Below are 63,250 nucleotides of genomic sequence, written 5' to 3' on the forward strand. Positions count from 1 at the left end.
ATACACATTCGTTAAACTTTAAAAATTTCTTTACAACTTTCTTAACAACAGTTTGTAAAAGTTGTCTATAAAGTTTTTTTTTTTTTTTTAAATAAATTAGCACTTTTTATTAAACACCATAAAAATAAAAACATCAAAAAATAAATCCTGTTGATGTTAATGCCAAGAATTTGTTTCATTTGCACAATTGTCCTTATAATATTCAATTTGTTTTATTAAATATTTTTAACAATTTTATATTTATTTTAGATTTTAGTTTTGTTTAAAATTTTAATTATTTTTTCTGTGGCATTTGTCTCTTAGTAACCTTCTTACCTTTAAACATAAAACCACAGAACGATCACCACAATCTTTGACCATTCTTAAGGCACTTGTCAAAAGACTATCAGCTTCGGTGGCTTGATGACTGGCAGCAGCAGCAGATGTTGCCACTAGGGCAAATAAACACACAAACTTAAACATGATATAATTTTAATAATTTTTTGTTTTTACGTAAATTTAATTTATTAATCCAAAAAATATCCTTTTGTTTCTTTGGCACAAGGTTCTTTTGTTTGTTTGTTTGTTTTTATTTTTTCTTTTATTTTTTATTCCACTTGAATAGTCAGACCACTTCAAAACGATCGATTGATCGGTCAGAAGGCAACCGGTAAACTGTGACTAGAAGACGCTCGTTGATCGAGTTTTATTCCCGACTTACAACTAAAATCATCATACGCACTACAAAAACAAAACAAAATGAAACAGAAAAGCATACAGCTAATAGCAAAAGCGCATGCGCAACACAAGAGCCAAAACCAAAAGTCACAGTCACAGCCACAAAGCCAATTCAAGAGTCAAGTTGAGCAACATTAAAAAAAGAAACACACACAAAATAATAATATGTTGTTGCTGCTGCTGATATTTTTGTTGTCATTCGTATATGCAGACACTTTTTGTTATTAAACGAACATAAAACACCAACAACAATAATAGCAAATTGTACTATGTAAAAATGAGCTTTAAGTTTAAATAGTTAGACGAGTACTCATAGGAATTGTTTTCATAGATGTTGTTGTTGTTTTTTATTTCTCACTGAGAAAGCGAAAAATGTTAACAGCAACTAGAAATATTGTTTGTTTGCTGTAGTAATAATACCAAAAACAATCAAATACTTGCTGTTTGCTGCTGTTTGCTGCTGTTACTTTTGCTTATTCTGCTTCTGTTAACTCTTATACTTCTTCTTCTGCTTTAAGTCATGAAAAAGATAGCTCTTCTGCCACTTTTGTTTTTGTTATACCCTACAAATGTACAATAAGGGGAATGGGTACATATTATGTGTTTGTAATGACATTTGTATCGCACAATAATAAGCTCTTAAGAAAATATGAAAGATGCTATTAAAATAACCTAGAGATATAACCGGTATACTAAAGGACGAATTCATCCATAAGATCAATAAGAAAACTTTCATGCATAACCATTCAACACTGCACACTTCACACTTATCCGACAAAGTCATAAGAGAACAATATACGACAGACCCACTCTAGGTATATAGGCGAATAAATTCCGTATACCCCTACATTCACCCTGTATCATATACATTTAAAACCAACTCATTTCCAACGCTTTGTGCCAGAGTCACTGCTCTGTGCGGCTCATTGTTGTCATTCGGCAACAGCACCAAACTTATCCCGAAACATAGATTTCACATATAAGAGAGACACTTTATGGATCCCAAAGATCAGGGCCTTTCATCAGGGTAACATGACTCGGAGAAGAGTTAGAAGGGAATACAATTTTTCGATCCCATAAAGTGTATATGTTCTGGATTCTTAACATTGAAGGAATCCAGATCTTCAATATTTTTTTCGGAAGTGAAGTTTCTTTTTTAAAATCAGCGAACTCCGTCCATAAATATCAGAGATATAAGCTCTACATATGTGATAAAAATTACAATATTTTGAATGCTTTGACAAAAAACCAATAATATTGCTTATTGGAAAAAATTGTGTGTTTTATTTATTGTAGGGTATCTTACAGTCTAGCACCATTGACTATAATTTCCTGTTTATTTAGCTTTGTTTTTTTTTTTTTTGCTGCTATAACATAATTCATTGGCTCAATTCAATGTATATAATACTCATCATTTACATTTTTACGAGTACGTTTTAAATTGTTGTTGTAGAAAAACGAGTAAAATTATTTTAATTGTTGTTTGCTTTAGAGTAAAAATATTTATTTATACATATATTTTTAGTGTTTATTTGTTTATAACATTTTTGTACCAAAACTCAAGCTTAGAATTTAAATCAGTTGCATTTTTCATTCAAGACTTTTTTCCAAAAAAATATTTAATTGGATAAGTGAAAAGTTTTTTTCTGATAATTAATTTACAGAATAGGAATTTGTCAATAATTTATTTTTCCTTCTTTAGCAATCTCTTTATGTATTAAACATACATATATACATATCTGTGTATATGTTATTTTAGATTTAATTTATTTTGCAAAATAATAACCACTTACTTTTCATTGACTACTACTTACCGTCTGCACTACTTTTTAATACTTTTATAATGACTTACATATAATTAGATACTTATTTATGTACTTTGTTTTGAGATTTCCGTTAGTTTGTGTGAGCATTTTTTTAAGATAAAGTAACGTTTAACTCTTTATTTGTAAGTACTGATTTAAGTAGTGCTTTGTAAGCAAGCATGGCTTTACCGTGTCAAAGTAATGAGGTAAAATGCTAATGAGGAATTAGTGCAAAGCCAAAAACCAAAAAAATATTTTTATTTCTTATAATATAACATTTTTTAAAACGCCTACGAAATTATTTATTCTCTTAACCAATAACAAAATCCAATTCAAATTTGTTTGTCAATCTATCGAATAAACTACTAGTGTTTGTTTGCTCGTTAAGTATTTCTTTTTTTGCTTTTACTATTCAAAACCAAAGCAATATTTTATTGCTCATTTTTTCCCCTTCCACAACTTTCATTGTGTATATTAAAATGTTATAAAAATAACTATTGATTTTGAATTAAATTTTTAATTTGCACAAATTGATAACGGGGTTTTTTATTTGGAATATATAAGCATACAGCACATCGGGGCGTATAATAAATATTAATAATTGAAAATTATCTAATACAGTAGGGTGGGGCAGATATTGTTGGAATTTGTATAGAAAAATTAAAAATATTTGGTTTTATTGAAAAAAAAATATTATTTTCCTGATTTCCAAATTAATTATAGAAATAGGAAAATGATATCAATCAATTTGTGTTAACAAGTTAATAATGCATTTCACACATAAGGAAGAAAAAAAAAGTAATTTATATGTAAAATGAGAGTCTTTAATTGAAATTTCGTTTTTATTACTTCAATAAATACACTTGTCTAAAGAAAACAGCATGTCATTTATCAATCAATAGTTGGAAAGAAAAACCTATTAAATTGCAAGTATGTTTTTTAAGGTACAAAATCATGACACTATGGGGAGTAGTCAGTCAAACAGTAAATTTATTAAGTAAATTTAATTTTGAGTGATGGAAATGAAGTGTAACTCAAGTATGCTATAGAAAAATTTAAAATATAAGTATGATAGTCGAATTTCCTATACATTACGATAATCTCAAAATTTTTGCTTATATCGACGTCTTAACACTACAAAATTATAAGAATACAGAGAAAACTTTCAATGTTCTAGGAAACTTTTTCATATCAAAAGCATATTGATATACAGAAAAGTAAGTTTTATAATTTTGAATGTAAAAATAGGGTCTATATATGTCGATCCATACAGAAGTTATAAGCAAAAATGTATATAGAGTTTATATTATATACTATAGGTAATGGTATAAAAATTAATTATATTTTAAGAGCCTAAAATTTCACAGTACAATATTTCCAAATTTTGTTAATGAGTATTGTAGGTAACATACACTACTTAGTAATGGAAACGTTGCTAGATATTCCACCCATTGAAACAGCATTGAGGCAGCGCTTACAGCCGAGCGGCTGTTTAATTTAGGTGAACTGGCCAAAAGCGGTTATAGGACACGTTATCAATGTATACTGGACACATTGGATGGTTATACACAATCATCAGATGTGCCTGATCGAATACCAGACACAGAATATGTTGATCCCAGATAGAATGTCTTGGTCAAGCGGAACATTAGAGCAAATATCAGTAGGAATCCGTTGTTACACGGGGATTGGGGAATTAAGTGGGTTTGGGATTCTATATTGAAGATCCAGAAGCAGAAATATATCACCGTTTATCAAATCATAACATAAGCTTTCAGGCAGAAGTACGAGCAATAACGGAATGCGTAAATTGGATTAGAATAAATATATTTACCGACAGCCAGAAGGCAATTAGCGCTATGTCAGGAGATAGAACTAAATCTAAGCCTGTATTGGATTGTAAGAAAGCTTTAACTGAATACTCTCACATCATATGGGTACCAGCCCACTCGGGAGTAGTCGGTAACAAAAGAGCGAATGTAATAGCTTTAATGGGAAGGGAGCTTGAGACAGTTAACCTGACAAACGCAAAACCATTCGAGGCAACAAAGGTGAACAAAAAAATATGGGTGAGAGAATCCCATAAGACTTCTTGGAATAATGAAACAGTGGGTTGAAGCACGAAAATCTTATGGGGTGACCCTGATGAGAGCAAGACGAAAAATCTCCTGAAAATGAGCAAGTCTGAAGTTAGTATGGTGGTATATTTTTGAGTGGACACATAGGATCACGAGCACATTTATGCAAAATTGGACGTGTGGATTCAGACGTATGTAGAGCATGCGGAGAGGACAGTGAAACTCTGGAGCACTTTCTTTGCCACTGTCAGGCATTCGTCGAAGTTAGATCCAAGTATCTTGGAAGTGATGTTATTCCCGAAATAACATTCCTAACTAACACTGATTGGAAGATTCTTAGGAATTACGTTCAGTTTCTGAACACTGTAAAATAATTCATTCAGTTACCTGTTTTTTTTTTTTTTTTTTTTTCTCATGATAAGGAGTTCACAACAGGCCCGATTGCGGCCTAGGTGTATTTCTTCGAATTTGGTGTAAAATACATCCTCCTATCAACCTAACCTAACCAATAATGAGTGTTTGTTATGAACAAGATTAATCAATAGGATTTGTAGCCTATTAATAGCGTATGTCTAGTAGGGAATTCTAGATAGAATGATAAAATAACTTATTAATGAGGCATGAAAGTAAGAGATATGTACTTTAAATTAGAATCAATTCAAAGACAAGTAATCCGTATTAAAATTGTTTGCAAGATCTTAGTATATTACAAAAACTCAATCTTAGATATACATATGTACGTATTAATGTTATGTTACAAAACAATGACCTAAACCATTAATTTCGCTTAAAAATATCTAGGAAAAGTAAGTAAGAAAAACAAATTGTCATAAAGAGAAATGGCAAAAACAAGCGTAAATTGTTGACGCACATGATTAAGTATTGCAGACACGTGATAAATGAATATGCCTTTATACACATACGTGCGTACTTATAAGACGAATACTTTGTACATACATACATATGTATTAATCAACGTATGTACTAACGTTTCAATATTGTCTTTTTTGTGTCTTCAAGTTTTCACGTACTATACATATGTATGTGTGGTTGTGTTGAAAACACTCGAGTACTGGTATCTGGTATTTTACACATGAGTCTTAAGACTACTCAATATGTTAGGAATTGGGTGGAGTAATTTTGTTTGGTGTATATGTTTTCATGTTTCATCATTGCAAACACATAAAATCAACTAAAAGTGTATTTCCTCTCTTAATAGATGTATGTACTTGTATTTAATAATGCGTATGAAAATAATAGGGAGATACCAATTTTTGGGAGATTCTCAGTTCTAGTTTGTATGATCTATTCTAAAAGTACCATTTAATTTCGAAAAGAGTAGCTAGCAAAACCACACTTTTTTGTATTTATTTATAAATTTGTATCTTTATAGACTCTGTTTATTGGGCCTTTAAAAAGTAGGCTTAAAATCTCCCCTAATGTAGATTATAATTAAATCAAGGCCGTTAATGTTTCCTTTCATTTTTCAATATTACGGAATATATAAAAATAATTATTTGAAGAAAGAAAAGTTTCCTTCTTTAAATTTTGAATTTGGTCCTATGTAGTGCTTGGTATTCGAGTTTTAAAAAATAATCTTTACTTATCCGGTAAGTAGGCAAGTAATATTGGAGATATTTTTCATACTACTAAAAATTCCTCCTCAGTAGATTCATATACATAACCAAAACTACACCTTATATTAAAATATGTATTATGGTTTTCGGTTCAGTCGTTTAGGTCGCGAATCCGCCAATTTTTCCGAACTTTAATTTTTATTTGAATGTAATTTATGTATGAAAAATTTCAATAATCTAGTAGTTTCCAAGATATATAAAATTTTGTATTTATTTCATATGCCAAGCCCTCATTGAAAGTCTATCCATGATTCTTTAAATGTTCACATGATACTCAATATTCTTCATGTAAAATTTTAAATATTCTATTAATTCAAATTGTTCTATTTAATTTATATGGGAGCTCAAGCCCTCTCCAGATAAAAGTTAGCCCTTTTTCTCAAAAATTTTCAAAATCGTATTAAAGTTCTTCGTGAAAATTTGGAATAATCTTGTTCTATTTGTTTCCCAGCTAAACGAATTTTTATATTAAATTCATAACGGAGATATCGCTCCCCTCATTGGTAGTTCGCCAATTTATTACACAACCTTTTAACCTGGGTATTAAAGTTCTTGAAGATTCTTGTTCTATTTGTTTCCCAGATAAACAAATTTTTTTACGTAATTCATAACCCATATGAGTGAGTGCCGCTCCCCTCATTTGCATTCCGCCAATTTATAATCCAAAATTTTCTTCGTTTAAAATGTTGAGATTATAATAAAGTTCTTGGAACAAAATGTTGAGATTATAGTTTTAATAGTTTCCAAGATAAATGAATTTTTGTATTTTATTTACATGGGAAGTGCCACGCCCCCTAGTGTTAGTACGCCTAATATTTGTCCTAAATAATCAAATTTTAATATTTTTTAATATGGGCGTGGCTCCTGCCCCACTTAAAATTTCAAAATAAAAAATAGCTTATAACATCTTCCAGATGTAAAGGAATATATTGTAATTTAGGGATTACATAATTAAGGTAAAAATTAGTGTAAGCTCCTTGTGAAACCTTTATATAACTATTAAGATAAATAATGACCATAAGAAATTCTCTTTCGATACCAAAACATTTTCTCTAAAACCAATCATTATCTGAACCACATTTTTTTAAACCATTATTGTGATCGTACCCTCCTAATATTCAGATATCAACATTTTATGCGTTATTTGGTGTTTGTTTGCTTCTTTTTTTTTGTAGAAATTTATGACGACAAGTCAATTTTACATTGTATTGACAGTTTGTCGTTTTAAAATAACAATAACATTTAAAACAGCAGCAGCAACAAAACCAATAATATTAATATGCTTTTCAAACAATTAAATGTGGACAAATATAAATTTTTATATATCCGTCCGTCTGGTATAACTAACTGAACAAATAATTACTCACTCGTACACAAAGAAGTGAATAAATATATTTAAATTAACAAATGAATGATGGTTGAATGTGTTAAATGTTAAATTAGAGTAAAATAGAAAATTAACTAGTTTAACAGTGATATCAATAAATATGCTTTTAATTTAAAATTTCACTTTTTTTCTATTAAATAGTTTACACAATATTTATATTTCATTTTAATTTCATATTAAAGAAAAACGCTATTATTATTGTAGCTATAAAGTCAATTAAAAAAAATATATATTAAAATTATACTGATGTTTCCTTGGTAGCCAACCTATTTTAAGGACTTATACTGTATAAATGGCAAAAAAGTGTCCATTTCCTATACCCTTGTCAAAAAAAAATTATTTTCTGTTTTTTTTTGCCAAAAATTACCAGCTGCGCAATTTTAAGAAATAAATGTCAGTGACACATTTGAAATTGTTATAAGTAAATACACCATATATTGCAATTGACAGAGGTTAATATAACATGTTCGTTTATTGCTCATAAGGCAACAATTTTATACTGTTCAACAGTATTTGTAATCTTTTTAAAACAAAAAAATGTTGCTTTATTGAATTTTAAGACTTAAAAGTCATATACAAATATTACACAATTTTCTGGAATATTATAAAAAAATCTGGATGATTTTAAGTTTAACACTTTTAAATTCTATAAAAATTTGTATATTAATGTAAATTTAAATTATATTACATTAATGTAGAAATATAATATTTACAAACATTTTGAAATAATTATGCTCATTTGGGCACCCTACATTTAAAAGGTAGATCTATTCAGCTTTATAAATATTATCTAAATTATATAAATTACCATAATTATCATATTTCAAATTCAAACTCTTTTTCATTGTGATGCAGTTTTAATTCAACAATTTAAAACTTTTATCTCAATATTAATTTAAAACTAAGTGACCATTTTCTTTTGATTGTCATGGCATTTATGGGTAGTTAGTAGACATTTATTTTTACAATTTGTAATAATCATTATTTATAAGCATTTGTGATAAATCAATAGAGTGGAATAATAATCGTTTTAATTTTTAATATCATAATGATTTTTTGAACACAATTTAAATATTTAAAATCGAAAATCAAGTGCCGCATTTTTTGAGACCAATGTCTTCCGTTCGGGATGAAATTTAGACGTGGAACTAAAGACTGCACTGCGTTTTAGTTTAGCTTTATATTTTTGTCGTCTTGTGTAGGTCTTTAATATGTATACACGGTTGTTAGATCATACAATATTGTCAGAAATTTTTTTCAGAAAATGTCTAACAACCATTTCATCTTACAATGTTTGTCTTGCAGGATTTAAAGCAAAAAATTAAGTTTTCACGGTCGTTTGATCTTCTCTGAAAATGTTTTGCCAACGTTGTAAGATCTGACAGCCGTTTATACGTAGAGATTACTGTTTAAATGTATTTTAAAATGCAAAATAATAAATAAATTAAATATTGCTCATTTACTACAAGACTTGCATAATCTAAATTAGTCAAAAACTTAAATAAGAATATATGAATACCCTGGGTGCTTCGCTACCCTAACTTAAATACATACAAAATTTTGTTTACTTTTATAGAAAATTAAAATTTAATATACGTTCAATATCACGTGATTATATTCGCACTCAGTAAGAAGTTTGTATTTTTAGTTTCATTCATTTAGCTACTATTTGAAAAAAGTACTATAAAATCAATCAAAAATTGTATGTTTCTGTGTTCAATATTATATACACTTCAAAAAATATAATTTTATGAATGAAAAAGTACCTTTCCCAATAAATTTTCATATAATAAGAACCGTGTGTTCGGGTTAACCATTATAAAAAATATAATAGGTACTATTTGAAGAATAGAAAAGTACTAAATAGTTCCTGCTTACAAAATATTATTCAGTCAAGACCAAAATAAAAAAAAGTACCTTTTATGATACAAAAAGTACTAAAAAGTTCTCTCTTAAAAAATCTTATTCAATGACGACTACGTATGTTTAATAATCATGTGTTTTGAATTCATATTTAAGTACATACAAAGAGTATCATTTGAAGAAAGAAAAAGTACCAAAAGTAGAATATATTTAACCTAAGCGCAAAGTACTAATAAAGAAAACAATTTTCCCCTTTCAGCTTAAAAATATACTTTTCGAGGACTAAGTTTAAAAACATTCCGTTTTTAAATCTATATATCACAGATTCAAATCTGTATTCATTAGTACTCGAATACCAAAATGATGTTGGTATATTTTGTGTGAGTAAATAAACTACTTTTTCAAATAAAAAAAATTGATTCAATAAGTTTGAATAATATTAAATTTTCCGTTTTCCCCTTTTTGGTACTTTTTTCCCCAGTGAAGTGCAAAAATTTTATTACAATATATATTACAGTGTTAGTCCGTAATTTAATAGGAATAATTCAATAAATTGTAAAAGTTTTCTTAATGTCTAATGTCTGTTCTAATAATATTAACATTAATAAATAAATTACATATTTATTAATTAACTCCAAAATAAAATTCCAGTACAAAACATAAACCTTAAATTTAAAATAAAATTGGATAATTTTCGCTTTTTTGAAAATTAATAAACAACACTTCCACAGAAGGTAAAAAAATTCACTTGGTGCTACTTTTGAAGTGGTGATAAATGTTATTCTTTTGTAAGTACTTCGTTTTCTTTTTGCTGGGTTATTCTTAATACCTTTTATAAACAATGGTAAGTATAAGCAATGTGTCAATTTTCGTTTAGCTACATAAAATTCCGCAGCAAACCGCTTATTTTCCTGGACTAACTTGTATAAACAAAATTTTCTCTTTATTGATATTTTCATATTCAGATGTATAAAAAATTTTTTTCATGGGATTATCGTTAAATAAGTATTAATAATTTATTTGTTTTTTTTTTTCTACAGATGATATATGATGATATGATCTTCTTCTGCTTTTATTTTTTAATGTAAAAAATTTAATAATTTTATTTTTCTCTCTTTCCAGAAATCGTCAACAATTCATGGTGAGTACAATATTGAATAATTTGAAAGAGGAAATTCAATGATATGTGTATTCAAATAACTCGTAAACAAGAAAATCAAATAAACAAACCACATTTGACCGTAAATAAATCGGATATTAAAATGAAAACCAACAAACCGAATTGTATAAAAGTAAAGAATGAAAAATAATGCAAAAATTTCCCTTAATTTTGTACTATTTTCGCCTTTGGTACTTGCTGTAGTACGTATGTACGTAAGAAATAATAAGAATGGTAAAAAAATGTTGTGATAATAATACACATATATTTATATTATAACGGTTAAAACTAGTGACGTACAGTGGGCCACTAGTGAATACTCTGCCTTCAAACTACATAAATGGGTAGGGTATATCGGTATCTTTTAGCTTACGAGATATTAGAATTTAAAAACAAATTTTCAAAATATTTACTTTTTTATACCAGTTTCTTAAAAGGAACGGATCCATATATTACCCGATTTTCTCAAAAATATTAATATACATCTTTGTTTTTGCTAAAATTCAACGTAAATCTGAAGGTCGACAGAACACGTATTTTACAGATGTGAAGGATGTGAAAATGCATTGATTGAGTGTTGTCAACCCCTTCAGAACAAGAAAAAACTTTTAAAGGTTGCAGATATTTTCAATTTTATACCACTGTATGGCCGTTGTAGTCACCATAACTTGTAATATGCCATTTTTTTAAGAAATAATCTAATTTCCTTAAAAGTCCCATTGCATATAAAGCACAGTCACGTAATGAAAGAAATTTTGTTTTGGCTTTTATTTTTCGTCATGAACTTATGAATAATGTTTTTGTTATTGTTAATATAATTTTTTTTTATATTTGATTTTTCTTTAGCACAAAAATTTAACTACAAGCGAAAATAATATTTTGCAAAAATGTTAGTACATACTATTTTTTGTTTTTCTAATAACTTTGCTCTAGAGTATGAAAGTTTGTTTGCAAAATTGTTCGAAACATGTGATAACGACAAACAGCTGTTGTCATGTATTTCAAGAAAATTAAAAGTTTTCCTTTAGCTAGTATGTTGGATTCTCAAGTGGTGGAGTTAATTTTTTCTTGCCTTTTTTTGCAGTTTGGTAAATTGGATTATTTAGAAGTGAAACAAACTATTCTTAAGATTTCTTAAACATTTAAGAAAATATTTATGTCATTGCAATTATTATACATATATTAATATTTCGTAGAAAAGCATTTAGCTTGGAGAAAAAAGTAAAAGTGGTCGTGTACAGGGCAAATGTCAAACAGGAAGATATTAAACTATGTATTAAATGAAATTGTGTGTGTTTTAAGACCATCATAACATTTAATTCATTTTTAAGGATTCTTTTTATTAGATATAAGTATATTATTTGTATTTATCAACTAGCTATAAAAGTATGCTGCGCTATGTATTTCAATGATGTTTATGCAAATGTTCTCAGATTTACTACCTCAATATGTAGTGTGTGCACGTCCCGTACACAGACACTATAGCCAATCCGCCCATTTGGTCCTTAAAAGTTTATATAGATGTCAATTTAACTATATTCAATTTAAGGAATCTAGCTGATGCAGTTTGCTTAAATATTCGACATTTAATAGTTAATTTGTAGGGTAGAAGGGGGATTATTCGCCATAGGGGCACATCTGTCAATGCGAATAACTTGAAAACCGAGTAATCGATTTTATCGCATTAATAAATTTTGTATTCGTTTATCGATTATCTATCATCCTGAAAATTTGAATCATTAACTTTACGCATGATGGGAGGCAGAAATGATTAATTGTTTTTCAAAGGGCTGAGAAAATATTGCACTGTGTGAACTTTTTGTGCTAACTTTTTTAGTTTTTGTGATAGAAAAAATATATTGGTCAGTATTAGAATGTCAATAATAGTAAACAATAAGACATCATAAAATTTTCGAAAATATAATTTGAAGCCCGTTCTGGGGTTTAGGCAGAACAAAATTTGGTTAAAATATAGAAAAAATCAGTAATAATTTGTTTTAATTTTTTTGTTAAGTTTTTTTGAAATTAAGAATAAATATCTAATTTATTATACTTTGTTTAATGAATTAAGGTATAAAACAGAAAACTAAGGTTTTATTTTTGTAATTTTTTTTCATTTATTTTATAATGACAAATCTGTCCCATCCCCTTGGCGCATTTACCCCATGGATGGGCCGGTATTGCCGTTTTTGGTCAGTGCGGAAAAGTTAAAAAAAATATGTATATGAGGATGACTTAGAAAAGATTGAAAAGAATAAAACTAAAGCCAACATATCTAAGTCTCCGAACCAAGAAAAAAAATAAGAATATCTATTGTAGTTTTAATTTGAGGCCGCCTCAAAAAAGTGGCGTATGGTCCCCCTTCTACCCTACGTGGAAATTGTACCTCGCCTAAGAATTCACTGTTTTGCAGGCAAATAATCAAAAATCGATTGTAAATATGTATAATGTACATATTTTTTTAAATTTCAATATTAAAACTGTTTCATTGCCGCGGAAAAAAATTGTTACATACAGTAAATCAACTAAGTTTTTTGCCTACTTTTTTTAAAGAATTTGTTTTTTTTTTGTTCATAAATAAAAATCGAATAAACAGGTAAAAAGTAAATTTATTTTTTCAATCAAAAGTATAGATTGTGTAAAATGTAAAAACTTACTAAAAAACAAGTTTTAGTGCATTTTATTATTTTTTATCAGAATATGCAGGACAATAAAGTATTTTAAGAATTCCAGATGGGTCTTTCAAATTATTTTTTAATTACTTTTTAGAATTTATTTAAATTTGAAAATTAAAACTGTATCATCATCGCGTTAAAGTAGTAGTTACATACATACAGTGAATCAACTAAGTTTTTTGCCTACCTTTTTGAACAAGTGTATATCAATGAAATACAATTATGAGATGTTTATCATAACATTATAAAATATAAAATAGAGCATTTTATGAAATTATTCAAGAAATTATTAGAAAAAAACTGAGTTGTCTTTCAAAATCTTTGACTATCAAAGGAAAGCGGATTGATTCTCAAAAGTCCATATACGAACTAGGAAGAAATCTATGTTTAGATTTTGACCTCTAAACAGACCAAAGGTGGCTTGGAACCAAAATCATGTGGTTTTTGTTTATTAATACAAAATTACCAAAAACCCTGATTATTTTATAGTAATATATAGTTTTATAACTCACACTAGGTCCATTGATCCATTGATTTTTTTAGAACAACATGTATCAAATTCAAAAGAATCGGTAGATTTCATGCTAAGACAAATATTGATAAATTTTTATATTTTCCAAATTTAGTTGTACCACTACTAAAATATATAAAAATTATTACTTTAATATATAGGCGTACAAAAAAATTTAATTTTTTAAAATAAAACAGCCATATTAAAAAAAATAGCAAAAGACCTAAAAAAAGCAAAATACTTTATTGACTAAATGTATTAACAATACGTTGATTCACTGTATGTATATTAAACAATACCTAACCCTGCCAAATGATTACGTTAATTTGCTTTTGTTACATTGTTTATGCTCTGCCATATCCCACTGCGAGATATAACGAATTTATAGACTCTTTAAATGAAAATTTACATGTCCTTTAAAACTTTGGGATTTGTTTTATATGTATGCATGTGAATTTACTTGTTCATACAAGAATATTTTACATGCCCAACATCTTAATACCATACCGTATCCTGCAGTGTTTTAATTAGTCAATGTATCCCTTTAGGAATTCACATGTTTGTACTGCTTTTATTGTAACAGTTAATTACTATGTAATCTTAGATATTAGATACTTAATTGTATTGTCCATATACATTATTGGGCTTATTCAGAAATAAACATTTGTTTATGAATAAGCCACTTCAGGGTCTCAAAATAATGAACTGCGTAATCAGTTCTATTTGATGTTATATATTTAAAACATCCATTAAAATTATAATATTTTTTAAAGGATAAAATGTCAATAAGCTTAAAATCCTGTCATGAAAACTAGGACAATTTGCTGTGTGAAAATTTTGACATGCCATCGTAAATCAGTAAATGTGTAATCCCTAATAATAAGGATAATCACCCCGAATAGCAGGGTAGGAGGAAAACGAATAAAAAAATTATTTATTCTTGTGTATGTAAGATACATATTTCCTTAATTTTTATTTTCAAACTGAGACATGTTTTCAAAATATAACATGTCTTCAGTTTTTGCAATGTTTTCTTAAAAACCAAAGAAAAAAGAAATTTTTAAAATAACAAGTCCACGATAGTGGCTATAGAAATGAGGACATGTGATAAAATATTAATAATTGATAGATAAACACTTTAGTTGATCGGTATAATTAAACAAAATTTTATAAATGATTTTATGGTACTATATATGATTCTATTACATTTAAGTTTTATAAAATTACTGGCTATACCCTTTGTGCTTTGCTACTAAAACTAAACTAAAAGCAATGTAAACAAAAAATCCACTTAACGATTTTAATAATTCTAACTGCAATAGTTTTCTAGATATATAATATGTAACATACGAGAAAAACCATGCAAATTACTGCAAGTTCGCCCATTTTTATAAATCGCTTTTTTCAATCTATCTAAGAAATTTTTAAATAATCGAACAGTTTCCAAGATATACGATATTTTGTATTTAATTCATATATGTGGTGTAAGATCCCTATTAAAAGTTATTCTCTAAATGTTCAGGCGAGGTGCCGCTTCCTTCATGGGTAGTCCGCCAAGACATTTCCCAAAATGTTTATATGGATGTTACAAATAAATTGTGCAAAATTTTAAGATTCTAACTGTAATAGTTTCCAAGATAAATTTTTGTATTGAACTTATATGGGAGGCCACACCTCCTAATGCTTGTCCGCCCACTTTTTCTTCGAACAAGCATTGACAAAACTTGAGGACCGTTGTATTACCTGAAATATACGCATTAAGTATTTCATGAAAATCGGTTTTGCTGTCTATAAAGTTCAAACATACAAATATGCGAACAAATCTTAAATTTCAAATAATTTTCACCCCCACTGTTTACTCACAAAAAATTCTTGTGTATTTTGTTGTTTACTCAAAATGACATAGATTTTAATGTTTCTAATACAACAACACGCATACTAAATACAAATTAATAAAAACCTCTAGGGTATTGTAGCTACTATCTGCATGTTTATTCATTATTTGTTGCTTTTGCTGCTTGTTGTTATTGCTACATTTTTCAGAAAACTAATGTGCCTTAACTTGGATTTTTCTTATTTTTTTGCAAGGAACAAGAAAGAAAGGGGCATTGGATAGTAGGGGTTACATGTAATGTTTATTATATTATAAGCATGTTTTTGATACCCTACATCATTGATGAGTAAGTTGCTTTTTGGTTGATTTTACTTTTTACTTTGAATGTGGATCTATTTCTTTTTACTTTGAATGTATTTCTATTTCTACCCAACAAAAATACTTTAAAATAGCATTTATCTCCACTTCAAAAGTAGTATTCCATGGAGTAAATTCTTCTTCTTTTTCTCTTTTTTGGAAGTTTTTTTGCTGTTTATGTCATCTGACCTAATCACTGTCAAAAAATGGAATCGCTGTCCATTTATCGCGACGGCCTTATTTCCTAATGATAGATTAGGACGCATCAAAAAATATCATAGTGTGCATGAGCGAAGTGAAATACTGAACAATTTAATATCTCTGCATCTGGACGAATGCTGATTATTCAGGACACTTTTGTAAGGGAATCTCACATGCAACATTCTCCATAGTTGGGAATAATTCAGAGTGTCTCTTTGTTCAATCTTCAACAAATATACTAATATATATCTGTTTAAAAAGTGTCACCAATTTCATTTTCTAAAGACTTAAGCTATATATACACGGTTGTCAGATCTTACAATGTTGTTAGAAAAATGTTTTAAAAATAACTAAAAACTGTGTAAACTTACAAGTTTTGTATTGCAACGTCTTGTTAGTAAAATCATTGTCAGTATATTGTCATACCTCAAATTATAGTGTAAACAAATGTACAAACTCATGTCAACAATCTGAAAACGTTGTGGTCTGATAATTTTTACACATTTTTTAGAATCGTCTGAACTTACAATTTACCTCATAGTTTCAAATTTTCTTAAGACATCTTAAGTAAATACTTTATGACTTGTCAGAGTTACTATTGAATTTGTCACTTGTTCCCATACAAAAAAATTGACAAATACCTTAACATTTTAATTTCATTTGTAAAGTTTTTTAAAATCAAAATCAGCAATTATCAACACAAAGAACAAATCCATTACATTTCATAAAGGTGTATAATTGAAGATTCCTGAAGACTTTCTCATGTATTCAGCTGAACATCATTACGTTATATTGATAACAACCAAATGACATCTGATGACTTGTCAGGTCATGGGTTTAAAAACAAATATTACTATTGTAATAATATTTTATCAGTTTATTAATTTTATTAATTGTTAAACAAGTAAATAAAAATATTTAATACAAAGTAATATGGCATCAGTTGATGACTTGTACTTAAAGAATCACTGCTGACATTGTAAGAAATAATTGCCAACTGGGCTGTTGCTAACATATACATAAGTTGCTACCACATAGCCAGATCTGACAACATTATAACATTGTCCTATAAACTACCTTTAGGGTATTACCTAATTGGTTATGACCGACAATTTCTTCTTTTTTATTTCTTCTTACATTTAATGTTATTTTTTTCTTGTTATTTGTCAAATATGTGACACAAGTTAAATAAAATTTAATGTTTTAACAAAATTACTTCGTAGTAAGTGAGAGTAAAGAAGAATTTATAAAAGCAAAAACTTAGATATTGAAATAGTCTAGAAGAAGAAAACGAAAAGTATTCATTTAATTGTGTATGCACATCAAGTATTTTGGGTGATGAATTACTTTTTGATTGAGGTCTATGGGAAATTGTTTCTTTTTGTTTTCTTTTTTTTTTTCTTTTGATTTGAGGGTCTAGTGTTGAGCTAAACATACTGTAAAGTCGGTACAAAGTACGTGTTGTTTATGGGAGGATTTTTGTTTTGTTAAATTAATTTATAAATTTATATTTTTGCCAACAATCGAAATCGAACTTAAAAAAAAGAAAATACTTTCACGCGTTTCTATTATGATGATTTTTAAGATTTTTTTTTTTAATTTTTTGAAGGGTATTAAAAGTATATAAGTGAAAGTTTTTAATTTTAATTAAAGTAATTGAAATTCAAAAATAAATATTTGAAAAAAGGATAAAGCATTTCAAAAAGTAGACTTTCAAACTATTTCGAGTATATTTACTTAGTATTGGCTTTTATTATACATTTTAAGACACGACCTATTAAAAGTCCCACAGTGTCCATGACACTGTCCTATATAGGTAATAGTGACTCAGACATTGGACGTATAGCGGACTGCAGCTAATGTATTTAAGTGGGAAATAAGCAAACTTGATGTATGCGAATTAAACGCCTCAATCTTAATCATTGTGCACTGGCTCCTTGGCTCTCTTTAGACAAAAAATTCAAGAAAAGGACGTTGCTGATACAGAACACATTGTAATGCGTTAATGGGATTTATTTTTATAGCTCCTACGTCCTATCAAACGTCCCAATAAATGAATTCGAAAGATTTTAGACAACCTTGTTTACAATGCAGCAATATATAAACCAAAAATGATCAGTAAAGTCTTTAATGCCTAGGTAGTTACCTAGGGATGTCTGTCCTTGAAGCCTTTTCACAACAAGATCTCGTACTAAACTATGTTAAGAATACGAAATGAATAAGAAGAACGTTTGACAGGATCTGCAGTTGACATATCATTCAGTAGATAAACTTTTGCTACAGAGATCGACTGAAAAGTCAGTGAAATCGGGCAATAATACTTTCTGCTACTGGTCGTCTAGACGAAGAAGACTCCTTCAATCAACAGGATGGGTGAAAAAAAGTTTTCTGTATAAATTCGCTCACGAGATGATATGATGATGATATAATCCAAACTACACATAGATATGTAGTATTGTCCAGGAAAAGATAACCATATAGAAGGAAACGGAATTATTTTTTTCACCTCCACCCTCATAATTTCTAAAACTTATTCCCTCTCTTTAATGAGGATGCCTTACATCTAATACATTGAAAAACTTTTGCAACAATTATTTAAGTAATGAAATATAAGCCATACAAATTCCTACATATTAAAGTAAAATTAAATTATGGTCATAAAACCGCCAAGTAAACACAACAAAATACATAAGTACGTCATATAATAATAATGACATAATTTAATTTATTAACATAATTTTCCTTCTTACAACAAAATACAGACAAAAAAAGCATTTTCCTAAACAAAAAACAACATTAAGTACAAGTGTAAATATAATGTAAATTATGTATGTTAATGATTAGGATATACATACATGTATGTATATACCTACAAACAGTTAAAAAAACCTCTTACCATTATTACCGTGTTTGATCATAATTAAATAATTATGAAATATATATAAAAAACGAATAAACATTAAGAAAAAGTGACATGTTCAGACATCTTTTAAATAGCTTAATAATTTGTCATGTTTTTGTCGTTAAAAATAGAAAAAGAAAAAACACTTGTAAGTAAAAACAAGTGTTAATTGATTTTAAAGCTTAAAACATTATCTGAGTGTGTGTCTGTCCGTGTTATCTGTTTGATGGTATTGCTCTGCCTATTTAGCTGATTAAATATTTTATTTTTGTTTTTTCTCTTTAAACAGTTTATTCAGATAAAACAATAAAACGTACAAAAAAGTGAAACTGCCAAATGATTAAAAAAAATGCAAAAAAAAAAACGAAAAAACTTAAATTGACAGTACACGGACATTAAAGAGATGTTCAACAAGTTGCTGAATGTCTTCTGTTTTTAAAGCTAAAAAATTCACTTTTACTTAAAGACATTTGTTTAATTTTATGATTAAAAAACAGCAAACAAAAAAAGACTTCCAAGATGTTATAATGAATGTGTTAATGAACGATCAACTTAGGAAGAAAACACAACAATTACAGATTCTGAAATTGATACAAAAAAAAATAAAAAAAAACAAACAGAGATGTACAATATATAGATTTTTTTGGAAGCGAGGATAGAAATTTTTTATTGGAAAAATTGTCCTTCGAATCGAGTATAACACAGTCAAGGTTAATTCTTGGAGCACTAGTGGCATTTATATTCCATTTTAAATATTTAAGTAGTGAATAACCTTAAAATTTAAATATAATCTTCGTAATTACGAATATATGACTATTCCTTCGGACGTCATTTTGTCCCGAAAATCGAAAGGTTAACTTCACTCTATTTATGGAAGGGTTTGGTAAAAGAGGACTCTCTGTGTGTAGACAGCAATTGACTCGGTTTAGTTTACCATAATTGGTTATCGTTTTTAGGTCACGATATATACCCAGAAAAATAAAACGAAGTACTTTCAAAAGAACAAGAAGTACATCACTTTTAAAGTAAAAATAAGTAATTTTTTATCTTCTGTGGAAGTGATGTTTAATGACTTCAGAAGAAGCGCAATAATTTCACTTTAAATAACTTCCAAGAAAAGAACAAAATAACATCTTGAGAATGACTTAAGAAGTATTGAATTTGAAGTCAAATAAAATGACAGGCCTGTGTTAAAGTCTTTACGTCTTTAGGTCTATTTCAGCATTTACAATTAGTGAGTTCTTTTTCGCTTCTTCGGAAGTTATTTTTTTTTTTTTTGCTGGATTACTTACATAACATTGAAATATTCATCTAAGAAGAATAAGGTCTATGATAAAAAAGACAGATATTGCTGCGAAGAAAAGAAGACACCACAATTTGACATATTAATTTTTTTCTTTTTCCTCATTTTTATTCTTTTGTTTCAAAGATTTTCGTTTGGAGGGTGAATTTCCCGTGGGTTAGCACCTGGCAAATGCAATGAATTAATCGATACCACTATTTAGTTAAAAGTGCCTTTGGGTAGCCAGTAGATTGCTTAGTTTAAAAGCTATGTAGCGTCTGTCTTAAGAAGTTGCTACTTTCAATGAAAGTGCATGTAGGGAAGAATAGTTCCAAAGAAGGATTGGCGATAGATTTCCGGGTTGGAGTACTCTGTTTTTTAAGAATTTATTAAGCGTTTGCTACTTTCGAATAAGGTTTATAAGTGTATGTGCAAATAAGGTAAAACAGTTCCAAAGAACAATGACAGAGATGTCATCAGAACCTAGAGATTGGTTACAAAAACTGTTTTTAGACAAAGATCTAGGTTGAAGAATAATTAGTAATTGGAAAAAAGTATCCATTTACCTACCTACTACTTTTCTTGAATATTAGTCCTAGAAACATAACATAATACTGGGGAATGTCCAAGTACTTTACGTAAATATCAGCCGTATGGGCCTTATTTCAACCACTGGGTCAGTTATTCAATCGATGTTACCACGTTGCATAACATTAGAGATACAAAAACATCTCTTTCGTTTACAACCACGCAGATGGAATGGCCTCTGTTAAGTTGGCAACAACACCGAGATACCTAACCGAATCCATCAAATAAGTCGAAGCCTTTGTTCTTACTCACAGAGAACACATTGTGGTAAATCTGGTATGAACAGAGTTTTCTCTGAACATTCCTGGACATGAAGGGAAATTCAATATCACTTGTATATGATATCTTTCATCCATCATCTTTCACCCCAGCGCACTTCTCTTTCATCCATACTCATTCTAGGATTACGGGCTGTCAGGACTCGTTTACCCCTTTATTTCTTCTGTTTCATTTTTCTAACCCTTAGTCTTAAAGCCACTTCTCCGTGGGGTATATGTTATCATCGGCATCAGCACCAAACTTATCCTGAAATATTGACTTCAACTGGGATTTCAATTTTCTCGGAACTTCCCTTACATGACTACGAAATCTTTTTCCAAGTCGGTGACTTTGGGAAGAACTTTTAAATTTGAAATGAAATTCATCATTTTTAGAAAAATTAAATTACTTTCATCTTATAATGTAATCAATAGTTTTTTAATTTCTTATATTTATATCTCCTTTACAAAGAAAAGTTTACTTGAGTATGTTTAAACAATTATTCAGCTCTTAAAAAAATACCCATTTAATTTGGAGTGCCATACGTTGGTAATTCCAATTAAAAAAAAAGTAATTTGTATGTTAAAGAAAAAATTTTTTCCACCTTTTGTTAAAGAAAGCGAATTTTTTACTAGATATTATTGATGTACATATACATACATATGTATATTTTTAACATTTGTGGCGCTACACTGATGAAAAGCAATATTTAAGTTTATCATAATGTGACTCGTTTTTAAATTCTTAACTAATTACATGGCAATCCTTACACACCTTACTTACATGAAATTGTTTTGTAAAGATTACAGACAAGATTACGAATCGAGTTCTCGTGCCTGTTATTCCTCTGTTGACTTTTATATGTAATTATATAATAGACTATATGCCAGTCAATGCTAAAGTAGTCATTGAAAAGTAAGTGGTTTAGTAAGTACAAGTTATTACCAAATTTTAGAGTGATTTGTTGCCTAACCTGTTCCATATCGACTCATGCTCAATAATTGCCTCATCCATCTGCAGATGTTTTAACTTGGCTATATTTATAGTATCTCTCGTATTCGTTTTAGCCACAGTAATAAAATTCATAAATTTTTGTTTAGCTTTTTAGCACGCACGTATTTGGTAATTGTAATAAATTCAGTTAACGTTCAATTTATATACTTACATTCATACATACATACAAACATATTTTGTCTTTCCACAAACTTGTACATTTTGAGGCATACAACGATGAACTAACTGACTGTCTTTCTTTCTATTTGCATTTGATTAATATTTTTATACGTGTTAATATAATATTACATACAAACGCTTATAAATATCCAACCTAAGCCACCATCTACGTCTGAATATTTCTACATGTGTAAGTAAATTTTCAATTTTAGTTTAAATATTTGTTTTGCATATAACCGCAACAAATTGAAATTATCATCATGCATTTTTTTTCTATATACAAATATATGTACGTACATACATATCTATGTACGTTACTTTTTTTGGTAGACATGTGCGTTTATTGCAGAAAGAAGTTGTCACTTTTTTATACAAAAATTTTACTACTGTTGCTACCGCTACTTAAAAATATTTGTTACTTTCTTAAAAAAAAAATATTTAATGTCTGTTTGAAAAAATTTAAATAAATATGGAAAAATAGCTTTAAAATTAAGGTGTGTGTTGTAAATTGAGTATTGGGTTATAAAGTTATGAAAGGAATTGTTTTTTTTCGACATACACATGAACTCATAAAATATATTTAAACACCTTTTAGAGAAATATGAACAGACCTTGACTGTCCAAATTGATGATCTTTGTAATTAAATATGTATGTATTTTATATTTGTTATAAAACTATTTCTAGTAACAAATATATATATTAAGATTGCAATGTGTTTTTTGGGTCAGTTGCATTTTTTAAGTGCGTATTACTAAATATGAGTATTTGTGTTGAAATTACAATAGAGCCTATACCGGATACTCTAGGAAATTAAAATGTGCGATATTAATAATGGGCATAAGCCAAAAGAAATAAAACAAACGATAAGGCATAAAATAAATGATATTAAAAAAAATTGAATAAAAGAAATCAGCAATCAGTAATATTGCATCCAATGGAAAATATAGCAGAAATATGCTCTAAAAACACAAAATATGCTCTTAAAATTTTAAGAATATGCTCTAAAATTAAATTTTTAAATAAATTTTTAACATTGAAAAGCATAAAGAAGCAGAATGTGTAACAACGTTTTCAATATTTAATGTCATATTTCATTCTACAAAATGTATTTTAATAATTTATTAATATCATAGTTTAAAGAACTACTTTAATAGAATTAAAAATTCTACTAACGATTTTTTTTTTCAAAATATAAAATACTCAGAAAATTTTTCAAGAATTTAAAACTAATAAATAAATTTTTAAAAAAATATACAGAAATGAAAAACTAAAGCAAAAAATATAATATGCACTAAAAAAGTAAAATATGCTTTAAAAACTCGAAGCCTTACAATCAACTCAGAAAAAAATCAATAATAAATGAAATCATCATCTTCATTAAGCCACTTTTTATCAGATTTCTTTATTTTTGGCCTGATTTTTTGTATTTTTTTAATTAAAGAAAACAAAATTTGAAAAAATTGACATTTTATTTCTGAATTACAAACTTACAGATCTGAGTTTACCCATCATTTCTTACATTCCCACTTATACTTTTTCCAAAAAAAAATCATGAAAGTATGTGATAAAAATTGCACTTATTCACCAAAATTTAAAATTTTTGCAACATAAATTTTAATTTTTTTTTGGGAACAGGAACCCATTGTTACTGAGTTGTGAGTAAGACCACTAAATATTTAATTTTGTCCTCTTAATTTAACACTTAAGGGCCCTTCAGACGATCACACTTTACGTACGACAAGTCTAATGAAAAAGTAAAATGAAATTCCATCCGTATAACAAAAAAAGAGAATAAAAGTCGTATGATTTAAGTATATTTTTCTGTGTTTACACGATTGGTATAAAACAATTAAAAGGTCAGATGGAGACAACTGTTTCACCTTTTTTGTATGTGTTTACATAAAAATTCATTCCTGATCTAATGCGATCTGCCTGTTTTTTTAATAATTTCCCCTCCGTACTCTTCTACATAAAATTTTGACAGATCATATTACTTGTGTGTTCGTGTAAAGCCGGCTTTAGAAAGGTGACTGCACCACTACAACAAGACAAAAACAACAATTATTTTGTTTTTGTACTAGAATCAGACCAATGTCAAAAATGACATAATAAACGTAAAGAAATAACATTCTTAACATGTAAACAATAATAACTTTTGACATTATGCATAATCTACACAAAAATAACTTACTTTGGGGACCTCTGGCCACTCATTCGGTTGATCCCAGTTCAGAAGTTAAACTTTACAAATCGTATACTCTGCACATGTAAAATTTTATTCAAATCGGATTAACCGTTTAGAAGTTAAAACAATATTTTTATACCCTACACCACTTTAGTGGGGAGGGTATATTAAGTTTGTGCTGATGTTTCAGACGCCAAAAACATTTGCCCTATATCTATCTTAAATTATACAAATAGATCCAGAATCATTTTCTGAATCAATTTTGCTATGTCCGTCTGTCTGTGCGACGGTTCATCTAAACCTTGTAATCAAACTACAGGTCGAAATTTTTAATATAATTTAATGAACATATTTGGTATACATTCGACCCAACAACGAGCCTATTGAAATATGCTAAAATAGGTTCAATACTTCACCTAGCCCCTATACACCGTACCCCCAAATATAGCTTTTTGCCCTTAATTATGTTAAATGTTTTAGTATCAAGACTGTTTTATATAAGTCTAAACTATGCTGCCAATTTGATGATAGGACCTCATTTGACACTAGCAACAATACAATGTCCATTTCAGAAAATTACTTTATTATCAATAATTCGCTTATAAACACTTTCTTCATCTTTCTTCCGATATGAGTTAATGACATCTAGTATTAATAATTTATTTTCGATATTATTTTTTCTTTATTTAAATTTGTTCTTAAAACTAAAATAAATAAATTAACATTCTTACTTAAAATCTAAAAAAAAAAACACACACAATTTGTTTTTAATTTGTAAACAAGTAAGTTTCATCCATTCTAATTTTTTTAAACTTTTTTGAATATTTTTTTTCTTAAGTTTTTTTGTTACAAATCATTTGCCTCTTTCAATGTTTTATGTCAAAAATATCTTTCATGGAATGCCGCTTACAGTTAAATGACTGTTAATGGTAAATTACAAACAATATAGAACAATAGAACTTTTAAGTAGTCTTTTTCGCTTCTTTTGGTTTCCAACCATTATAGGCCAAATCAAAGTCCCGTCCCCAGCCGGAGTGGCCACCAGAAGATACAACAACTTCATGTGAAGACTCTTTGCCACCACCACTTAACAGTTTCTTAATGCCTATAATGGAGGCTAAGACTAAAGCTAGCTTAGAGACAATTAAAGCTTTGCCCGCTAACATGGCTAAAGCACCGTAGGCAATAGGCACAAATGTGCCACCCAAAAGTAAAGGAATCATTATATAAGCACCGCCTCCTTTTTTATCCTTCTTCTTGCGTCCTTCCACAGTATTGGCGGACAGAGAGTCATCTGGACGTATATCAGGGAATTTTATCTATAATTATAAGCTCTGTAAAAGAAGTTAAATTGTCAAAGTTAAAACAATGCTTACCTGTAAAGTATGATGCTGCAGAAATCCTGCCAAATTCTTAAATATCATATTGGTCAAAACCTGTTCTTTGGCCTCTAAAGCTCTGGGTAAATTTGCTTCCAACTCCTGTTCACTTAACAAAGGTTTAGTAGGCAGTTCGGTATCATCTGCCTTCACAAATTGTATGCCCTCCATTATTTTCACCTTTTTGGCTGAACGGAAAACCTTTTCCAGACCCGTCAACAGTTTCACTTTAAGACAGATTGACAAATTCTCCGCCGAACATTGCTGATACAATCGGTAAACCATTGATAGATCCTTCCAGACATTTGACGGACTCGTACTAGAACTACTACTCGTTTGTTGTGAGTTGTCGACCTCTTCAGTAACACTGTTTGCATGTTGATAATTGTTCGTATTGGAATTTGTGGCACTGCGTGCTGTTGCCGTTTGTAACCAACAGAATACTATTGTTATAACTGCCACATGCCACACGTATTTATGCATATTGTGTTTTATATTATTCTCTAGCGATGCAATATTTAAACAATCCCTCAAAACAATGGTTTCTCAGATACCAAATGATCCCTAGTGGATCATTTAATCGTTTGTAATTAATTTCTAATTCAAAAAGCACAATATGAATATATCCTTTTAGTTGTTGGTTGATTGGTCTATAGGTGGGTGCTCTATTGTTATTTGCACTACTCCCTCAATGAAAAATTTCTTTCACTCGTTCAGCGTTTTCTTATAAACTGATCTTGTATTTTAATTGTTCATGTTTTTTATACTACCTTAAAAATAATTATATTTTATTTAGCTAATTTTCATGGATTTTCTTTCAGTTTTTCTTTCAATCGAATGCGTTTTTCGCTTTTTGCATTTGTGTGTCTTGATAATTGATGCAGTTTTTTTTAAATATATATAAATTTTCTTTCGCGCAACAACAATCCCTGTCAGAAGAAAAAAAAATTAATAAAACAACGACTAATACTAATAACCAAAATCATCATCTGATAAATTAACTACAATTTGATGTTTGTTGTTTTATATTTTCAATTGCATATCGTGCAAAAAACAACAAAAAAGAAAATAAACTTAATCATAATCGTTTGTTTTACTCTAAATCATCTAAGATATACATTTATGAGAACACTGAGAGAAAAATGTGATAGATTTTTGAATTTAAGAAATACAATGCAACATAAAATGAAGATAATACAAAATATTTCGCAGCCTTCTTGTTCGTTTGACATTTAATTTAGCATTAATTAATCGGTGGAAGTATTTTTTAAATATTTTTTGAAAAACGTATTTTTTCAAAACTTTTTCAAAAACTTTAAACAGGACACTGTGTAACGAAATGAAAAACTTAAATCGCAGTTTTTCTCCTATTCGTGTGTAAAGATTGTTTTCCCTTTTTGGTCGTCAGTTTAGTAGCTTTCAAAATATAAGAAAATTATTGTTTAAAGGGTGTGTCACACCCATTACTCTTCCTAAATTCATACTGAAACCCTTATTCTTTCTTAGATATTCTAATTTTAATATTTACCTCAGTGTAGTGGTGCTACCCATATCTTAAGATTTTAAAAGTGTTTGGTAAATTTCAAAAACTGATTTTTGCAAATCTCGGAAGAATCTTTCACAAAAACACCACAATAGTGGAAAGGGTATTATACGTTTGTGCCAATCGGCTCAGTATCACTTTCAGAGTCGATTTAGCAATGTCCGTCCGTCTGTGTGTCTTTGTAAACCGATGATTTGATGATATTTGGTACATACACTTATTTTGAACTAAGGAAGAATATTATTGTATACTATTTCGCCAAGCCCCCATATAACCATGCCCTTCGAATAGGACTTTTATGTTTAATGTTCTAGAATCACTAAAAAATCGGAAAAACTTATTTTGATACAAGTCTTAATGACACTGTCAGTTTTCGTAATAATTACTTATATCGCATATCTAATAAGAAATTATTTAGCAGTTCTAACCCGATATTAGATATTAGAAGATTTTTTTAAGAAATATTGATAACTTGTTAATGGAGCATTGAGTAAGAAAATAGACTAATAAACATAACCGACGATAACCGTTGCAGAGAAAATAAAACGAAGTACTACCCAACGAATAACATTTATCACCACTTCAAAATCAGCACTAAGTAAACTTTTGATCACTTTCTGTGGAAGTGATGTTTAATAACATCCAAAGAAGTGAATACTATTTTTTGCAATGATATACAGTTTTATGTTCTTAAATTTTTATGAAATAAATTTTTTTCTTTTGAAAAATTTAGTTATAACTATTATATAAACCTACAATTTAAATCCCAAATAACTTCCATAACATAAAAATGACATATTAAGAATTACTTCAGAAGTAGTGAATTTTTAATCAAATAATAAGATAATACCGCCTATAACAAACAAGTTTTAATATCATCACTTCTTTAGGTCTGTTTCATCACTTTCATGAAATAAATTCTACTTCCTTGGAAGTTCTTTTTTGCTGGAGTAGGGTAAGATAATGCGCCTTGTTCTCTTAAAGTAGTAGCAGTTTAGTAGGCCAACATGCTTCTAGAATCTTACTTATGTTTACTATCGTGCCTTCGACAGATATCATTAGACTGTCTCTAAAATTTACGATAATTCTTAAAAAAGGATTTTTTCAGTGTAACGAATTTTTCTTTTTATACTTCATAGTATATAACAACATTTAAACAAACACATGGTATGCACTTGCATACATATACAGATTAATAAAAGTAGCAAAACCCTCACACCCCATTATAAGAATTATATACTAAAGAGAAACAGATAAACTGATATATAAAAATTACAATCTTTAGTATAAAAAAATATATGTGTTTATTAACAGACGAATTACTTGTGTTGCTTTTTTATAATTTTCTTCTGCTATAAGTTTCTATTTTTTTATGATCAATTTTCGTTTATAATTTATAATTATGCACTTTTTCTCTAAGAGTTTAAACATGTTTGCACTTGTATTTGTGTGATGTTTTTAATTTCGGTTCCAATCTATTGAATTTTCATGTCTGATACCAATGCTGCAAAGGTTTTAAGAAAAACTTTAAAATTTTTAAGAAATTTATCATTATTGCGTGATTTAGAAACGTTTATCGTAATTGTTTCATGATATACATACATATAAATACATTTATTTAGAAAACAAACTACATAAGCAAAAAATAAACTAGAAAATTTGTTAAAGCCAACAAATACATATTTATGAATTTGCGTTGAAACATATTTAAAAAAAAAAACTCAAAGAAAAGTTTGTTCTAGTTTCAATCAAGAAACAAAATAATAAAATTTTATTGTAGGTGAAATTTTAATTGGAGTAGAACTAATGAAAATTTTTCCTAAACAAAATTTCACTATTTACTTAAAGTTATTCTTCTAGTAAATTGAAAGGATTTAACTGTTAATAAAACTTTTTGTTAAATTAATTGAGTTAAACGTTTATTTTTAAATTAAGTTTCTATGCCTGTGTAATTAAAACGTTTTGTGTTTTCCATTTGTTTTGTTGTTAATGAAAATGAAAGTTGATTAATAGCTAAAAGTTTAAATACTCGTACATAAACAAATGTACATAAAAATACTCACACCTGTAATTATTTATTAAGTAGTTGGTTGATACAACTAACAAGTGTTAAATTCGAAGCCATTTAAAAACAAAATAAAAAAACTTAAATACATTTATGCACGTTCGTTATTTTGTAGATTCAGTTAATTTATTTTTATTTGATTCATTTTATGTGTTGGTGTACATAAAGTAGTGGTAGAAAATTGTACTAGAGAACGGGAGAGATTTGTTTATGAGAAAAAAATGGTGTTTAAATAAGTGTGTGGTAGAAATATTATTTTTCTTTATATTTCTGCAGCATAAATTAAGGAGTTACGAATTGCTGTGCCCGTAAAACAAAAGATTTAAGACACAAACCTTTGTTATACTGATTGTTTTTATACAGTACATATTGCAATAAATTTTGATAGTGAAATTTTTAAAGCATAATATTTAGTTTGATTATTCACAAAATATAGTTTGTGTTTTTAATATTCGCCGTTAATCCGTCATAAGATTTAAAAGTACATACATATATAATTTTCTTGCAAAATAAAACAAAAAAATAAAAGTATTCTATATAAAATGATGTGATCTATAAAGATTTTATCATTCTATTTGTAGTACAACGATATATTCGTCCGTCCGACTTTATGTTTTAGTAGAGCAGAAATTTTACACATAGTCCATAGACCAGACTATAGACTAAAATAAAAAAAGACTAAAATATTGATTAGGCAATATGCTATACTATACACTAAACTATAGACTAGACTATAGACTAGACTATAGACTAGACTATAGACTAGACTATAGACTAGACTATAGACTAGACTATAGACTAGACTATAGACTAGACTATAAACTAGGCTATAGACTAGACTATAGACTAGACTATAGACTAGACTATAGACTAGACTATAGACTAGACTAAAAAAGTCAATAAAAAATTGAACACGTTTAGACTGAATGAAAGATTAGATTGAACAATCTACTAAAATTTGGTCTGAATAGACCAATCTTTATACTACACTTTATTGCTATATTATAGACTATATTACTTATTTTAGAATGATTATTTTACAATCTATTGTTCTTATATCAGATTTAAAATCATTGTCGTAATTAAAACTTAAATTGAAAAAAAATATCTTAGAAAGAAAAGATTTTACCAATTGTTATAAATATTATTTCATTTATCATTAGCTAAAAGTAAAATCTATACACCATTTCAATATGAAATCCAGCAAATACAAATTTATATTAAGAAATTCATATTGAGAAAACAAACATTTCAATTCAGAAATCCAATCAAGTATTGAGAAAATTTAAATTAAAAATGAGAAAGTGTGAAGTGAATATAGGAAAACTTATTTTGAAAAATTTTATTTAATATTGTTAAATTTAACTTTAGGTATTGAGAAAATGCAAAATATAAATGAGAAAGTGTGAAATGAATTGGATATTATTGCTTAATATTGAGAAATTTAAATTAGTATTGAGAAAAAACAAATGAAGAATGATAAATATAAGATAATATTTAAAATATATAAAACAATATGTGAAAATTTAAAGATATGTTTAGAAATTTTACTTATGAGTAATAAAATTTAATTGCTGAGCACATAGAAATTAAAAAATTCTCAATATTATATCTGAAATGGTGCAAAGAAAAATAGAAAACTAAAATAGTTACAAATAGTGTTTACTAATCTCTAAAGAAGCAATTTCATTAAGAGAAAAACAATAAGAATAATTACAGTATAATTTTTTAGCTTAAGCTACTGTGTCACTAAAGAACCCAACAAAAGATTAATAGAACAAATAATTTTGTAACCGTGATGAAAAATGTAGCATGTGTATATTAAGTCAATGAAAAAATTTCCAATATCAACTACAAAAGAATTGAATAAAAGCAAGCAAAATAATGAAAGAAACTTAATAAGAAAATTGCAGTAGAAACAAAACTAAATTGCAATGTGACACAAAGAAAAAAAAATAATTTAAAGGCAAAAGAGTAAACAAAATAAAATAGAAGGCAACCAAAAAAATTGGCATGATTTATTGAAGTTATGCTCTATTTAAACAAAATTAATGAAAAACAAAGTAAGATCGGGTATAACTGACTATTTGATATCTTCCATTGAAGTGATTTTTTACAAGTTTTATTTTTATTAATTTTTTTTGTTTTTTTTTATTAAATTAAATACATATTTGTTCAAATTGAATTTCAAAGTAAAATGGAATATGATAAATTATTTTCAATGAATAACTTTTCTCACAATATAATATTTATTAAAAATATTTGCAAAATAAAATAATTTTTTAAGCAAAAATAATTTTATGTAGATCACAATTTAAAAATTTGTTAAACATTTGTTTATAAAAACAAGATAAAATGTACCTGTATAGCATTATATATAGAATTGAATATGTATGTATGTGTATAATTGATTGTAATATTTTCTTTGATTTCAAGTATAAAAAGTAAATTTCTAACAAATGCCAACAATTTCACTGTCATTGACAATACAATTCAATGAAAAACTACATGCAACATGTACATCAATTTTATTAACATTGAAATCCTATGAAAAAAAAAAACAAACAAACAAAAACTGTAACAACAATTGAATCTAGTTATTTACTTCCAGCTAACTTCAATCAGTTACTTCCTCATAACATGCAATGTTGCCACAAAAATTGAGGCATAAAAAACAACTACACACTACCACGTTTATTAATAACTAAATGTCTATATGAAGATAGGAAAATAAAACTATGTCAGGAGAACAAACTACAAAAATAAAAAAAACTAAAGTGGTAGTCATGTTATATTTGAAAGTATAAGACAGAAAATATGTATATGGAACTGTGTACATAAGGGTGGTGGTAAAAATTATTATCAATATTTGCAACAAATCATAAAAGGACACATTTAATTTTTTTTTAAATTATATATTGATTTTGTCATTCCGTTTGTAACACATCGAAATATTGGTCATAGACCCACAAATATATATATATTCTGGGTCGTTATTAAATTCTAAGACGATCTAGCCATGTCTGTCCATCTGTCCGTCCGTCGCACTGAGAGAAAAGCCGATAAAAAGTACAATTGATGCAATCTGATGGCAAAAGTGATCTTACCATGTTTGTTAATATTTATTTAGACAACGGTTGTGCGTAATGCATCGTTATTTTTTCGACAACATATCGATGTCATTCTGGCACGAATGTCGAGAGTTTAACGCGAAAACCTGCCTTGACGGCCTTATTTCACGGTGGTCTTTTTCATCCACTGCGTAGACTAGAGACGGTCTACCAGTTTTTGTACATTGCTGGTCCGGTCCATGTACAAGGACTTTGTTGAAGTACTCGAGCTTTCTAATCTCTTGCCATAGCAGCCCCGTTGCGAAATGACAGGCAGCATAGCATCAAATCCTAATGCGAACCCTGACAAGGAAATAGCAATCACCGGTCTAAATTCAATATAAAGGGGTGCTTGTTTCTGTCATTCAGTCGTTCTGGCAACGCGACATTCAGTTTGACAACAAATAAAACGAATTTAACTAACAAATTTTCGTTATAATATAAAAATAGTTATACAAATAGCTACCACCTTAATAAAACTGGGGGTTTATTGTAAACTAGAATGCATTCATTCATTCATCTAAATATAACTGATATTGTATCGTTTGTCACATGAAAATCTTGTTCTATGCAAACTAATTCTATTTCATTAGAATAGCATAATACTTTTAAATCTACTATATTATCGATTTGTGTGTGTTCTTCTTTTTTGCATACGCATAAAAACTAGTTATTCTGTAATATTTTCTAATGAATGTGATATTGTGTTGAACTCGTTTGGAAAACCATAGTGTATGTAATTCTTGCAATATGCTAAAATTTCACAGAAATGTTTATATGTTTAACCAGGCTTTATTACACATATATTTTCCAAGTAACCTTTATTAGTTCATAACTTAATTTAATTTTTTAAAAAAATATATTGTTTTAAAAACACAGAAGAAAAAAAATTTGTATATGTATAAAATAATGTTGACATATCATAGTTAAACAATTTTATATTGTAAAAAACAGGTAAATAAAATTTATCAGCATCACGTACAAACAATCAAATAAAATAAAAAATTAATAAAATCATTTCCTATAGAGCGGAAACATTTTATAAAAGCCAAAATTAACGAAGCGAAAAAGTGGTGAATTTAAAATGAAAAATAATTATTTATAACATTGATTGCAAAAAGTGTGCTCTTTTATCTGCAAAAAAATATGTGTATTGAACAGACAGTAAAATGTGGAACAACTTATAGGCTGACGATGGCAACAACTTGTGTAATAAGCAGGGAAACCAAAATATGCAAATGCATATTTTTTGTCGTGCGTCTATGGACTCATACATAAGATATTCACACCTTTCAGTTGAATTTAAGAATTTTGGCATCGATATGTTAGAGCATATTTTTGCATATTTTACCCATAATAGCATAATTTAGCACGATTTGACATATTGTAAGCATATTTTCAAGTTTTAACGCATATTTTACTTTATTAGTTTGATGCATAGTTTGATGTTTTTCACTTAAGTTTTTCATTTCTATATATTTGTTAAAAATTTATTTATTATTTTTTAATTTTTTGAAATTTTTCTGAGTATTTCACAATTTTGAAAAAAGCACTATTTCGTTAGTAGAATTTTCAACAGAGCATTAAATTTTAAATCGGAATAAAACTAATTACTTTGGATTTCATTTTTTTAACTTGTAAAGATAATTTTTGGATTCTTTGTCAGTTTTAATGAATATAATTAAAATAAATATGTCAAACTGTTTCGTTTGAAATTTGTTTTTTAGGCACCAAATGGCTTTATGTCATTAATTGGTTATTTGAACTTAAAACAAAATTCTATTGAAGTAGTTCATTAAACTATGAGAGGAAAAAATTATATAAATAAATCTTGTAAGATGAAATGTGACATTAAATACTTCTCAATGTTAAAAAATAATTTAAAAATTTATTTTAAAAATTTTTACGAGCATATTTTGAGTTTTTTTATTGCATATTTTAAGCGCATAAAACTCTTTTTTTAAAGCATGTTTGCGGTTAAGATGTAGTTCATATTATGTGAGTTCACCACAATTTTAGAGCAATTACAATTAACAGATTTTTTTGAAATATGGTTTATACCTAATGGTCCGATCCGTATGAATATAGGCACTTATTTTTTCTATTTTCATACATATGTATGTTGTTGTTGTGGAGGAAATTGATTATAATATTTTTGTTTAAAATGTTCCAAAAGAAATCGTTATCATTTGACCTGAAATAAATTATTTCATTATGAAAAATTAAAAAGTCCTGCCCATGCCAGGAGTTAAACTAATCAAATTTCAGACTTATTGGCAATTCCCAACTAAACAAAATCAATTCTTAATTAACGAAGATATGACCAAAAATTCAAGGCAACGTTTGAAAATTTAAATTTTATGGGAAAAATAAAAATATTAAATTTTAAAATTTGAATGTACCCAGTAAAAACTTGGTTGTGATTTATATAACATATTACGTTATATAATATGTTTTATAAATACTTTAAAATTTATTAGTCAGAAACTGTATACGCTTTTTAAAATGGTTTAAATTGACTGATTTTTATAAACAGGGTAGAAGGGGGACCATTCACCACTTTTTTTGAGACTGCAATACATATTCTTATTTTTTTCTTGGTTCGTATACTTAGATATATTGACTTTAGTCTTATTCCTTTCGATCTTTCCTAAGTCATTTTAATGTACATATTTTTTTAACTTTTGCGCATTGACCAAAAACGGCGATACAAAGTATAACAAACAAGATATTTATTTGTTCAATTCACAATCAAGTTGTATATTGTACCTACTAAAGTGTAGTAACAGTGATTGTGAACAGATCTTTTCATGTTCTCAATGAAAAAAAAATAATCAAAACAAATATACATAACAATGTCAAAAGATAAAAAAAATCAAAAAATATTAAATTAATTAAACATGCGAAATAAACCAAATTAATTTCTTTGAATTTTCAATTTATTTACTTTCTTTATTCCACATTTTAAACTAATAAATAAACAGTTTTTAATGAAATTTTATTTTATTTGTAAACAGCTGTTTGTTTTTGATTTCAGTGTTACCGCTTTATCGTTTTTATGCTAAAATCGTTTGAATTTTTGTTTAAATGTTGAAATAAACAATTGGCAACACCAAAATTTCTTACAACATTCGAAAAACATATGAAAAATTGTCGTATGAGATGTATAGAGCTTGTTATTGTTATGACTATTGTAGCAGCTGCTGACATACAACGCTACAACATCGATTGTGAATTGAACAATTGTTTATTTAACATAACTTTTCAAAAAAGTTAAAACAAATTATTACTGATTTTTTCTATGTGTATATTTTGTTCAACATCACAAGCATTACATATATTTGCGATTGAGTCCCAGGGGCAGTTCCGGGTTTAGTTTAGAATTGTTTCTCGTTTCAAATGATGTTATCGAAAAAATTATTATGTTTAATGGTTCATTATTATTGACATTCTATTGCAGAGATACAAGCCTACGCCAAATGGTCGGCGGCGACGGATCAATCATTTGAGGTCGACGGCAGCGGCGTCTTATTATAGAAAATATCGGCGGAGGATAAATTGTCGGCTCAATTTAACTTTTTCTTCAGAATTTAACTTTTTCTTCAGCATTTATTATATTGAAAAATCTCTGTATAATAGTCTGTTATATAGAAGTTTTTTTTTCTGCAGAAAAAAGACATTTTTTGTGGTTTTCACTATTTTAATTAATTAGCACAATCTTTTCAATTTCTCATAAGAATTTAAAATAGTGGAACGGAGTTAAAATTTATGAAATTATTTTCTAAAATACATGTGCAATTATTGTCTTTATCAGCGGCAACGTTTAAGCCGTTTTAGCTTTCGATAAAATAAAATCGATTATTTGGTCTTCAAGTTATTCCCATTGACAGATATGCCCCAATGGCTAATGATCCCCCTTCTACCCTACTTCTAAGCGATCGTGGAAAGTACTTGTCGCCAATAACACCAACATGTTAAAATAATGACTTAATATGTCATTGTGTAAGTAATTTCTAACATTTTAACCTATAACCTGCTAATTAAAGTTTTTGCTGGGAAATCACTAGATCACTAAATTTTTAGTTTATCAAGAAAAAAAATGTTCAGGTAATTTCCAAGAAATGTTTCTTGTTTAGAAACTCTAGTACAATTTCTTAATTGTTTCTTAAATAAAAAGTTTCTCTAATAAATCCATACATAATTAGCGGCAAATTGTATTACAATATTTATAAACTGCTGATCTAGCTGTCTCTTTCATATTTCATAACTAACGGAATAGAGATGAGATTACAAATAAGTTTATTGGCACAGGTCAACGTTAGTTTTATCTTTCAATAAAAATAAGCCTAAAAATTGACTCCAAATTCCTAAGTTTTCTAAAAAGTATTACAAATTATGATATGTGTGTGTGTGTTTTTTTCTTTAATTTTAAAAACTATTTATAATAATAAAGATGCTTTGTATTGAAATCTATTATGTTGAACTTTCTTAAACATTTGACATGGTTTATTTTCCGTTACTAACACAAAATACAAAAAATAAAACAATAATAAAATACATATAAAATCCATAAAAACAAAAAACTAAATGAAAATAACACAAAAATCTATTTAAAAGCAGCCAATGAATTAGAATGGATATGAGAGTTTTAGAAAAACTAGATAAAATTATTATTTTTTTCTTTAATAAAAATTATATGACTAAATATACTTAGAAAGATCATTATTATAATTGACTTGAGTCTACTTTTGATTACTTTACTAGCAAGCATACACAGACACACCGCAGGCCAACTGCCAGCCAGCTAGTCAGTCGGACAGTATTTTTATAATTGTTACACCAATAAGAGATCTAGTGTGTTTGGTCTGTGGATGGTTTTAGCTTTAGGGGAACAAGAAATAAGTTTAGGTTTTACACAGGTTTAAATGTCTTTAAGATGTTAGTTTTTTTATATACAGGTATTTGTTTATTTGAAAAGTTAAAAACTACTTTCACTGTCATCATTATTTTTGTTGATCATGATAATGATGCCATTAATGATGCTGTTTTTCTTTCTTTTTGACTATATGTTAAGTATGTCTGTCGTAATAAATGCAAAAAAAATAATGAAATTTTTTACAAGTTTTTGACGAAAGTTTTTAAAACTAAATATTGGGTAATGGAAATTTTTTTACCAAAACTTTTGCTAAAATTAATTAAAATTTTGTTTTTAACCAATTAGTTGAAACTATCTGCTGGAAATGCTGTAAAAGAGCTAAATAATCTTTGGTTAATGAATAAGAATTTTAATAGAACACTAGTCTTTTTCGATAGACCTTTCATGATTTTCAATAAAACACAATTTTATAAAACATTTTTTTTCAATAAATTACTTTATTTGTTTTTTGTAAAATTTTTTCTTAGATTTTTTTGTAATGATTTTTTTCATTTTTATAATGAAATGCTTCGTTTATGACAAAAATTGTATAACTTAAGTATTAACTATTGTTTTGTTTTAAAGGTTTATTTTTAAGATTTGTGTCTGTTTTTTTTTAATATTACAGCGTGTAAGTCAATAAATAAAAGTGTGGTTGGAATCGTTTAGTATTTGTTATAATTTAACAACTAATACTAATATAAACAAACATAATAAAATAATAATAAATAAATAAATTATTACAACTATTTTAAAACAAATATTGATACAATTATTATTCTGTAATTGTGCGGCTATGGGGCAGTGTCAGTGATAATAGAAAGTTATAAAGATAGAGATAGATAGAGAAAAGAGTTAAGAGAATAAAGAATAGTTGCGAGAAAGAGAAAAGAGAAATTGAAAAAAGTGAAAATACAGTTATATAGTTTTTTTGAGAAAGTTGAGAGATATAGTTAGAATAGAGGAGAATAATAAGGAAAAGTATAGCAGTAGATAAAATGAAAAAATGAGCACTAGAAAAGCAAAGAAAAGGAGGTAGAGAGAGTGGTAGAGAGAGAGAGAGAGAGGCAGAGAGAGTATGTAGCATTTGTAAAAGAAAGTGAAAGTGATTTGAAAATGAAAACAATGAGAGTAAAGCTTTAAAGAGTATAAAGAGATATAAGCAGTAATACTTATGTTTTAGAAAGGAAAGCTTTTAAAAAAGTAATAGTTAAAGAAAGCTTTTAACTGGATAATAGTGATAGTGAAAGTGATATAGTTTAGTTTTTTTAGATGATGAAAAAACTATGGCAAGTTATGGCGTTTTGTTAGCTAAAAACAAAACTAAATAAGAGATGAGACAATGAGTAATGAAAAGAAATGTAGAGGCTAAGTAAAGCTAAATGAAATAAAAGAGAGAGAGAGAGAGTGAGAGAGAAATTAAAATTGAAAATTCATTACAAATAAGTCAAAGAGACAAAGAAGTTGTGTAAGAGATTTAAACAGTTTAGCAAGTGAGTAGTTCAAAAATGAATAGTCGGAAATTAGATGAAATAGCAGTTACATAATATAAAGCTATGGAAGTTTGTAAAAAAAAATATTGTTATATTTAAGACTAGAATTAAACAAAAATAGATGAAAATTTTATAAGAATTAAACAGATTTGTACAGTAGGAAATAATGAATATAGTGCAGAAAGAAAGATAGTTATTCAAAAAAAGAGACTAGAAGTAGAACAAAGAGCAAATAGAAAAAAAGTATAAAAAGGAAACTTTAAATAAAATAGATAGTATTAAGTAAATGAAGAAATAGAAGCAAGAAAGATTTAAGAAAAAGTTTAAAGATAAATGTAAAAAGGATTTACAGTAATTACTTTAAAGAGAAAGTTTTTCATTGGCATGAAATGAAAAAGAAGAAGAAACAGAAAAGAGAAAGTTGTAGATTATCAAATAGACTAAGTAGTTGAGAAAATAAATTTCTCTTTGTTTTGTTGAGTATTGTTTTTCTTCGTTATAAATCTGGTGCAATTATTATTTATTAAATTAGATATCAATCGACTTCTTGCTTTATGGTTGTGGGTTGGCGCCTCCCTAGCAGGAATAGGCCACTGGTTTTCCTTTGTTTTTATATATTACTTAATAATTGCTATTATATAATACATAAAAACTGTTATATAAATATTATATATACTATGTTGTATGTGCGTATAAACAAATGCACATACACACACACTTATCGGTAATTAATGGTTTTTTACTACTTTCGGTTCGTTGCTCATTATTGATTTGTAAATTTTTTTGTATTTTTTGGAGATCCTTGGATCTCATTAGTTTTAAAATTATGCAAAAAAAATGAAAAAAACAAAAAAACTAAAAAAAATAAATTAAATAAATTATTAAAAATAAGTTAAATAAATTAATTAACAAAAAGATAGTTTGTTATTTTAAACTTAATAAATGAAAAAGTCTCGTTTTTGGGTTAAGTACACAAAGAAACCAAAACAATTTTATACAAAATCTAAAACACAGAGTTGACATAAAGACTCTAAAAGTTTAGATCACAAGCCAAACTTTAAGCTCTTTAGGTTTTATTAATAAATTAAACTCTTTTGCAATAGATTCAGTTACCTTGTTAAGGCTCCCTTTAACCCGAAGTCAATAAATAAGTCGTTTTGTGTGTTGGCGTAAATTGTAAGAATTCAAAAATGTTTTAACTATTTTAACAGTCGTTGGGTTGTAGAGTAATGTTCTGCTCGTTAAAGTAAAAGATTTAAAGTTAGTAGTTGATTTAGTAGTGGTAGTTATTTGAGGATATTTGTATTTAAGCCTTGGGCTTTTGGGCATTGTAGGCCAAATCTTGAGCATCCAAAGAACGGCCCCAACCACCATGACCAGAACTGCCGTATGATCCTGATGAACCGACATCAGCGCTGTAGCCACTGCCATATGAATCATGGCTGACTGAGTGACTGGCACTGTGATGAGGATGAGCAACAACTTCATAGGTGACGTGTTTCTCTTGAGACAACAATTTCTTCAAACCAATGACGGCAGAAAGTACCAAAGCAATTTTACCGATCAACAAAGCCTTGCCGGCAATCAAAGCAATAGCACCCAAAAGCAAAGGCAAGAGAGCGGCAGCCTTCAAGGCAATCAAGGCAATGATGGGGCCCAAGATTTTGGCAGCCTTCTTCTTTTTGCCACGGCTTTCTTCGGGAGCATTAGGATCATCATTGCCGAACAAAGATTCGGAGACATCTTCCAAAGCACGACCGGTAGAGCTGACAGCTTGTACGATATCAGCACCCTTCAATTCAACTTTAATGGTGTGAGAGTTCAAGAAACCAGCAATGCGGTTCATGGCCAAAGATTCGAATGATTCATCACCAGAAATGGCACGAGCAGCTTCTTGCACAGGAGCATCGGGAGAACGTACTACGGTAACACCTTCGGTTAAAGCAAATTGATCGCGAGCTCCCAACACTTTATCCACAAAATTGAAGAGCTTATATTTCACACAGGACACTGAATCCTTACGCAGACAATCACTGTATATACTATCCATAATGTCATTATCGGAACCCACAGCATTGCGGGCATGACCGCGTGTTTCTTCAGCAGGCAGGGCAGCAGCAAGAGAAACTAAACACACAACACTGATTGCAACAAATTTGTGAGCCATTTTGCTTAATTTTTTTGTTTATTTGTTAAAAATTAATTTAATTTTTTGGTATTTTCTTTTTTTATTTGTTTTAAGTTCTTTAAATTTTCATTAAAGTCCTTATCTTAATAACAACACACTACACTGTTTATATGTTATTTTGTGGTAATGAATTTTTTCGTTTGTTTTTTTATTTTCTTGTTGAGTTTAAACCGTAAATATTACGATAAAACACCACCGTTCGTTTTTTGGTTATTTTAATATTTTTGTACAGATTTGGCCGAAACGCTTGTGTTAACGTTTGAACGAGTAAGGATGAAATGATACAATTTCCCCATGGTCTTAACAATTTATATACAAAAGCCTAAGACAACATAAGCCACAGCAGAAGCTAAAGCAGCAGCAGCGTTGTCTTCTCTATGGCTCATAAATGCTGAGGCTGGCTAAATGAAAACAATAACAACAACATTAGTAATATGCAGCAAACTCAAAACAACAATAAAAAAAAGACTTGCTCAACAACATTTTCTTCTTTTTCATTCATGTATTCATTCATTTCTAACCAACCAAGCAACCCAGTCAGTCATTCAGTCAGCCAGCCAGCCAACTTAAGTCATGTTACAAACGTAGTAAAACAATCATTCAGTTAGTCAAACAAGCAACTGAACAATCAAACAAACATACGTTGAGTCGTTCAAATGTATGAACGTCGAGCAAACAGTAGTTGTAGTAGAGCAAGTTTATGTCTTAAGTCTTTTGTTTTGCTTAACTTAGAAACTCTTGTTGCCTCTTCTGTTTGCTCCCAAATTACAAAAACAAAAAAACTTTTTCCATTTATTTGTATTTTTATTTATTTATTTTTTTTTTATTAAAGTTTTTGCCAAAATAAAACCAGTTTAAAATGGTCTTCTCTTCGGTTTAGTCTTAAGCATAAACACAGCAGCGCAGTAGAAAAAGTCGAAAAAATGCTTTCGCTAAAAAATTGTTTGTTGTTTTCATTTCAGTTGACGGTTGTTATTGTAATTGTTCATAATTCGTTGCAACAAGTTCATGTTACATTAACAACTTTCAATTGGTTGTTGTTTTTGTTTTTAATTTTTTTTTTCATTGTAACTGTAATTGTTTGTCGTTGTTGTTATGGTTTTTATTACTATATGTGTATATTAAAATATAAAATCTTATGACCATTTAATCTTCCTTAAATGTTTGTATGTATCTTCCTTTTTTTCTTAACATGAATTAAGACTAATTTGTTGCGGCGTAGTAATTTTAATAAGTGAAATTATTGCTAATACAAAATATTGATTTTAAATTAATTAAGTGTTTAGAGCTTTAAGACAAGATTTAAAATAGGAGAATTTGTTTTAGTGTTTGCAATAAAATTTTAGTTGTTAATATTAAAATAATACCGGATGTGTACTATAGGCCTCTATAAAACTTATTACAACAACAATATGATCCAGAAGAAGTGTCTTTAGTGTTGTTACTGGCATAGGAATCATGGCAAAGCTATGACTATATTCTATATATGTATATTTCACAAATATTTTTTCTGTTTCAAAACTAGACACCATATAAAGTGCTCTAAAGAAAATTACAAAAAAATCAGTCTTTAAAATCATCAGAATTAAAAATAAAATTCGAAAGTCGTTATAGCGCGGTGCATAATTGATCACAACACCGAATTTAAATTTTGCCCGACATATTCCCCCCGGGAACATGTTACCATGGTGAAACATCCACCTTGGTGTTATTGCAATCCCAGGGAATAGAATGGTTTTCCAATACCTCTAGTCTGGCCGGGACTAAAAAATTGGTTACAGTCTACTGTCTGGCTTAGTCCTTGCATAGATTGAAAACAGGTCGAAACAGAGCACCACATAATCTAGTACTACGGATGGCCAGTTGCCCGCAGAACTGTGTCCTGGCTAGTCAGTTGATTGAGATTCCTTCAGGATCCACGTAGTGGCTGTGGTTAAAACTCAAATTCGCGGGAAGAGTAAGTTGCGGTTAAGAAATAAAATCAATATTTCGGGATAAGTTCGGTGCTGTTGACGAAACATAGATACCCCATAGGAAGAAATGACTGTTGGACTAAGCGTTGGAAATGGGTTGGTATTAATTGTATATGGTACAGAATGAATGTGAGGTACGGCGGGCCTAACCCCACTCGTTTACCTATAATGAATTTGTCGTATGTTTTTCTCTCATGAATGTGTCGTATGAATGAGATATTTGCTGATATGATACCACTTAATTTTCCTTCTTAGTCCAGAAATGTTCAGAGTATACTCTGTTCATATCAGAATTATCAAAGTGTGTCCCTGTGAGTAAGAACAAAGTCTCGGCTTATTTGATGGATTCATTCTTCGAGTACTTCAGCAAAGTGCCTGTACATGGAATTAGTTTTGCTTCTTTATTCCAGTCATTAAACATCACATCACAAATTCACTGTAAACACATACTTAACATTAACTCTAGTCCTAAGTTAAACTACATTTATTTCAAAATTTTATTATCATTCTGATTTCTTGGCAAATACCAACTTAATATTTTAATTTAATTATAATTTTTGCACTTCTTGTTAATATCTTTCCCTTTTACTTTTCATTTTAATTTCTAATTTACTTGATTTCAACAAAGACAAAAGTTCATAAAAACAAAAGAAATGCAATTTATATTTTTCACTCATTACCACGTTTCTTCTTTTAAAATTATATACAATCTTTTGGTTTTCTTTAAAAAAGAAATAAAGTAATTATAGAAATTTATGTCTCTCGAAGGGGTGCAGTTTTTGACGATTTATTTTTTGGGTCATATTTAATGATTATTTAAGTTGTTGTTCATTCACTCATACTGTTTGCTGGTTGTTTATTTATTTTTTTTTAATTTTAACATCTTGTATATATTTTTTAAAATTTTTTGTCGGTATTCTTTTCTTTTCTTCTGGCTGTGTAATAATTTCTCATAAATTTGTTTGTTTTCTCCTTTACGAATGCAGGTTTATCTTGCACATGTTTAAAACAAAAAATGCATTTTATTAAATATTTTCTGTTTGCGGTAAAAAGCAAAAAAAAAAAAAAAGAATATTTATGTTCGTACCAACAAAGATATATTTTTAAGCCCTGAATGCAAGTGTTTTAATATTTAGATTCACAGCCAAAGATTATTTTGTACCCTACATGGATGGTTGCATGAATACTATTCATGCTTGCTTGCCGGCATGGTAGAGTGATAATGTGTGACATATTCATGCTTGTCTTTTTAAGTTTTTAATGTTTTTAGAGAAGTATTTGAGCAGAATATAGGGTAATTTTATTAAACTTATGACATAAAAATTAATTTTCAAACAGTTATTTTGTTATGAATAAATTATGTAATTATTTAAGAATTTTGATAAATTTGAAGGAAGAATACACTTATTGGTTTTGGTCCAATTATCTCTACTTAATCTTTATTAATACAAACGTTTACCGAATTTTTTGTGGACAATATTGCAGACTGTAGTACATTATCCGGCAAGAACTAGTTGATGGTGTTGAATTGTAATTACTTACCGAACAACAAACTTTTCAATTACTACTACAGATCGACTGGATTAAATAGTAGTAGTCCAATAAGGTCTTACTTATAATGTGTTATATAAATATCTCTTGCCTGTGAAGCTATACAATCACTAATTTTTCTAATTACTTGTAAGCCTTTGTGATAAGTACTTGCCATAATTATAGCTTACAATGGTTCAATCATAGTTTCCATTGTGATACCGTTTTTGTGAGCTCATGTTTTTTACAATCTAACTGACAACGTTGTCTTTAATCATACTCATCATAAATAACTATTCTCGTCCGATATCTTATGATACTGTTCCGGTCTAGTTTACTGGATTTTGTGGTTTATATTGTAGACTGTAGTACATCAATTTGAACCATCTGTTAGGCTTCCGGTTTATTATAAATTTTCTAGAAAGGTAGCTTAGGAGTGCAGTCGAACACCTAGGAAAGACGTGATGTAATCATTCTTCCTTCAGTGTAGACGCGAACAAAGTAAATAAGAACTTTTAGACGTTGTCTCCAATAGCTTTGTTTTAAGATTTTAGGTTCTATCTTAGTCTGAAAGTATAAATTGTATAGAGAAAACTTCGTGATCTTGTGTCGCTTTTAAAGAACCTTAAAGTTCTAAAAAGTAAATTTTTCAAAAAATATTTTTAAAATACTTCTGCTCAAATTGTACCAAATAATGGAAATATTTTGCATTATTTTTACTTTATTCTGTCATGATAAAAAATGTCAAACATTTTCTTTAAAATTTTAATTTTTTAATATCTATTATTTTTTACAAAAAAGACATTTATGACATATTTTAATCTTAACATAATAAAATAAAAATCACACAAAATATTTTACAATTCGTAAGTTTTGTTAAAGCTTTATTAAATATACATCAAGATCTTTTGATAAAAACTGTTTTAAAAAATTTATTTCATTCTCAGCAAAAAAAAAAATATTCTTGATTTGGAAGTAATAAATATAACTATTGCATCCCTAACTGCTTCCTTAATTGCAGCTTTCAATTATTGCCTTACAAATCAGATTTTGGAAGCCGTATATTCAGCAATAATTTTTACCATCAAAAAGTAATATCATTTTTCTTTTAAATTTACATATGCTGCAGTAATGTAATGTAATGCGAATCATTTTAGTTAATCTTTTCAAATATTTTTCAAAAGATTCAAAATGACTTTCAATATTTCAACGTTTGTATTCATTCATAAAAGTAAAACCAACGATGGCAGGCGATTAAATAACAAAAGCAACGCACATGAAGAAGATGAAAAAACATCTTGTGAACAGAATAAAAAAAGTTAGAAATTTTATAAAACATATCAAATAAATGTATTCAAGACATAATCAACACCATCAGTAACAGTATTATGACAGGTCTTTACAACAGCCAAAGATGTTGAAAGAAGTATTTGTTTTGTAGGTAGGCTGAAATAATTTGTGTGTTTAAACTTAATTTCCAAATTAAATTTATTATTTTTTTGTTTTTGTTAATTTCAGTTACAGCTTTTACATCAGCATAATCAATTCATTACAAGCAATTTAAACTTTTCTTATAAACAATTTTAAAGTGTATTTTAGTAGTTGGTTGACCGACCGGTTTCTGGTATTTCTTACCATTTCTCTTTCTTTTTCTCTGTTAAAATTTCTTCGTTTCCATTCCAAGGTATTATGATCTTCATCCGTATGCGTTGTAATGATGATCATGATCATCATTGGTTTTGTCTCATGATTTTTAAACAATATTTTGTGTCGTTGTTGCTTTTTAAACAGATGCTACAATCTTGTTAAACACGCATCTTGTAAAAATAATGAAAAAAAAGATTCGAAAAAAATTTAAAACAAAAAAACAAACTGCCAAGAAACGAAACGAAAGACGGACTCAAAAGTGATAGCATTTAGTTAAATATGTAACTTTCCCTTTTTATTGAAATTCGAATATATGAAAATGAATGTACGAGTATGCATAAACAAACAATCCAATAAACACGAGAAAAAAACAATAAATACAAAAAAAATAAAACAAAATCTGAATAAAATGTCATCATAATATTCATAGGAATTTTTGATCCAAAGTACAAACTTAAATATATATTTTTTCTAACAATGAGGGTAACGATTTTTGAATGTTTAATAATTTAATCTTTTATTAAGATGTAAACTAATTTAAATATTTTCTTTTTAAAGATTTTGTAAAATTTATGAAATAGACTTAATTTGATTACGACCTACGTATGTCAGATTCACATTACAAATTTTTGATGTGTGGCAACAGTTTCCTTTGAAATTTTAATTTTAAATTACAATAGGCTGTAACTTTTTGTTTAAAATATTTTTTGTGTTACTAATACTATTAAAATAAATAATTTGAAGTCATATGTCTTTTATTGATTTTAAATCTGACATTGTAATTTAAGCAGAAAATGGTATTATGTTAGTACTTCGTACAACTTGTAAGGATACAAATTTTATGTTACATAAATGATATTTCCAATAATTTTCTAAATATTTACAAAGTAAATATTTATAAGAAATCGTAAATAGAGGAAGGGTAGCGATACACTCTCTGTTAAGCTATTAATTAATAAGTCCCAGTCTACAGAAATTATTTTTTTTTAACAGAATTTATATTAAATTTCCACTTTAATAAAACTTATATAACAGAGAAATATTTTTAGCATTTTCTATGATTATATAAGTGAAATTATAGCAAAATTTCACCCATTCATTTTACATTTTCTTTCTTTATATATACATGTACTTATGGCAGGGCATTGTACCTTTTTTCTTATATGTCTATAAACGAATGCATAATATGTACTTTTATTTTCTTTAAGTAAACTTGCAATAATTGAGAAAAATATACAAACCTTTCAAGTTTACAAACTAATCCTGTATATTAAATAAAAATAACAAAGAAAATATAGTTGGTCATAATTAAACATAAGATACCCTATAACAGCTAACAATAGGGTAATTGATTATCATGTCTTAAAATCAATGCTCAGCGATTTGATTTGAAATTTTAATATATGATAAATTTAAGAATGTAAAATAATGAAATAATCCCGAAATGGATTTAATTTGAAATAGATTCGTTGATGATATAAAAATTCAGACCAAAACTCAAATACTTTATTTAAAAAGGTCCCACAAGGTCTATGAACAAGTGACATAAAGTCCATGAATTTTAAATAGTCCATGTATCAATCAAAATACTTAATTTAGCGAAGCCGGTATTCGAAAAACCCCTCGACCGGCTGAAGTCTGCTATCCAGGACACAATTTTAAAGATTACCAAAATTCTACATACAATCCTTTTTGGGGTAAGAGTTACTCATTCTTAAATTCTAAACAAATTTCCATTTTGACACTGACTAAAGCCGGCTTTACACGATCACACAAATAATATGATCTGTCAAAATTTTGTGTAGAAAAGTACGGATGGGATCGTCTAAACGCAATATGTAATGAAACCATCGCACATTGATAGAGAATACAAATGGAAAATTTGACAGTCGTATGGCTCTCTTCATTTTTTGAAATGATTAAAAAAACAAGCAGGTGGCATTAAATCAGGGATGTATTTTTATGTAAACACATATTAAAAAAGTGAAACAGCTGTTTCCATCTTACTTTTTTATTGTTTAATAACAATCGTGCAAACACGAAAAATATAAATCAAATGATTTTTATCCTCTTTTTGTCATATGGATGGAAATTCATTTTACTTTTTCATTAGACTTGTCGTACGTAAAGTGTGATCGTGTGAAGTGCCCTTAACTGATGTTCATGGACATTATGACACTTTTAAGAATTGTCATAACGTCCATGCACACTATTACACATTTTGGTGTCCATAGACATAATGTCACAGGAAATTATGACACGAAGAAGATTAATTGTTTGAAGTTTATAGAAAAATTTTATTAAATTTACTTTTGATTTTCCAATTACATGCTGCGATAAGCTATGGTACTATTACATATCGGTGGATATACATATGTATCAAAATCTAACGGGTTTCTTATCGAAATCTATGTTAATCACAGAATGACGAATATCTTTAAATTAGATAGCAAGACATTGTAGGATTACGCTAATATGGGTCCCTGGTCAAGATAAATGTCAGGGTAACAATATAACTAATGAATAAGCCATAAATGGTGCGATGTTGAATCTTTACTTTACTTTACTTTACTTTACTTTACTTTACTTTACTTTACTTTACTTTACTTTACTTTACTTTACTTTACTTTACTTTACTTTACTTTACTTTACTTTACTTTACTTTACTTTACTTTACTTTACTTTACTTTACTTTACTTTACTTTACTTTACTTTACTTTACTTTACTTTACTTTACTTTACTTTACTTTACTTTACTTTACTTTACTTTACTTTACTTTACTTTACTTTACTTTACTTTACTTTACTGTAAGAATCTTATTCTTAATGAACTGTATGGGAAAGCCCTAATCAAGTACTTCAGTGAAACAACTTGTTAGATTCCGAGGTCTATTTGATCTCTATATGATGTCCAAAGATTAATACGGCTCATAGGCTTTCAAAGAGAGCATATATGAACGCTTGTATTAGTAATGAATTATTTGATGTAATATGTTACTGTAGGGTACAAAGCTTATGAAAGGGTCATCCAAAGAAAAGCATCCATAAATATGTATATAAAAATGTATCTGATTTAATATTTTTATATTATTTTTTATTTTGCAGTACTGTATACATACATATAAATGTATATATAAATAAACTAGAAAAAAACTAATCATAATTTATATGCTTCATACAGCTTATTTGATACTTGAACATATTCAATGACGAGATAGTAATCCGCAACTATTTCTTTAGCATTAGTTTTTATTTATTATAGTTACCCAGCAAAAACATGGTAATGACTAGTAATTACTAAAGTACTTATTTTTTAATTCCTACTCTACATTACTTAAAAGGAGTCTAGTAATGACTTACTTGTAATACATTATGTAAGTAATTACACTTCAATTTTAGCACTGAGATATTATTTTGGAACTTTTTTGGGAAAAGTACTTAATAAAAGGCACATAACAAAACTACTTACCTTATTTTACATTTGCAAGCGATCGTAGTAAGTACTTACCTAACTATCATTTGTTAGCAAGCGTAGTAAGTACTTACCTCCGATGTCATGATGAATTACAGTGCTATTATGTAAGCAAATTTTTGCTTTCTAACACTTCAATGTAAGTTTTTGCTGGTTATATGTATAAAGTTTTTCAAATGCCATTAGATTTCTATACAAAATGCACTTGAATAGTCGTGTGTTTTTGAAAGAGTTTTACTACCGATTTATTTCAGTTGTCGTTCATATGATGGTAGGAATTTTTTTCTTACATTTCATTTGCAATGAATGTGCCAAACGTGTGATCATGGTATAAAAATTTAATGCCAGAGCAGAAAATATTACTTTGCCAAAGCGTGTTCAACATACAAAGCAACAAAACAAAAAAAAATTAAAAATAAAAAATAATAAAATATCTAATACAAGTATCAGATATTGAGTAAAATACCGTTGTGTCTTTATGCATCATCATATAGAGATTTTTTTTGTTGTCGTCTTTTCTTATTTTATACATATAGTTTTTGTTTTTTAAACTTTTTCTCTGTTAACCTGTTGGCTTAGTTTTTTTTCTTCATTGAATTTAATATATATTTTTTTTTTCTATTTTTCGTTAAAATTCATAATCATGAATTTATTAAAATAAAAAAAAGAAACACATACATATATTCAAACATACATTGTGTTACATTTTTTATGCCATGTGTTGCGTATGGCATAAAAATTTGAAGAATTGAAATTTGTTTAAACATAACCGAAGAGTAAATTATTTGTGTTGATTTTTAATTATATTTTTTTTCTATTTGAAAAAGAAATTTTATAAACCTAAACAATTTAGCTGCCAAATAACTTATTAGTTGAGATATAGACAGTTATCGATACCAGATATTTTAAAGAATTTATATATTTGATATCCTACACCCAGTGACTTTATAAAAGTTGAAAAAGAAATAGATTTTCCACAGGAGGGCTCATATGGGAATAAGGGTTAGTAAGGACTTATCCATACAATGAAGGGTTTGTTTGGGGGCTAGGCAAAATGAGGTCATTATAATATCGGCAGAGTCATTTAAAGTTCTATTAAACAAAGTTTTAACTTTTTGGGTCTAAATAAGAGCGGTGGTGTGTCATAATACCTAGTGTCATAATGTCCTTATGACACACCAAATTGAGTCATAATGTCCATGGACATAATGACAATTTCAAAAGTGTCACAATGTCAAAAGCAACGCGACGGAACGTCCATGGATTTCAAAGAGTCAATTTATCAAAAAAAAGTTATTTTAGCGAAGCCTGTATTCGAAATTTCCCAGGGTTTGAAACCCGTGCGCCCGGCCGAAGGCCAGCTATCCAGTACACTTTTTGAAAGGAATCCAAAATGCAACATATACCAAATTTAGGAGCATTTTTTTCGGTATATTTGTATCCCTTTCTTAAATTCTAAACAAATTTTCTAATACATTTCTATTTTAAAAGTGTCAAAGTGTCCATGGACATAATGACATTTTAAAAATGTGACATACTATCCATGGTCATTATGTCACTTCAAGGTGTGTCATAAGATGGACATTATGACACTGGATATTATGACAAATTTCTTAAAAATTGTGACATGTATCGTGCGCACAAGCTTTACATAGGTAGACGGACTGAAAGACATAGCTAAATCGTCGGAACAAAAATTATTTTCTTTAATAGTGTTTAAGCATTATATCGGAAATTCCTATAAATAAGCATTATGTTCTATATATTTATTATACATCATAAAAAAATCAATACATTCTTTTAAATAATTTAAATTGTTTTACCAAAACATACGAATATTTCCGCTTTGTATTTACCTTTAGATAAAATGTATGTAGCATGTAACTTAATATTTACTTTCGGAAAATATTGACTTCCAAACAAAGTTCAAATTCATACAATTTATCAGCTGCTTGTTTGATATACTGGTTGCAACAATAACAAAAACGCCAAACAAAAAACTTTGTAAAGTGAAATTTTCCATTTGTAATTTTCATTAATTCAAAAAGATTTGTCAGATTGTCGGTGCGAATACAATTTTTGATAAACAATTTCTGCCATTAACCATCGCATCAGTTCGGTGTGCTCTAGAGTTGTTTGTTATATTTTGTTTCTATTCAATTTCAATCGTGTTTTTTCTTTAACACTTCCACACGTTCACTGACTTGTGGTCATTGTCATGAAGATTATTGTTTTCATTTAACAAACAGCATCGCTCTAAACGTACAGTCATACCGACAAATGGTCCAACCCAAAGACAGAGTAACAAACTTAAAGTCTTTGCTTAAAAGTATTAGAGTCAGTTTAATGTATTTGTTATTATTGTTTTATCATATTTTTATTTTACAACTTGTTGCGATTGCATTTAGTATTTATTTTGTGTTTTTTTTTTCTTCGTAATATTAAGACATATACATTTTTTTGCGGATTTTTTTTTTTTTTGTTTTGTAAAAGTTTTGTGACTTCTGGTAGTTTATTTGTATGTTTGACACTTCAAATTTGTAGAAAGTTATTAGCAATCAGTATAAATAATATCACTAACAAAATATTGTATTTTTAGCATTTATTTATGTACGAGTATGAATTGAATGAATGATGACAATGATCATTTTTCAAACGATTGTTAAGAGGGCCCATCATTTGCTTGAATGCCAAATATGCAAATTAATTGATTGATAATTTTGTCTTTACTGTAAACATTGTAGTTCATTCTGTTCGATTATTTATTTAAACTTTCCAATAAATCATATAAAATAGTTGTCGTTAAGAAATCGATAAATTTTGTTTTTATTTTGTTCAATTTAGAAAATAATTTCTTATTGCATATTAATGTAAAAATAGTGGGTTAATAGATGGTTCAATTGTGATAATGTTTATAACACCCAAAAATATTGGTCCTACAACCACTTTAAAGTATACTAATCGGTTGAGAATCACTGTCGATTTAGAGTCTATTTAGCTATGTCCATCCGTCCGTCTCTATGTGTGGCCATATAAAGCTGCAAGCAGATTTTCAAGAAATTTAGAATTAAAGAAAGTTATCTTTCTTTAATCCTATTGACAGTGGTTCAAGTCGATAGATATTTGATAACTTTATGTTATTTAAAGAAAAAAATATAATACAAGTTTTACATGATTACTATAAAATCAGTTTAAATCATATATAAAGAAACTTGTAACGGTAGTTATTCTTTACCTTAACCCCCAAAGATCATAGACGCTACTTTCTCCCTATTAATTGTTTCCGTTAAATTCCAGTATTGTCTAAAATATTAGGTCATATGTTTGAAAATAATATAAAAAAAATAAAGTTTACATGTTTACATATTTTAAATATAAATAGATGTTCACACCTATTCCACACTTTCATTATAATTTAGAAACTGTGACATTATATTAAGGCAAAATAATAGCACATGATTTTGCTGCTATAAATATTTATGTTTGAAACTAAAAACTTTATTGATGATAAAATGTTTATGTTGTTTTCTTTTTTTTTAACATTTGCATTAATTCCATCTTAAAGTTATTTATATTATTAAAGTATTATGAAACACTTTGAACTTGTGTTGCTACCATATTTTGCTTATCCAGAAGAAAAAAATATTATTTGTTTTTTTTTTTATTTGAAATTGAACTTCTAAACTTATGTAATATTTGGTCTTTTAAAGTCAAACCGAAGTAACATATGGCTGTCATTAATCTTCACCTAAGCCCACACACTCCCAAATACGGTGTCTTTAAAAATTCCCCCTTAAATTACTTACAGTCGAAAAAAGTAAGGAAAAAAACATTAAAATAAAATATGCATGTAAAAAATAACTGAAATATCATCACATTTATATACATACACTTAGATATTTGAATTCAAACTCACACTTGTGGATGGGCATCTGTAAAATTTAAAAAAATAAATATGTGGAAACCACAAAAAAAAAACAAAAGACAAAAACAACGAAAGATGAACTTTCACTTTCATCATGGAGTTTATTTTATAATTTTGAATCTGTATGTACCAGCAGTCATGCCAGTGTTTATATGATTTGGTTACCCAACAGTTTTGGAAATAGTAAATATAAACATTTTAAATAAAATTTCAAAGAAATGTAAAGTAAATTTGTATAAAGTTTGATGCCACTTTGGTGTTCCCTAGTAAACAAAAAAGTTGTCACTTTATACTATTTTTTGCTATTTTACAAATTGGAATTAATTTAAATCAGTAAAAGTAATCTATTACAATGTTAGTTGATAAACGAATCATTTATTAGTAACAAATGAAAACAATACATATAAATTAACTACTTCGGTACAGCCACATAGAACTGCAGGGTAGTTGGTTGTTTTTTTTTTTTTTGTATCCATGGATTTGAGGAGTGTGTTAAACATGTTTCTGTTGTTGTAATTATTAACAGTTTTTTATGGGTTTTGTTGCTTATATTTTATTTTCTTTTCTTTTTGTTTATGTTAAGTTAAATATTTAAACATTATCTAATTCATTAAAGATGAATATTTATTAATATGTATTTAAAAAAAATAAAAAGTCTACGACTTCTCCACTTTGCTAGTTACAATCAGCAAATAAATTAATTTTAGAAAATTGTGGATGGTCAAGATCGATGATTAGATGACCTACATACATAAGTACTACGTGCCTCAAACATGACAACACAATTTAAAAGTCATTATAAAAAAAATTCCTGAAATATTATTGCGGATATTAGGTAATTTAAAAAGTAGAAACTTCGAGAAGAAAACACTATGTATGACTAATATGACTTAAATTTAATTTTAATTTTCAAGCTAAATTTGTTAAATTACACTTTAAAAAGAACTTTAAAATATCTTACTTCAAATACCTTTCTGGTGTAAAGCTCCTGAACTCCTAAAGTAAGTTTTAGTGCAAAAAATATTATTTAAAAATTTTTTATAAACGGCTTGAACCTAAATCTTTTAGAGATTTGTATATTTGTTAAAAAAGGAAGAAAACGGGTAAAACAGGGTTTCTCAAAAATGTTCCTTACAAATTGGTCCTATACCCACCTTAAAGTATACCAATCCGCCTGTCTGAATGAAATTTGGTACATGGTCTTCTATTATCCCAGGGATATACCCTATTATAAATCGTAAAGATCGCTCCATTATTTCATCTAGCCGCCATACAACTGTACCCCCGAATAGGGCTTGTAAATATTGTAATCAAACTCCAGGTCGCAATTTTGGAGATAATTCAATAAAATTTGGCACATGATCTTCTATTATACCGTAGACGAAGCCTATTGAAAATGATTAACATCGGTCCATTATTACACCTAGCCCCCACACAACTGAACCCCCGAATAGAGCTTCTAAACTTTGTAATCAAACCACAGGTCGCAATTCAATGAAATTTTGCAAATAATCTTTTACGGTACTGTAGACGAAGCCTATTGAAAATAGTTAACATTAGTCCATTATTTCACCTAGGCCCCATAGAAATGAACCTGCCAGATAGGGCTTTTAAGTTCATAATTATGTTTAATATACTCGTATCTGGACAAAAAGCTGCAAACCCAAATTCTATACTAGTCTTGACAACCCTGATAAACTTTATAATTATAGACCTCATTTGACCCTAGCTCCTCGAAAAAGCCAACATCAAAATTTTACTTAAATATCCACAGTTTGATTAAACAGTAAATGGCTTTAGTATATCTGAGGCAAGGTACAATACAACTTAAATACTTTATGAAAACTAAATCACATATATTCGTATACATATATGGACGGCCCCGCCCGACTATAACTTCTTACTTGTTCGAAATATGTGTGTTTTATGCAGTAGAGTGTCCCGAAAACAGCCTTTTAAAGAATTTCATTTCAAAATTGGCATAGTTTTTACTTTATACAGAAAACTGAAAAAAAAAAAATAGTTTGGCTTTGGTTTGGTCCATTTAAATTTTTTTTAGATTAATATGGAATTTATGTATGAAATAGTCTAAACAAAATTAAATATTTTCGATCATAAGCGGAAATTTTGAGGCCCATTTCGAAAAGATTGCAGAAATTTGTTTATCATATTGTACTGTGATAAGTACAATGTCGCTGCAGCGAATGAAAATATTGATCACTACCAGCACGCTCGTAAGGAACTAAGGGTCTTTTCAAAAAAATGTTTTTTTTTCTCGTATTTAGTATATAAATACTAGAGTATTCAAACGATTAATCGTCGTTCGGTTAATCGATTAATTTTTGACGATTAATCATTCGAATAAATGAAAATTGTCAAATTTCAAATAACGAATAATCCGAATAATTTCTATCAATTAACCGATTAAGAAAAACTTACTATTTAGCAGTAAAATTACTATGTATTTTCTACAAATTTAATCAATTTTCTATAATAAAGAAAATATATTTGATGTTTTTTGAAAAGAAATAAGGAAATAATTATATCGCTTTTATTTTTACAACCATTTTTTTTGGGAACATTGTTGTGTTCTTAAGGATTTCTACCAAGTTTTCAGCAACAGTTATAGTTGAACTAGTGTTCAATGGAACGTATGAATTCTAGAACTCGTTGAAAATCTTAAAAACAGTAATGTCTTTATATAGAAAAGCATTTCACATAAACAAGAATTTCTAGTATTTGATAAAAAAAAACTAAACAAAGAATTGAAGTGAAAATAATATTTTTGTTTATAAACCGTGCGTACAGAAACTGTGTACTCAGTTTTTCATAATCAGCTCTTATGCTCCTGTAAAAGGACTTTAAAGTTTAAAAGACATCCAATTTCAAAAGATGGAATTCCAAATTTATATTAAAAAGTTGGTATTAATATTAATTTCAAATGAAGCTGAGTTCCTCTGCTTCGAAATAATATAATTTATTTCAAATCATCAAGATCATCAAAAAAGAATTGGAAATCTTAAAGAAAATTTGTCACAAAAAAGTAGTTAAAAGTTTTTGAGTCGAAAATGAAATATTTTTTTATGTAATTTCTTTTTCCTTTTTCTCTAAGTGATACCAATATTAACATTATAAAATACATATAAATATTTTAAATATTCGTTTGTAGTCCTTTAAACTTTGAAATCCTTTTACAAGGTCATAAAAATCGGAGTGCACAATTCCGTAAGTGGAATTTATTTTCACATGCTTATCAACTTTTCCATGTGTGAATGCTTTTTTCAAAATTGTTACAGGGTGTATATGGAGAAAATTATTGTTAAAAGCAATAATAACATCTAGTTTCCTTTTATTCGAATAACCGAATAATTTTTAATTATCCGATTATTAACCGGCTAACGTCAAACCTTAAATAATTATTTGTCGAATAAACCGAATAAGACAAAAACCCGAATAATTGAATACTCTAATAAATACGTATTGTTTGAGAAGTATTTCTCAAAAAAAGTGCTTCACAGGCCTGTTACAGAGTTTTATTCTGATCGAAAGTGGAATTATAACTTTAAAAATAAATCGATAAAAACTTTTAGAAATAATAACTTTAAACTATTGTCAATTTCACGTTGAAAATGTTGTCATTTTCTTTTTTGATGAAGAAAATTAGGAGAGATAATTTCACTTTCGATCTGAATAGAATTCTGTGACAGGCCTGAAAGGCGTGAAGCCTAACAATTATATTTTGGACAAAAATATGATTCGACATTTTTGTAAAATTCGGTCCTTTATAAACGTAAACGGGACAAATCTTTTAAGAACTAAAAATCGCTCACACAGAAAACGATCCTTGACTTCTTGTTCATACACCTCTGCTTAGTTATTTTCTTGTGTGTGTAAAGATCAGTTTCTAGGGCGCGATCCAATAAAGTAGCATTTTTAAGTGGTCGGTTTTGAATAATTTTTGTATTTTTTTATAATATTAAACATAGAAACATGAAATTTTTGATTGAATGAAAACGTATAAGATGTAATTTTTTGTGTTACTTTTTCATTCTTCAAATTGTTCATTCAAAATTTGTCCATAATGTGGAAGCAAAATATGAAATTTAAAGTAAAGAGCTTTAATAGTATATTGTTTAATTCAAGTATTACTTTATGAATTTTCATAAAACCATACTCACAAAAACATAAAAAATTAACAAATTATAATTGTCTATAAAAGTAATCTAAGTTTTGCATTTAAATTTGATAAAGTTTAACAAAATTGATTTCTTTTACGAATTAAATTTCCCATATGCAAACATATAGGACTATCTTATAACAGATGTGTATGTACTTTTAAGTTTATGATACGTATGCCAATATACTTAACTCTCTCAAAGTAATTTTCCGTCACAATTAGTAAATATTCAAAATTCCTGGAACATTTCTAAAAATTTCTCTAAGGTACATATGACTTAATATGTTTTGTTTAGCATCGTAAAGGAAACGGAAGTTGTAGAAAGATCAACAATTTTACAAATATATTTCTCTTTGTAGTATTTTTGTTTTCAAAATTTTCCTTTATGTTTCTATTTTATATTTTTCCCTATCTGCAAAGTAATCATTAATGAAAGCAATCATCATCATCATTATAGAGCATAAATGTGCCTAGCAACGTATTTTTTATACAACAATAAGCTTATCTGCTTAAAGTTATTGCTGATTTAAAAAAATTTTGCTCATATGAAGTTTAAAATAAGATAACAATAAAACTATAAGAGTAAATACCCTACAGATAGTGTGATTGTACCCACAAAATGATTTAACCTACAATTTAGGATGATATGCTAAATATTTATTGCACTCACCATCATAAAAAATATGAGAAGCTGTAGAATATTTTATATTAATAGGGTATGGTATTAAAAATGGATAATATCAGTTCAAAAATTATTATAAAATGTATGATCAACCTACTTGTAAAACTGCTGGGTATTTGCAAGTCTAAATTATGATGTTTAAGTTAATTAAAAGTAAATGTAAATGCTATATCACGCTTAGATAATTGTATTGCACGTTTTGTTAAAAAATATATTTAAGGTAAATTTAATAAGTGGATTAAGTAATAACAATTTATTATTAAAATATACAATTTTTACTTTTAAACATACGTATGTATTAGATCTACTCACATACATAGCTGAAAATTTTTTTTTTTTTTGATATTGGGTTAAAATCATATATTTATTAACTGCCGTACCCTGGGTGCTTCACTACCAAGTCAAAGTACAAATAAAAAGTACCAAAATGTTATTAACAGGGAAACCAAAATATGCAAATGCATGTTTTTTGTGGTGCGTCGTATGGACTCATGGATAAGATATTTATACGTTTCAAACTAATTTAAGAATTTTGGCATCGATTTGTTAGAGCATATTTTTGCATATTTTACCCATAAGAGCATAATTTTGCATGATTTTTCATTTTTAGCATATTTAAGGCATATTTTCGAGTTTTTAGAGCATATTTTACTCTTTTAGTGCATATTTTGATGTTTTCGCTTTTTTTTGTTTTTGTACATTTTCAAAACTTTATTTAAAAAAAAAATAAAATTTAATTTTTTTATTTTTAATTTTTCAGCCTATTTTACAATTTTGAAAAAAAAAATTCGTTTGTACAACTTAAAAACTGCAAAAAATACATTACTCTCATGAAAACCAATGTTATAGTTTTTTGTTCAATAAAGCATTACATTTTGTTCAATAAAGCATTACATTTTTATAGTTTAAAAAACTAATTATTGGAATTTATGACAACACCGATTAAAATGTCAGTTAAGAAGCTATGAATACAATTGGTAGAAATGTGTCAAACTTTATCGTTTGAAATAGGTTTTTTGGGGTCCAAATGGTTTCATGTTATTTATTGGTTATATGAACGTAAAACGGAATTCTATTAAACTAGTTCTTCAAACTATTCAACTAGTTCTTCAAATATGACACTAAACATTTATTATTTCATTACAATTTCTGTCTTTTTGAACTTTTCAATGTTAAAAAAATAATGAAAAATTTTATTTTTAGAGAATATTTTTTAAATTTTAAGAGTATATTTTGAGTTTTTTACGGCATATTTAAAGCGCTTTTTTAGAGCATGTTTTCGGTTTCCCTGGTTATTAAGTACTGTGTATGTAAAGTTTCTAGATTATATCCCAGCAGTTCGACAAAGACTTAATGCTTACGAAAAAGACAGTAATTTCCACTAATAGTTAACCACCTGGATGATCGTAATTCGTATGTTTTGGGTCATTCGTCACGAATGTATCCTTTGTAATCGAGAATGAAGACAGTCGTCACTTTAGTGTCCTCTTTGTAAGCGGGAGCGGAGATAGACATTTTTACTGTCCCCAAGTAACCTAGAGATTATACTCTAAAAATTTGTTTTTTTATACTTTTAAAAGACAGTCGTCACTTTAGTGTCCCCTTTGTAAGCGAGAGCGGAGGCAATCGTCTCTTTACTGTCTCTTTGTAGGGTGTAGAGTGACGATAGAGTGACAAAAAACGGTAATGTCATTATATGTTCTATAAAACCAAGTTTTGCCGACATTTGTTGACATAATTGCCTGCTTAAATCCATTTGAATGTGAGTAGACAATGCGACAATTTTGCCATTTGTATTATTGAACATTCGTAATAAAGATGGAACGTACTATTGAACATCCACTGTATTATTACATTTTTAAATATCTTAAGAATCATAAATTTCTCTTCAACAAATCGCAACGTAAATTTCTCTTTATACATTTTTTTAATTCATTCCTTAACTTTGAGCAGTACCTAGATAATATGGATGACGCGTTTTAAGGTGTCAAAATTATGAAGTTTTTGATTCTAACTGGATTTACCTTCTAAAGTTGTTGTTCATTACGAACACAATTCGATGCAAATTAATTTAATTTTCATGTTGGTATTTCTATATGGTGGTACTTTAGACATACTTGGACTTTTTATTCTTACACTCTTTTTGTCCAATATAAATAATTAATAAGCTTAAATTGGTAAATGTTATTATTTATGCAATTATTCTGATTGTTCTAACAAAATTTTTGTAGGAATTCGATTACAAAATAATTATCTAAATAATTGTATACAATTAGGAAAACACACATGTGTAAGTGTAATAACTAATTAATTAAATATTTCGTAATAAAGACTTAGTTTTGCACTTGATTATTCTAATATTTTCTTATAAAAATACAAACAAACATACATGCATATACTATTCATATGGACATTAGAGTGTCTCGAGCAGCAGCCGTTTTAAGAATTTTTTATAGGAATACCTCACAATCCATGCGTATTAAAAATAAAAAATATTTTTTTTCAAATGATCCTTAGTCCCCTATCAGTGATTAAAAATTTAGATCTCAGTAAAATTTTCAAAACATAAAATATATACATTTTTTTGAAATTTGTTTCAAAAATTTCGCAATTTTTAGTAAATAAAATTAAAATTTTTCTAGAGTATTTTTGTTCTAATAACAGTTTTTAGTACTTTGAAGATGCATATTATTTTATATATTATCGAAATAATTATCAATATTAAAAGAGGTATTCCTTTTAAAAAGTGGACACCTTAATATACATGTATTAGATAATTTTAATATTAAAATTCCTATTTTAATCATCCTGGTTTAATGTTCCTTTATTATTTAGTCTACTGTTCAAATTAAATAATAATTTTACATAATAGTACAACAGTTTGACATGACCGACCTTACCCAGTAAAAAAAAGAACTTCTAAAGAAGCGAAGAAGAACTTACTCCATAGAAGTACTGAAAAAGAAAGTTATAATTTTAATACAGGCTTGTAAAATAAGAAAATTTTGAACGTTTAAGATAAATTTTTTAAAGGGGATTTGATTAGCGCTAGGATCAAATAAGGCCCGATCATTACAAAAAATAGCAGAATAATTTATGCTTATATAAAACTTAGTTGCGATTTTTGGAGATATAGTAATATATTTGGGCATAAAAAGCCCTAATCGGAATGTGTGGATGTATAGGTGCTAATTGGAATGATAGACGGAATTCAACAATTTTAATAGGCTACATCCATGTACCGAAAAACACGTTAAATCTCAATTTTTTAAAAATGTCATCAAAATTGCGCACAAGGTTTACATGAAAAGCCAGCCGGACGCAGGAACCAACTGATTTTTTTATAAACAATTAAAAAAATAATAAATCCCTGGTGTGTTATTTTGAAATTTTTACTAATACTCTTTAAAAAAATTAATTACACTTGCAATTGAACACTTTTGTTTTATTAGTCAGATTAATAATATGGTCCGGTCCTTTCATGTTTTTATGTATAAATCTCGTAAAAGTAACATGCTTATAAAATTATTCTTAATTATTTAATGAATGCCATGAATTAACAATATGGTCATTTGAGATTATAAACGCAACTAATAATTTATTAAATAACCCATCTTCTTGTGTTTGTCGTTATAACCATAACCAAGTGCAGTAAATAAGAAAGTGACATTTTCTAAATTTTAAAATAAGTACACATATAAATTGTTTGCAATACACTTTGCACTGTGGGTTGGTTTAGATATATCATGTTATTTTTTGAGTTTATTCCGATGTATTTATTGATTTCCTGAAAAAGGTTTTAATATATGGGCATTGGATCAAAAAGTTTACATAAATAGATAAATGATTTGTATTTTATAAAAAAAAAAACAAAAAATATTTTTAATTGAGAAAGGGGAATATTTTTTGAATCCATAAGTAGCTATAAAGTTTAATAAATTGTAGCAATTTTATATTTTCAAATAGGTTTCAATAAGAAACGGAATTTTCCAAGCAACAAGCAAAAATTATTTTCAAGACCACTGTTTTATTGTAGATGAAGAATCCTAAGTTTATACTTCATACTAAAGATGTTTTGTTCAGAAATTTAGTATGTAATTATTAATTGACTAATAATGTTGTATTTAAACCCAGTAATTTTGAAGGTAGCAATTAGCAAGGATGATAAACTAAAGATTATGTCGTCAGGCAAACATAATTAAAAATTTCTGCACATATAGAAGCTCTGACGTCACACAATCTGTGTTCCTATTGGATAAGCACGCTTTACACGATCACACAAGTAATATGATCTGTCAAAATTTTGTGTAGAAGAGTACGGAAGGGATGGTCTAAACGCAATATGTAATGAAATCATCACACATTGAGATAGAATACAAAAAAATTAAACCAATTTTATTTTTTTAATATTTTGGTACTTTCCTTCATAAAAAAAAATCGAATCAATTAGTATTGAGAATTTTTGAGTACTCCAATATTTAAGCTTATAAAACAAACTTAAAACAAATTTTTGATAATTTTTTTTGGCAAAATCGACC

General features: G+C 27.9%; 3 protein-coding genes across 3 annotated transcripts in view; all 3 read right to left on the bottom strand.

Moving 5' to 3' along the window:
- LOC111684293 overlaps window positions 1-667 on the bottom strand; it is a 9,702-nt gene extending 9,035 nt beyond the window's left edge. The window contains exon 1 of the mRNA XM_023446436.2: window positions 316-667. Within this exon, the coding sequence (XP_023302204.2) occupies window positions 316-462 (147 nt within the window). The 5' untranslated portion in view covers window positions 463-667. The remainder of the gene's footprint in view (window positions 1-315) is intronic.
- A 24,508-nt stretch (window positions 668-25,175) lies between these two features.
- Window positions 25,176-26,735, bottom strand: LOC111684331. Its single transcript, XM_023446482.2, has 2 exons — window positions 25,990-26,735; window positions 25,176-25,932 (listed from the first exon to the last, which is right to left on the bottom strand). Exons 1-2 carry the CDS (start codon window positions 26,473-26,475, stop codon window positions 25,576-25,578), a joined length of 843 nt encoding a protein of 280 aa, XP_023302250.2. The 5' UTR covers window positions 26,476-26,735; the 3' UTR covers window positions 25,176-25,575.
- Window positions 26,736-38,063: 11,328 nt separating this feature from the next.
- LOC111684209 lies at window positions 38,064-41,595 on the bottom strand. The gene has a single exon (XM_023446344.2). The coding sequence runs from the start codon at window positions 41,283-41,285 to the stop codon at window positions 40,425-40,427; it is 861 nt and encodes a 286-aa protein (XP_023302112.1). The 5' UTR covers window positions 41,286-41,595; the 3' UTR covers window positions 38,064-40,424.
- Window positions 41,596-63,250: the final 21,655 nt, after the last annotated feature.

This window comes from Lucilia cuprina, chromosome 4 (assembly GCF_022045245.1).
Source record: "Lucilia cuprina isolate Lc7/37 chromosome 4, ASM2204524v1, whole genome shotgun sequence".
Taxonomy (NCBI): domain Eukaryota; kingdom Metazoa; phylum Arthropoda; class Insecta; order Diptera; family Calliphoridae; genus Lucilia; species Lucilia cuprina.

Bases quoted from the DNA above. Each gene is read 5' to 3' on its own strand.
- LOC111684209 (XM_023446344.2), bottom strand. From the start codon at position 41,285: ATGGCTCACAAATTTGTTGCAATCAGTGTTGTGTGTTTAGTTTCTCTT.
- LOC111684331 (XM_023446482.2), bottom strand. From the start codon at position 26,475: ATGCATAAATACGTGTGGCATGTGGCAGTTATAACAATAGTATTCTGT. The intron at 25,933-25,989 runs GTAAGCATTGTT...TTATAATTATAG, and splicing joins TGCAGCATCATACTTTACAG to ATAAAATTCCCTGATATACG.